The following is a 72,089-nucleotide window of genomic DNA, read 5'->3' on the forward strand; positions in this document are numbered from 1 at the left end:
AGTTACGCGCTCAAATCATCGCAAGAGCAGAGATTATGGAAATAAGGAATAGTTTTGATGCTCAGTTAAAAGAACACTCTGCTGCCAATGTTAAGCTTCAGGTTCTATAATTTTTTGACTAATATCTTGATTACTGCATATGACATTAGTGGATGTACTGATCAAGTTGTTGGTTTTAATGCTTCTTAAGGACCAAATACATGAAAGGGACCAGAAGAATTATGAGTTGGAGCGGAGGTTAGAAGAGAATGAAAGGGAACTCCATGCGATTAGACTGGACAGTGAAGCGGTTGTTTGATACTTCTAACTCGTTTATATTTTATTTCTTGTTTCTTTTGGCATGTAGTCGATGTTCTGTTTTTTGTAATCCTATTCATTGCTTTTACCAGGTATGGGCAAAAGAGGATCTCCTTAGAGAACAGAGTAAAGAACTACAAACTTACAGGTTGCTTGTTTTTTGTGCAAATGAGGAACAACTACTTTTTCGTGTTACGGTTGTTTACAGTTTTAGTACTCAAGTTATCTGTTGTGGTTCTGTCTTGTTCGGTAATTGAAGTTTAGAAATGTTTTTTACATCTATCCTCTGAATTTAGCACGATATTGTAATATCAATCTCATAGTCTCCGAATTTGGATTTACTACACTTGAGCCGAGCGTCTTTCGGAAGCAGCCTCTCTACCTCGCCGAGGTAGTGGTAAGGTCTGCATACACTTTACCCTCCCCAGACCTCACTTGTGGGATTTCATTGGGTATGTTGCTGGTGTTGTTGTAGTCCGAATAAGACTCATCAATTTTTATGAAAGAGAGGGACAACTCTTGGGAATGATTTTTACTTCTATTCTACGAACTTGGCATGATGTTGTAAACTCAATGTCATAATCTGAATAACAACAACAACAACAAACCCAGTGTATTCCCACAAGGTGAGGTCTGGGGAGGGTAAAATGTACGCAGTCCATACCGCTACCTCCGAAGAAGTAGAGAGGCTGTTTCCAATAAACCCCCGGCTCGTCATAATCTGAATAAGACTTAATATTTCTTAGGAGAGAGAGGGACAACTCTGAAGCAGAAAGAGCTCAGCATATTAAACAAATTCATGACCTCCAAGAGCATATTCAAGAAAAGGAGCGTCAGTTCATGGAACTACAGGAACAGGTACATTTTTCTCTTTTAGACTCATGAATGATGAAGATTATCTTCTTTTCCTTCTGATTCTTTTTTTTCTTAAAAAAATCTGTAATGAAGACTTGTGTTTATCTTTTGATGTTATTAATAGAGTTTCATCTTTGTGCCTTACTGTGGGCATTTCTCTATTCTTTTTGTTAATATTATCCATGGTCCTTAGATCACATTTGCTTTCCCTTAGTCCTGAATAGTGAAAGATTGAGCCTTCACTGTTCAACCCATGTGTGAAGTTAAATTCTGGTGGTTTAAATGGGATTGAATGTAATCAAACTATGTTCGCGCAATTGTAGTAGTATTAAGTTGACGTTCAGAGAATAAATCATAGAATTGCATCATCTTGGTGCATTTTACCAATACACGTCTCACTTAGAAAAAAACCAATAAATCATAGAGTATGATGTCAACTAAACTAGACTCGCTAAGGTCTTCAGGAGATTTGTGTGGTGAGACATACAGTTTGCTAATTTTTTTGCATTCTTCTGTTTGGTTCAAGAACTAGCTAAAGGTGAATTGTTTATAGCAAAAAAAAAAAAGAAGAGAATTTCAATTTTGGAATACTGGTTTTCAAGTTCTTCAAACTTTGATTGTTCTTTTTTCATGTTCTATATTTTTCCTAACATATTTTAATTTTCAAAACAAAGGGTTGCCCGGTGCACTAAAGCGCGGTGTCAGGGGAAGGGCTGGACCGCGGAAGCATTGTATGCAACCTTATCTTGCATGTTTGCTAGAAGCTGTTTCAATGGCTTGAACCCGTGACCTTTTGGTCATACACGACAACTTTACGAGTTACTTCCTTAAATTTTCAAAAATAAAGAATTGATATTTTTTTTCTTCAGCACTTTGAAATTTCTATTCCACAGTTCTCCAAACAAACTTGACCAAATATTCTTTTGGCGGAACTAGTGAAGATTCTATTCGAGAGGGACATAAAAAAATGAGGAATTTCAAGGTGGCTAATATTACCAGAAAGTGATCATGACTCTAGTGAACGTCTACCAATTCACGAGACACATTACTGGACCTTGATGAATTCTATGTAAGAACTGCTCTAAAAGGTTGTTTAATATTAAATAGGTGAAAATATACAATCCTAACCGAGAGAATTATTTTAACTTCTGGAGAGCAAGCATACTGAAATTCTTGTTATTTTAAAACCATCATCAACAAACATACAGTCCAATCAACCCTTCAAACTTCATCTATTGGTTTTATTTACGTAAGTGCTTGTAGTTTAAGTTCTCGCCATGAGGTTTTATTTTCATTCTCTTAAATTGATCAAGTACCGACCAATTTCATCTTTTTATTCTCTAGTAACATAAGTTCAAAATTGGCGGCTTCTTAAATTCATGCTAGGTTTGGGGATCCTTTCTTCACCTCTATATTACTTGAATGTTTAGTCCACTTGCTAGGGTAGACTATGTGTAGAACTTATGTTAATGCTTTGCAAACATTTATGTGTGTTTCACTTGTGAAATATTTTACTTTACTCAAAAAGTACTGGACCTGTGGTATTCTGTTTTTAATTTTAAAAACTTTATTTTCGGTTGGAGCCTTTTCATTTGTTGTAGGGTAGGAAGACTATGGTTATAATGTCATTTTTGGCATCTTTAAGTTGTATGTTTTCTGACTAGTTGCCACTACTGTTAACTTTCAGAATAGGATAGCTCAGGAAGCAGTCTTGTTCAAAGATGAACAAATAAGGGAGGCCCAGGCTTGGATGAGTCGTGTTCAGGAAGTCGATGCCGCACATCAAACTGAATTACGGGAGCGTACAGAACAATATAATCAGCTTTGGCTTGCCTGTCAAAGACAGGTGCTTCAGCGATGGATGATTCATTGAATTTAGTTGATTCACTTGCTCTAACTAGGACTGTCTTTGACTATATGGTCCTAATATGACTTATTATGCTCCTAATTGGAGTGCTTTCAAGTGCTGAATTTGTCGCTGTTACTTCTGCTGACAAGATTTCTTTTATTCTTTTCCATTAGTTTGGTGAGATGGACCGCTTGCATATGCACATGCAACAGCTCCAACTTGAATTGGCTGAGGCAAGAGGTGGAACTTACTCTGATGGTTCACAAGTCTCCAATCTGAATTCTAAAGACGCTAGTCATCTTGGGCAGAACAATGGAAGCCAACTTAATGCTAGTGGAAGCAGTACACCTGGTGAAAGTTCCATAGGCCTTCAAAATGGAAATGTTGAAAATGCTCCATCTTTTGCTTCAACTAGGAATGTGTCAACGCAGGTACAAATCACCTTTCTGTTCACATTGTCCTTTTGACAGGAGCTGCATTTTTAGGACTATGTTGGTTATATCAATGTTATAGGCATTGTAAATCAGAGGTACAGTTAGGTTTTGTTGATTTGCTGTATAAGTATTATGCTCTAGGGCCTTGTGTGTCTGTTTCCTTTGTCATTCATGACTTGAGAAAGACCAAAAATGGGTGCTTAATCTCATCTTTGGTCATATTATATTGCATTTGAATTAACACCAAAAGTGGTCAAATATTATGCTGTAGTTATTTATGAGTTCACTATGATGCAACAACTTATTAGTTATAGCTGCCTTTGGTCTATAGCGTTTGATTCCACGATTTCCGTCATTATTAGTTGTAGCTGATTTTTGCATCTTCTGTGTTACATTCCACCCGAGATTGCCAAAGAACTAGAAAATTTTACTTAATGAACCAGAGTTTCAAAGTACATATTCCCATAGAACTTATAGCTTATCAATAGCTAAGTTTGGTTGTTTTTTTGATGATTGAACCATGATTTATGCTTTAGAAAGAAAAGCATGAATTATGCCTAGCACGTAGGTGCCTGAGCTTCTAAATTGGTCAACGGGTACTCATGGGAGGTGTAACCTTGTGTATTCGGGCTTGCTTAATTAGCTTCAGAAAAGAGATCAAATCTTTATCAACATATCATGTGATCTTAAAATAGGTTTTTTCCTCGAATCTTGCCAAGAGTGTGTTTAAACAAAAACTATATGACACTATAGTTGGATTGTTTCCTGGAGCTGCGGATGTGGTGACACTAAATGATTAGGAATTAACATAACCCCCCTACCCCCTCACCCCACCCCCACCTCCCCACCCACCCACACCCCTCCACACCCTCATAAAGAAAAAGAGAAGGAAAATGCATTGTTTTAGTTCTCTTTGGATTGTCCTTGCTTCTGTGCTCTCAACATTTAATATTCTCTTTTCTGGGGTTCCACCAGTCAGATCATGTACATGGTATGCCAGTTGCTCCTTCATCCTTGCTTGGGATGACAACCTACCTTCCACCCGGACAAATTGCGGCTTTGCATCCATATGTAATGCATCAACAGGGAATTCCTCCTTTACCATCACATGTTCCTCAGTCTCATGTTGGGCATTTTCACTCAGTACATACTTCTCTTCAGCATTGGCCAAATCAACAGGTAAAGTAGAGAATTTTGGTCTAGTTCTCCTCGTTACTTTTGCTTACACTGTAAAGGTAAATTGCTAATCCTGTGGTTTCAAGGCTGCACCAGAGGGTTCACAGATCTCTAGTCACAATCAGTACTCTTTGCAACCTCAGTCAACCTTGCCAAGATCCGAGTCTCAGTATGATCATGAAACAACTGTCAATGGACAAACTCTTCGTTCAGATTACAGTGATGTCAATGTGAACCAAGGAATTGAAACGCAGGATGCAGGGGTTCCAGCTTCAAGTGAAGAGGGACAGGTTGAGCAACCGAATCTATTGCTTGCAGTTACCTGCAATTCTTCTCCTGTTTTATATGCCTAAATTCTTGATCCACCATAATTTTGTAGGAACTTCATTCTATGGACAAGAATTACCTCTCAGGTGTACAGACACAGCAGGCTTTGCATCAGATTTCTTCACAATTCAATGGTGCTTTAAGATTTGATTCTCATGGACATAACAATGAGTCAGAGGTACTCTGAATGGGCAGCCATTCCATTTTTTTTGTTGCTACGTATGTTCGCTTTTTTTTTTTTTGGGTGGGTGGGTGGGTGTGGTTAAGCGATGTGAATAAGTAAACTTATTTTGAACAAATTGTCAATGCTGCAGGTGAACAATGTCAACTCTTCAGCTAATTACATGCTAGAGTCTCGAGAGCTACATATGGGAGAATTTAGTTCGAATGCCGATAAATCGTCAGTCGAAGTTCCAAATAATGTGCATAATTCAACTGAGTCAGTGACGGATACTGTGTCGGATACTGTTTTGACAGAAACTTATGTTGCTGAAGGACAGAATGCATATGCAGTTGGTAAATCAGTAGAGGTTAATCTCCTGGATGAAAAGGCATTGCTGGCTTGCATAGTTCGCACAATTCCACCTGGTTCTGGTGGTAGAATCAGGATTAGTTCTACGGTTAGTAATACTTGAATAGTGTGTAAGCTGTTTTTGGATTCTGTCACTTCCTCCTAGTCTATGGTCCTTTTTTTAGTTGGTCTATTTATGATTCCAGTTCCTAATGCATGGCCTGATGTGCAGCTTCCTAATAGACTTGGTAAAATGCTTGCTCCCTTGCACTGGCATGACTACAAAAAGAAGTATGGAAAACTTGATGACTTTGTGGCGAACCATCCAGAAGTATGTATATCTTTTTTTTGAAACTAGAAGTATGTATATCTTTATGTTTTGTTTTTTGGATCTATTATGAGCTGATGCATTATCAGTAACTAATTTTATCTTTCTACCTTTTTAGTTATTTGTAATCGATGGAGACTTCATTCAACTTCGAGAGGGTGCTCAAGAAATTATAGCAGCCACAGCTGCAGCTGCTAAAGTGGCTGCTGCAGCTGCAGCGCCTTCATCATACTCCTCTCTTTTGCCTCCTATTGCAGTCACCCCTATGCCACAAAATCACCGTTTGAAGAGGGTACCATCAGTTGAACCAACATCTGAGAAAGCGGTTTTCAAAGACTATGCTGTCGTCAGACCTGCAAATTCTAGTGATAACCTTCAAAGTCAGATTTCTAATGGTGCCTCTTTCAACATTACTGGGGGCATCTCAAATGTAAAAATTTTGACAAAGCCAAGAGACCAGATGGATCTAAATGCATCTGGATCTAGGGCTGCCTCATCTGTACAATTGACCTTCGGAAATGGAGCTAATGTTGACAAAAATGACATGGGTAATTCACAAAACAAGGTTTCATCTCATGGGAGATCTGGCGCAAATTTAGTTGGTAGACAGGGCAGGTATCAATTATCATTAAGTTTTGAACTTTGAATAGCTGTTGTTTTTGTTTCCAGTGCCATCATTAGGAGAATCTCATACCAAGTGTTTTTTTACTTAATTTTATGTTTTCAGGAATGCTGGGATTTCATCAGGCTCTAGAAGATAGTAAGTGTTCATAAAAATTTTGGACAGCTTTACTTGTATTCTTTTTAGATCTATGAGCTGTTGCCTGCTCAATTATTGCAAAGTTTATATTGTTGCTGACAAACCTGCCATCCTTTTTCGAGTACTTCGCTTTCCTTTTAGATTGAAAGGGTAAGCTTAGATTGAACATTATATATATATATATATATATATATATAGAGAGAGAGAGAGAGAGAGAGAGAGAGAGAGATTATATTCAAACAACCAAACGAAAATGATTATAGAGGTCGAATGGCAGTTCTTCTCTATCAGCAGAACATATTTGCTTGCGATTTTTTGTTCTACTCCCTGGAAATTTATCTGCACATTTGATTTGGAATCAATGCTGAACACTTGAAGGTTTAAGAAAACAATATAAACCTACAAATTTTAAGTTCTGATGTGTGTGTTTGTTTTGAGTGAAGTTTCGTACTCTATACCGTCTGAATTATGTTTGCAAGTACAGTTTGCCAGGTAAAGTGCTGTGGTTTGAAACAGAAATCACTCTCTCTCTTTCTCTCTCTCTCTCTCTCTCTCTCTCTCTCGTAGCTCTCATGTAGCTGTTATTCCAAAAAAGAATTTTTCTTCATTATGGTTGCTGAAAACTAGCTGCTTGCATTGGTTACTTGAGTTTGTTTGGTGATTAACAAGTCATGTTTGGGCATGTCAGGGCAGATATTGGATGCTGACGAGTATGGCTGGACATATATTGGATGCTGATGGGTGTGGAAGTAAAGATTTTTGATGCTGATAGGTAGGTGTGGCAGGACAGATATTGGATGCGGATGGGTTATGGCTGCTCATTAACATTTGAAATTATTCAGAGGGATAAATTTCATTTAATTTCAAATTGCAATGTACTGTAATGTTCCCGTTCACATATTTAGTGGAAACAGTTGTTCATCTAAGTATACATGCTCCGTTTTGTTGGAAATCTTGCTGCTTCATGCTTAAATTACTCACTATGGCTTTGATGTGCCAATTGTATCTTGTGTTTTAACTTTTAGCAAAGTGATGATATGCGTTGCCCAGGTTAATTGCAGGATTGGCTAGGGGTGTTAAGAAAGGGCAGGCTGGACTATTTTTGGCTAAATTGATACGGATTGAATCGACATTAGTTGTGCCATTCAATATCATATTTCAATTCCGTTTTTAATAAATTGTTTGATTATCAAATCACAAATAGAAACTTTTTCTTATTTTTATCATCAATCTGTCAAAAAAATTCAAAGAATTTATATTACCTGTTTTATTAATTTTTTTTATGGATTATATTTGTAGTCCAAATTGGTCCAAGCTTTTAAATGGGTTGGATTATGCCCATTGCCCAGGTTGAAAGCATTGTTTGTGTTTTCTGACCGGAATTGGTGAAACGGGGTGCTTCCCTTCCCAGCCAACTTCGATAAAGAAACACTCCGCTACATAGCTGTAGTTCTTTTTGTAGTTCACAGTATCAATCCCCCCCCTCTTGAATTTCAAATCCAACTCAAGCATACTCGGAGTATATCATCCAAAAATCTCAATGAAAACTTTAAACCCAAGGTCAAAGCTGAAGGGACCAATATTGTGTCAATGGACTATCATTGGAACACCTATCAACCATAATCCATCTGAACTTAAAAAGATCGAATAGGTAATCATGGAGTAGGCTCAACCAGCCTATAGATGAAATCCTAGCTGAGACAAGTCAGGGACAAGGCTGCACTCAAGCTCTAAAACTACAAGCTGAAATCTCCACACTAAGTCTAAACCGCTCAATCTCAAATACCCAAACCAAACCTAAAGACTGGTAGGCATTCATGCTCCAAATCTATCATAACTTCCAAATCGTCATTCTAAGGCGTCAAATCAAAGACTGAGCCAATAAGTATCGTTTCGAAGAAACTTTAATCGAACAAGTTTGTGACGATACAAATGAAAGGTATTTTTTTTTTTATTTTTTTTTTTAACATTTTAGAGCAAATGGCAACGAGAGCAGCTCGACTATTTTTATAGTGCCATAATTGTGTTGCGATTTCCTTTTTCTGGTCCAGGCAATAGAAGTGTTGGCTGATGCATTTATTAGGTAGTCCTAGTTATGACCGTGTCTCGGGGGCATTTTGGCTTCACTATTTTTTGAAAAAGTAAAATTTACTCCAAAAAGAAAAGGATAGGGATGGCAAAAAGATAAATCGGCCGGGAAGCAAATTCCATTTATCACGAACCTTTCTTTTCTTATATTTAATAACTTTATACATTAAAAAAAAATTTGAATGCTTCTAATTTATTCACGCGTAAAGTCTGATCATCTTTTTGCCCAAGTCGTGACAAACATTTTTAACTTTTTCTTTCACCATCGCGAAATAATACAAAAAGTAACTTAAAATTTCATGCTCAATCAAATGACATCGAGTATAACTTTATTTTTTTTTTAACAAATAACTTTCAAAGTTTTGAGGACCGACTGATGCACATTTCACGACTCGCTAATAATGAAGTCGCTCATCTACCCATCGCCATTTAGATACCTAAGTTCAAATTTTAGACCTTGACTAATAATGGACTTGTTCATCTACCCGTCTCCTTTTGGATACCAAGTTTTACAATCCCCAGCAAAATTTTAATCCTCCTATCAGGCATTGAAGGGCTAGACATTAGTTCAACTGAACGAAGCAATGACGATTTCGAATTAAATATCACCACATACTTCATTGTCCAAATTCTCTTTGATAACAAGAATGCATGTCGCCTTGAATCATCATCATATAGTATCTATTTCCCTATTTGTTGCCAAGAGAGTTTTTGTACAACTATTTAAAAACTTGCTCGAGTAGCCAGATTTTCATGCAAATCAACTTTCATTCTCAGTCATTACACACTCATCAGACAGCCCCATATACAACTATGGTAAAAGTGGGTGAGTGGGGGTGGTATTTCAACCAAAGCCACGTTAGTGAAAGGTAAAATTGATGCCAACAGATCAAGATTTTAAAAACTATAACAATGTTTTGCCATAATTCCCTTTGATGACATAATTTTAGGTCTTCCTCAGTTTAAAACATCCTTATCAAACATACCTACACAGATAAAATAGGGTGCATAGTAATTTTGAGGCGAAAAAAAGTTAAAAGTTAAAAGCCTACTCCCTCTCACCATTAGCATGTCTTCCAGCTGATTTTCCAAGGCCATCACTAGGATTACCTTCTAAGCCGCCTTGCTTATTTCCTCGTACATCCAGAGTTCCTGAGCTGTTTAGTCCAGGTTGCATAAGTTGACGCATTGCATTGTTGGCAGTAGGTCCTCCATAGCCATATTGGCCTTGGAATTGTTGTTGTTGCTGCTGAAACTGGAGCATTTGCTGCTGCTGCTGCTGCTCCTGGGACGGAAGGGCATTGAGTTGGAAAGGCAGTTTAGAAGCAGCGACACTTTGTTGCTGTTGCAGAGCAGCCTGAGTTTGCTGCATCTGATTTCCGAGTTGGGGAGTAGAAGGAGCCTGCGGTTACTTATATATTAGGGAAAGACCAGGAAATTCACAAGAAACACTGAATCAAACATCTAATCCACCTGTGAGGTTGCTGCTGCTTGTTGTGGTTGGGCATCAGCAATAGCAGCTAAATACATCAAATTCTTCTGAAGCATCGCTTGATACCTATGATATATGAGTTACTTTTAATAGTGTAAAACAACACACTGCCATGAGATTGACGATGCAAAACAAACAGAGTCCAAATAGTGTAGAACAACTCTGCCATGAGATTGACGATGCAAAACAAATAGAGTTCAAATAGTGTAAAACAATACTCTGCCATGAGATTGACAATGCAAAACAAACAGAGTCCACAAGATAGAAAGTGAATATGCAATTATATTTCTGTTAGCGACAGAACATGTGTTTTTTTCCTGATCCAACTTCAAGAAGGGCCAAGTTCCCCTCTTCTAAACAAGCACAATCAACTTCTTAATACGCGTTTCATAAAGACTAATTATTGAACAAGATCATAAAATGCATTTTCTAACACACAACTAAACACACAGTAGAGAACATACCCAGTGTAATCCCACAAGAGTGGTCTGGGGTAGGGTAGCGTGTATGCAGACCTTACCCCTACCTCGTGAAGGTAGAGAGGCTGTCCCCGAAAGACCCTCGGCTAAAGTGCAGCAATCAAAAACACACAGTAGAGAACATGGTTGCAAATCCCAAGGGCACGTCAGAATCATTAAAATTTTTGGCATTTATGAATATTTTCACAAGAACACCACGCCCTGAGAGGCGAAGATGGACAACCAAATAAGTTTAGTTTAATCAAACTTGGGGCAACATCCAGCCGAAAGATAACTGTAGTCTGTGCAGAATATATTTCCCCTATGCTTTTGATACTCCAGCTATCTGCTAACATTAGTTACATATGCTGCTTCTTCTATGGTAAACGTCTGGTTCAAGCCTGGATGCCTGAAACATTTTCCTCCAGCAACTTTCACATTTGTACTCCCAAAGTAACTAACCTAGGGCAACAGTACTTTTCCTCTATCAATTTTCTCATTTTGAAAGTAAAAAAATTCTTAGGAAAAAATTCCAAAGATGCAACGAGTGCAGAAACTAGTAAACATAGCAAACAGACTACATATGCCTGAACCATCCACCCTGTCCATTCAACAGCATCATCATAACTACCTAGCAGCATACCAAGCTATGCAAAAGTTATAAGTCCCCAAACAATTTGCTCCCTGCATTTAGTTTTCTACTAGCTTCTTTTCCGTGTGGAAACTGCATTCAAACCTTTAAAGTTCACACTCTTGTTTTGTTGCTTCTGTTTTTCTTAGCCTTATTTCTTGGTTCACCGTCTCTTGCCTTCTCCATTATAGTTGCTCCATTAGTCCCTTGGTCTTTTCTTCAACTGACCGCCAGAAGATGCCTAAAACATTTCAGACGCCTGCTTAGGTTTCAGACAGACATGGAACATGTCTGAAATCAGTGGTTATTCTTGCATTTCCAATCTCATTCATCAGTTCTGGCCCATTCTATTTCTCTGCCAATTTCGAGTACTTTGTGGTCAAACAAATTACTCTCTCCGTCCCAATTTATGTGGCACCTTTTATTTTTTAGTCCGTCCCGGAAAGAATTTCACCTCTCCTTATTTGACAACTATTTAATGGCACCATCCCCGTTTTATCCTTATTGGGTCCCACTTAACAAGAAAAGTCAATTAAAAAGTAAGCATTAAAGTGACTTTAATAGGGTAATGTAGTAAACATAACAAGGTTTTCTCTGGCTACATAAATTGGGACGGAGGGAGTATGTTGCAAGCTCATACATGGATTTGCTCATTTGCTATTAGAGACTTCTAAGGTCGCACTCTTTTACTGTATCAATAATACAGTTTCTAAACTCAGAGCTATGCTGTTCTACTTAATCCTATTGTAGATCTCATTAGCAAAACATTTAGGTCTTGGAATTCAAAAGGGAGTAGTCCTCTTTTATAAGGAAATGGGGATAGAATGTGAATAATATACCCAAGAGTTAGTACTCAAGTGGGAGATTATGAGGGTTCCAAACCCTATGGAAGTATTATTGAGGTTGTTCTCTATAAATAGCCCATTAGGCATCTATGTTATGGTTCCAGCTTCTGAATACACACACTCGTTTATGCATACTCAGTCTCTTTAAACAAAAGCTCTTAGTTTCTCAGTTCATTAGTCTTTCCAAACGCAGTGTATCAAGGCCACCAAGGCTCAATTCTCAGGATCTAATGCACGACTTGGTTATTTTCTTGATTCACATTCATCACATCTCATTATTGCTGTGATTTATTTCATTATTGTTACGCTCTCTAATTCTTAAAAAAGGGCAGCCCGGTGCACTAAAACTCCCGCTATGTGCAAGGTCCAGGGAAGTTCCCGACCACAAGGGTCTATTGTACGCAGCCTTACCTTGAATTTCTGCCAGAGACTGTTTCTAAGGCTTGAACTCATGACCTCTTGGTCACATGGCAGCAACTTTACCCGTCACTCCAAGACTCCCCTTCACGTGCTCTATTCTCAAAAAAAATAAAAAAATATTTCCATGTTCAAAACCAATCTAACTCATGTGGCCCTAAAACCACATTGACAAATTCAATTGTACCATTTTGCGAGGGAACAATTTGGCACCCAACATGGGGCTATGGCAATTGTGGTGTTGTTTTGATACTTTAACCATCTATTTGCTATAACTTGTTAGAATTTGCTTTGCAAAGAAATTCCCCCATCATCACAATAAGCACTATGGACAACATTGATCAACCACTGAATTGCAACAATGGCGGTCAGATCCAAAACAACGAGCAGAAATCCTTCAGGCCACGAGGCCAACTGCCAATCGAGGAACAAATCCCGGGAGGCCAGCTGCCAATCAAAGAACAAACCCCAACTGGTAGCGGTCATGGCAGCATGCCACCTCTAGATTCTGATTTGCATAGTTCAAGGAAACACGGATGTGCTCACTTACAATGCTGATACTTTTAAGGACACACTCTTTTTATTGTGTGAATAATACAGCTTCTAAACCCAGAGCACTGCTGTTCTACATAATTTTATTGTAGAGCCATCATTTAGCAAAACATCTAGGTCCCAGAATTCAAAAGAGGATAGTTCTCTTCATAAGGAAATGGAGATATAATTTGATATTAAAATGCTTAAAAGAAAACACAGGAATCAGAAAATTACAAAAACAATCTGAGAGTCAATTTACTTGAACACACTGATCACTTTAGTGCTTCCAACAACACTTCAAATTTTTCATGACGAGGGTGTGAGCTCTATAATGAATTTATAAATCAAATTCCTTTGCCTCTAGGCCCTTTAATGCAGTTAGGGTTTTATAACTGGAAAACCAAATTATCTTAGGGCAATCTATAGACCCCCAAACTTATGATCAAGAAAAAGAAATCAAATGAGGTACCATACTTGGAACTGTTAAAAGAGATCATCTAGGAACAGTGTGCAGTACATCCTTGATCATCGAACAAGGTATTACTTGTTATGTTCTCGGTCTGACCAGCCATTTCCCTACCATTTAGTAATTTTTCAACGAGTGTACATTTCTTTATACAGAGGCAATGATGTATTACAACAGGAAAACAATATGACCGGAAAAATGCCACCTTCATATGTTAGACATACAAAACTGATCATGATGTTTAAGTAGTGCTCACAAATCTCAATATTATAAGTAGGAAGTATTTCAGTTTTAACTTACTGGGCACATTCTGAGAGCTTTCCAAGATTCTGGTTTTCCAGTATGGCAAGAATCAAATTTTTGTTCTCATCTAAGAACTGTATCAAGAAACAATCCAGAGTATTAGAAACATATTAAAGTCCAAACATAATATACATGTATGCGCGTGTATTTCAACTGAGGTACATTGGTAGTTCAAAACATCATGTAGACCCTTAGTTTTGTGCAATCTAACAAACTACTTCAAAGAGTTGTATTAACAAAATGTCACAACACAAACAAATAATAATTGATGTGAAAAACCATTCACAAAAACCTCCTTATTACTGCTTCAATGGGCGACATCGAGGTGCCAAACCTTCCCATCGATGTGAGCTCTTGGGAAAGATCAACCTGTTATCCTCAGAGTAAATTTTATCCATTGACGGCAATATAATCCTTACGCAAGGGCCATCCAATCCAACTTTCAGGCATTGAGATATGTTTCAAGTGAGGATGATTATCGTAAGAGATCTCCAACATATCTTATGATTCTCGTTCTTGAAAATCCACACTTTGGAAAATCCAGGTTATAACAAAAAACTTAGTTCCCTAATTGTGATTCGTTTAATTGATCGAAAGTATCAACAGAATCATTTTCTTATTTCTACTAATGATTCTAACAAAAATCCTTCTTTTCTCTACGATTAATATCTTCTTTCATAGGGATTTGCATTTATAGTGGAAATTCCATTTTCTCTACGATTAATATCTTCTTTCAAAGGCAAAAAGGGCATTTAAATCTGAACCGTTGGATCGGCGAAAAAGACCAGTACATATTTTGGCTGAGAAAGCACACAAAATTGGATACAAGAATTGGCTAAGCATTCCTTTTTGGCTAGACATTCTGATACAACAAGTATAGCCACAACCCACAAATGAACAAACATTAAAATGTTATACATTTACTACAAACATATAGCATTAATAGCTCTACGGGCAATCAGAAAACAAATAAAAAAGAACATGGGCAAAAAAAAACCCTTTTCAAGACTTTCTTTTTACAGCTAACATGTTTGACTTCAGAGGCAATACAATTCTTCAGATATTCTCATTAAAAGAAAAAAGAATGAAACAGAAAGAGAAAAAGAGAAATACCTTTTGAATCTGCTCAGTAGTGATGGCACTTAGAGGCAAGGCAGGAGCAGAGTTCAAGACTGGGGGCTGTGCCTGTGGTTGCTGCTGCTGCTGCTGCATTTTTGCTCAAGAAAATGGAGACCCAAGTTGTTAAAATGTGTTTAGAGGAAAACCCTAGAAGAAGAAGCTGCTTAAACCCTTTGTGGATTTTTGAGAGAAGAAATAGTGAAGAAGGGGAAGGGGGCTGTGAGTAAAAAGAATTTGTCTGATTAAAAGGGACACACAAGAAAGAGAAAGACAAAAGAGGTTTTTCTCTTTTTCTGGGGGGTGAGGGGTGGGTCGGTGGGGGTTTTTTTGAGTGGGTTTGTAGGCAAAATCAAAATATCCGGTAGGATGTTTATTGGTCGATTTGATTTATTGATTTTTAATTTATAATTTGTTAAATTAATAAGATATTCGTAATCGTTTTTGGATTTTTACTGATTCGATTTTTTATTTAATTGGTAAGAAAATACTCTTTTAATTTTTTTATTTTCTCTTATCTTCATTTAATCCGCACTACCTTCATGCATAAAGACTACAAAAATTATAAGTACTAAAGTAACAACAATAAAATTCAAAAAAAAAAAACAATAAGATATGTATTTAAATTCAAAGTCAGCATTATATAGTTATGAATAAAAATATAATTTTAATATAATTTTATTAGGTTATCGATTTAGCCATTAATTAAAGCCTTAAAATCAGAAATCACAATCAATAATCTAATAAAAAATTTATAAAATTATTTAGAAACAATTAACCTAATAACCTCATACTAATAAATCAATAATATTTTTTTGATTAGTTTTATCAGTTGAATCAATTTTTTCACATCTCTACTCAATAATTGATACTTTGATTTTAGAATAACAAAGAAAGACATACTTTGATTTTTGAATAATAAAGAAGGACATACTCCTAATCCTCATGATATATTTAGTACAATCTTATAAATACCTTTTAAAAAAGATAAAATATACACAAACGCTGTACTTATGTGTGGTAGAATAAAAAGCAATATTTTTGGCTCAAAATTAATTGAGTGTGTAATGCTTAAAAAAAAATAAAAAATTGGCCAGACACCCACAAAGGGAGGACTTAGCTAATATGATAAACTTCCTTAAGTGGAGTCTTTGGGTCAATCCAATGTTGGGCCATGCAAATTTTACTCCTATTTTTATGAAAAAATTACAGAAACTAGTATTTTTAAAATTATAATTACAATAAATAGTAATACTTTTTTAAAATTACAACTTATAGCAAAGGTACCAATATTTTACCCACTTCATAGTAATAGAAGAATATGTATTTTTCAGTTGTGCATATTTTTATTTATGAGTAATACATATATATTTGTATATGTATTTATATAGCAACATTTTACTTAAATACAAATACAATTTGCTATTTTTCTTAATTATGAAACTGTTGCTATGAAAGTTATAATTAAAACTACAGAGTTGCTATTTCTGAAATTTTCCGTTAGACATAATTTTTGATAAATCCTTCCTTCCGGAAATAAGTAATAGTAATAATTTTTTAAAATAATATTGTAAAAAAGGTAAAAATACTAACAAAAAAATTGAAAAGTTAGACAAAAAGTAAAAATACTAACAAAAAAAAATTGAAAAGCTAGCCAAAATAAAAACAAGTAACATAAAATTGAAGAAATAGATAATGCTATCATAATTATACTAATACTAATTCTTTTTTAGCTTCAATGTAGAACATAGTGTACCAATAAAATTATTTGTAGAATAAAAGAGGTGAATTATTTGGGAGACCAATGCGGCAATTACGGGACAAAAAATACCAAAATGCAAAATCAGTACGACCAAGAGAGTCACGAGACACCGTCCCAAGCAAGTTGTTCCGCGTGAGTCGTGACCCCAAATAATACACACAATTTTCTTTCGGGGTTTATATTCCTTCCTCGATCTAATTTGACCAAACATAAAGTTTATGAAATAAATAAAGATTTTATAAAATTTATTAAACTATTCTTTTTAAAAAGAGTAAAAAAAGAAAAAAGAATATTATCTTTAGGTCATGTTTGATCATAAAAATAATAAGTAATTTTTTAGAGTTCGACTTGATGTTGTGTTTTGCCATGAATATAAATTAGACTTTAAAAAAAAAAAATTGTAAAAGAAAGAAGAGTGAAAACAATTTTCAATAAAGTGATATAACTTTTATGACCACATACTACTATTTTATTTTTCACTTGAAACAATTTTTTTTTATAAAGTATAAAAAAAATTCTTATGATCAATTCCTAATTTAGGTGGGATCAAGAATATAGGAGAAAATGTGTTTTCAAATCTCCCTCTGTATATAAAAGTAAAACTAAAAGCAAGACAATAAGCCACGTGACAAGATATTAAAAAGTCATGTGACAATTTTTAGGATATAACTTAATAATGTTGTAATAATAATGTATTAAAAAATTTAAAATATTTGAATTTAAAAATATATTATTCTTTATTTGAAAAAAAAAATCATTAGCTTAAAAATAGAAATTCATGGTTAAAGAGTTTTGAATGAACCTTTACTCTTTCATGTTTATCTCTTTACAAATTCAAATAAATATTGTAAAACTATCTAAATATAATTTATGTAAATATGATATAAAAGCTAAAATATAATAATAATATTAATAATAAACAACAGCAGTAAAATTAGTTGTAGTAGTGCATAACAACAACAACATGAACAACAACAACAACAATAATAATAATAATAGTGACAATACATACAATAGAAACAGTAATAGGAGTAATAGGACTATAGGAGTAGTAGTAGTAGTATTAATAATAATATTAACCAAAAAATGTAATAGTAGTAGTAATAATAATAACAAAAATGATAATAATAATAAGTAAATAGTAGTAGTGACAATACATATATTAGAAACAGTAATAGGAGTGATAGGAGTAATATTAATAATAATATTAACCAAAGAAATGTAGTAGTAGTAATAATAATAATAATAATAAATAAATAAATGCATTAAAACTTTAAAATATTTGAATTAAAAAATATATTATTCTTTATTTTAAAAAAGATTTCATTAGCTTAAAAATAGAAACTCATGGTTAAAGAATTTTGAATGAACTTTTACTCTTTTATGTTTATCTCTTTAATAATTTAAATAAATATTATAAAACTTTCTAAATATAATTTATGTAAATATTAAATAAAAAATAAAAATATAATAATAATATTAATAATAAATAATAGCAGTAAAACTAGTAGTAATAGTGCGTAGTAATCTTCTATATGTATTATAATAAATCTATAATATATTAAAAGTGTGAAGCGCTTTAGAAATGTTGTTTGAACTTTTTGCCCTTCATTAAAAGTCTTTGCTTTAGACAAAATCGTCTTTTCACTATTTTTTCCCAATATTTACATTTTACAGTTGAAAATTAATTAAATATATTTATGGTAAAGTCTTTCCTTATTAGAAGTTATCAGAATTAATGACAATTAATATTTTTTTATTAGTTTAATAATTCTAAATCAACTACATTTGATTTTAAGAAAATTTTAAAAATAAATATAAGGAAAATAATTATATGACTACTCCTAATATAAGCCTATTTTTGTGAGCCAAGATTTCGTACCATTTTCTTTATTAGGAAAAGTCCATCAAGCCTATTTTATATAGAAAAGGATTTCTAGCCAAAATTTTTAATTATATTTAATATAGTTTAAAATCAACTAAAATTTGATTTTTACAAAGTTAGCCCAAATATTAATATAAGACGTGTTATTACTGTTTGTGATGTATATTATTTTTGCTTTGTATAGAATTAGGACTTTGATTTATTTATTTTACAAAATTATTTTTTATGTTTTCTTTTCTAAACTTAAAAAAAAAAAAAAGTTGGTTTGGAATTTTTATTTTCAAATAAGTTAATATTATACGTGTTGGGACTTTTTCAAAAAAAATTAAGTCAAGTATACATTGTTTAAATTTTTAAAATTAATTAAAGTTCTTATTTCATTTATTTAAGAAATCATAATATTTAATACTTCTAAATCAATTAAAAATCCACTTTATATAAAAAGAACTTTTATAACTCTATTTAAGTAATATTTTCAATCAAATTTTACAAGAAACATAAAAATTGGCTTATTCTATTTTTAGTTTTTTTTTTTTATTCGAGTCATATTGTTGCTTTCATTTTCATCATCCTCTTTGTCTTTCTTTATTTGATTTTCAATTCACTTACTTCTTTCTTTTATCATTACTTTTGCAGCTTTCAAAATGTACGTAGGGGAAAAACAAGTTTATGTATAAGATTTTCTTATTCAATGAAATCTTGATAGTATCTATGATTAAGACGATAAATTTGTTTGTGATTTGACGTAAGTTTTTAAAAATTTTAGTATATTTATGAAGTTTACGATAAATAAATTACCATCTATTCTTGATAGACAACTGTTAATTGAGAAGTTAATAGTTAATCATGTATTCTTGATAGATAAATGTTAATTGATAAATATTTTGTGATTTTTGTTTTTAGTAACTCATATACAATTAATAATTTAAAATCAACTTATTTGCAATTTTAAAGACCTAAAATATATAGTAAGAAAGAAAATATTATTAATAGCGTAGGTAGAGGCGGAGACATAATTTTAACTAAGGGGATTCAGTATTTGAAGAAAATCTAGCCCAAAGGGGTTCAACACCTACTATAAATACATAGAAATAATTTTAATCATGTATAAATGATATTTTTTTCATTGAATGAGGTTCATCCGAACTCCCCACCAAAGGCTGGCTCTGCCCCTGAGTATAGGTAGATTTTACGTGGAAAACAAACTCCTAATTTTATTGTTTCACGAACTCTATGTGTACGTTGCATATAATGTTTTACACTTCACTTTAATTATTTTATCAAATTTACTTGAAAATTACATAATGAAATGGCGGTACCATATATTTTCTTTTCGATAATTAACTTTCATGGCGAGACAATGACAGTAGCTTATAAGCTGCCACTAGCCCACCGTGGTTGTTTGATACGTATGTATATTTATATTTATATTTATATTTATCTATATCTATAATCTATAATCTATAATCTATTTATCTATATTTATAATCTATAATCTGTACTCTATAATCTATAATCTATTTATCTATATCTATAATATATTAAAAGTGTAAAGGATCATAGAAATATTATTTGACTTTTTGCCCTTTATTAAAAGTCTCTATTTTAGACAAAATTATATTTTCACTATTTTTCTAATATTTAAAAATTAATTAACTAATTATATTAAATCTTTCATTATTAAAGTCATCATTAGAATTAGTGACAATTAATACCTTTTTCATTACCTTAAGAATTCGAAATCAACTAAAGTTGATTTTAAGAAGATTTGAAAAATTTAGAAATAAATATGAACGTATTAGAATAAGAAAAATATAAGAAGTACCAAATATGTAAGAAATCAATTTTTGTTTAAATATTTAACTTTAAAATTAAAGAGAGATTTTAAATATAAAAAAAATAGTTGTACTACAAATATGGTTCAAATCGATGTGTCTCTTTTAGCCTCTAGCAGCAAGGAAAAGAGATACTACATGACAAACGCAAAAGTGACGATCCATTAACCACTTGAAGCTTCTGGTGGTAAAATATATAGGTGCTTACAATAAAATATATGTTTTGAACTTTTTGCACTTTATTAAAAACCTTCGTGATAGGCAAAATCATCTAATTTTAAATAAAAAAAATTACACGTGCTGCTAAACTAGTAATACAAAAATAGTAGCAATAGTAGTACGGATTCTGTTTAGTAGTAGTAATAATAATAATAATAATAATAATAATAAAAATAAAATAAAAAATTGATAAGCATTAAAACAGTAGTAGTGGCAATATACTAACAAACCAAAAAGCACGTAGTAGTAGCCTTTAATAATAATAATAATAATAATAATAATAATAATAATAATAATAATAATTAAACAACAACAACTAACCTAGACGTTCCTTATCCCCAATTAGCTAAGAAAAAAATACTTTGAAATTTGAATTAAAAATAAGTTGTTTAAAAGGTGTGAGGGTTCCTTTTTAATAGCATATCCTTCATCTTGGTAGGAACTAAAAGTTTTTACTCTTTTTTTTTTTTTTTTTTTATATATCTATATTTATCCAATCAATATCCTAATATTCTTATAACAACTTGATATGATATTGAATTTTAATTTAAATGAATTTGAGTTGGAATAAATTTCTAACTCCTTAAACTTTGTTTTATATATACACGCACTTTCTCCTGCAATGACATATAATATTAAATCTTCTTCTCCCTCTTTGTTACTGATCATTAAATTTTTTTGTAAATTTATTTATTGCATTCTTCATATTCTTTATTTTTATTTTTTTTTAGAAATTTTACATTTTTATTATTTTTATGCAGATGGGTGATGGTGCTATTACGGTCTACTTTATTTTCACTATATCCAAACTTGAATACAAGTGAGTAATATTTTTCTGTTTGTTTGATTTCTGATAAAAATAAACTTTATTACGTAGATAAAAAATAAAACTACCTTTAATTGAGAAATTAAGTTAACTTTTTGTATACATTAACTTTAATTATTATTTTATATAATTATTTTTAAAAAATACTCATAATATTTTGTGTGTTTTTATTTTATGTGATAATTTTTAATATAATGTCGTGAGATTTTTAACATATTTCAAGATTAACAACAAAATGTACTAAAACACTAATCAAATTTAATGTTATTCACATATTTAATTTCAATAAGGATAACTTATGACATTTTATTTGCCGTAAGTTCGAAATTAATTAAAATGATAATCTATATTGCAAAGATAATGCATTATTTGCTAGCTCTTGGTTAATTCATGCAAATTACAAACATATCAAGAGTTGACCTTTTTTTCTTAAAAGTCATAATTGTTGATTTGATAGTATATATATGATTTAATTATTCTTATTTATTTTGGAGAAACATATGATTATCTTAGCAATTATTGCTTTCATGCACTTTTAACTTAATCTATATATTACATATACATATTGTTATTGCAAAAACTTTTTATATAAATATAACTTTTCTCTATTATAATAGGTTATTTACCACATCTTTTAAAACATTGAATAGAGGTAAATTCATAACTTAAATAATATGAGTTCAGGTTTGAAATTCTGCATCAATCATTCAATTTATCAGGTTTAGATTTGTTATTTTAAAATATTTAATGAATTATTTAACATATGTACACAAATTAAGTCAATATTTCATAATTATATTATTGTCAAATATTTAATTTTTTTCACTATTTTTTTCATCTAAAAGTCTAAATCAGATCTAAGCAATTTTAAATACTTGATAAAATTTAAGTTGTGATAGCTTATCTATTTCTATTTGAATGTGAGATGATAATCTTCTGATGCTAAGAAAGGTAATGCTATAGATAACATTACGTATATATTTAAATTTCTAATAGATAGAGTTTTTTTTAAAAAAAGAAGAAAAAAAAGAAGTCATGACGACTAAAACACAGGCAACAACTTAAATTTTTTACAATGATAGTTTCTTATGCCAATAATTTTGATCACTTAAATTTTTTATTGAAAAAATAAAATATTAAATCATAGTCTAAAAAATAATTTTTTTAATATTGTAGCTTAGAAATAATCATAGTCTAAGTAATTTCGTATTGCATTTTATTTCATTATTTCATATTCCATCCTTAGTATTTTGCTCGTAGTAGCCCCTGTACCTTGTCTGTTGTCTGTTGTTGCTGTTGCTGTGGTTGTTTCTTAGTTTTGTTTCGGGAATATTACTTTGAATGTGTGTGAGCTTTGTATTTCCTTGCTGCTGCTTTGATACTGTCACCGGGTATATCTTTATATTTTCCTATACTTTCGGGTAGTTGTGGCTGTGGGTGGTAATGGGTGGATAGGGTCATGTCCGAGGGGGTTGGGGCGTGGGGCCGTGGTGGGGGCGGGGGATGGGGAGAGGGCGGGAGTGGGCGGGAGGCCAAGGTTGGGCCGGGGGGGGGGGGGGCGTGTGGATAGCGACGGTAAGCTGAGGGTTGGGTCTTGGAATATAGGGACCCTTCAGGGTAAGTCCGTAGAGCTTGTGAAGATTCTTAGGAAGAGGATGATCAACCTTGCGTGTGTCCAAGAGACCAAGTGGGTAGGGTCTAAGGCTAGGGATGTGGATGGTTACAAGCTGTGGTACTCTGGGAGCGAGAGACGTAGGAATGGAGTTGGCATCTTAGTAGATGAAGAGCTTAGAGGTCAGGTAGTGGAGGTGAAGAGGATTAACGATAGGTTGATGACTATTAAGTTGGTCATTCGAGGGTTTACCCTGAACGTGTGTAGTGCTTATGCGCCGCAAGTGGGAGCGGAGGGGGAGGAGAAGATGCGGTTCTGGGAGGCTTTGGAGGAGGTGGTGAGAGGCGTGCCCAGTTTGGAGAAGATTGTTGTAGCAGGGGATTTCAACGGGCACATCGGGGCGCTACCGGGAGGCTTTGGGATGTGCATGGTGGTTTTGGTTTTGGAGAGAGAAATGAAGAGGGGGCGCCTTTGGGCTGGTGGTGGTGAACTCGGGCTTCCCGAAGAAGGACGAGCACCTGATCACTTTTCGGAGCGCGATAGCCAGGACCCAGATTGACTTTTTGTTGCTTAGGAAAGGGGAAAGGGCGTTGTGTAAGGACTGTAAAGTCATCCCGAGTGAGAATCTCTCGACCCAACATAGGCTTTTGATTATGGATTTGGGTATAAAGAAGAATAGAAAGAGGAGGAGTAAGGAGTGTAGACCGAGAATTAAGTGGGGCGGCTTGACGCCAGTGAATGCATGGGAGATAGGGGAGAGGTTGGTGGGAAAGGGGGTGTGGGAGTGTAGGGGGGACGTGGATAGTATGTGGGACAGGGCGGCAAGGTGCATCAGGGAGAATGCAAGGGAGGTGTTGGGTGTTTCTAGGGGCCGGGCCGGACACCATCGGGGGGATTGGTGGTGGAATGAAGAGGTGGAGAAGAAAGTGGAGACCAAGAAAGAGGCGTATGCTAAGTTGGTGGAAAGTAAGGACGAAGAAGAGAAGCGGGTAAACAGGAAAGAGTACAAGCTAGCGAGGAAGGAGGCGAAGTCAGCGGTCACGGCAGCTAAGACGGCCGCTTTTGAGAGCTTGTATGCAGGGTTACAGGGGAAAGGAGGGGAGAAAAAGTTGTTTAGACTCGCTAAGGCTAGGGAGAGGAAGGGTCGCGACCTCGATCAGGTGAGGTGCATTAAGGGGGAGGACGGTAGAGTGTTGGTGGAGGACGGCCACATAAAGAAGAGATGGCAGTCGTACTTTCATAGGCTCTTGAATGACGAGGGGGACAGAGCTATTGTGTTAGGGGAACTGGAGCACTCAGAGGAGTGTCGGGATTTTAGCTACTGTAGACGTTTTAAGGTAGAAGAGGTTAGACAGGCAGTCCGCAGGATGCGTAGGGGTAGGGCGACGGGGCCGGATGAGATACCGGTGGAGTTTTAGAAGTTCGTTGGAGAGGCTGGTGTAAGGTGGTTGACTGGATTGTTTAATGAAATTTTCAGGACGGCAAAGATGCCCGAGGCGTGGAGGTGGAGTACCATGATCCCTCTCTATAAGAATAAGGGGGACATTCAGAGTTGCAATAACTATAGGGGGATTAAGTTATTGAGTCACTCTATGAAGATCTGGGAGAGAGTGGTCGAGGTGAGGCTGAGACGGATAGTGTCTATCTCGAAAAACCAGTTCGGATTTATGCCCGGCCGCTCGACGACGGAGGCAATCCACCTGGTACGGAGGTTGGTGGAGCAGTATAGGGAGAGGAAGAAGGATCTGCACATGGTGTTTATCGACCTGGAAAAGGCTTACGACAAAGTCCCCAGGGAGGTGCTTTGGAGATGCTTGGAGGTGAGGGGAGTACCGCAGGCATATATCAGAGTAATTAAGGATATGTATGAGGGAGCGAAAACCCAAGTGAGCACGGAGGAAGGAGACTCAGAGCATTTCACTGTCCGGTCAGGATTGCATCAGGGATCTACTCTTAGTCCCTTTTTGTTTGCGTTAGTAATGGATGTGTTGACGCGGCGTATTCAAGGGGAGGTGCCGTGGTGTATGCTCTTTGCAGATGATGTAGTTCTGATAGATGAGACTCGAGGGGGTGTAAATGACAAATTAGAGATGTGGAGGCAAACTCTTGAGTCTAAAGGGTTCAGGGTGAGCAGAAGCAAGACAGAGTATGTGGAATGTAAGTTTAATGACGTGAGGCGGGAGAACGAGGTAGTAGTGAAGCTGGAAGCACAGGAGGTATGTAAGAGGGATAAGTTCAAGTATCTCGGGTCCGTGATCCAGAGTAACGGTGAGATTGACGAGGATGTCTCGCACCGTATTGGGGCGGGATGGATGAAGTGGAAACTCGCGTCGGGGGTGCTGTGTGATAAGAAGGTGCCGCCCAAGCTTAAAGGCAAATTCTATAGGGTGGTAGTCCGTTCGGCCTTGCTGTATGGAGCGGAGTGTTGGCCAGTTAAGAACTCCCACATCCAAAAAATGAAGGTGGCAGAAATGCGGATGTTGCGCTGGATGTGTGGACTGACTCGAGGGGATAGAGTTCGGAATGAGACTATCCGGGAGAAGGTTGGTGTGACTTCAGTGGAGTGTAAGATGCGGGAAGCACGATTGAGATGGTTCGGACACGTGAAGAGGAGGGGCATGGATGCCCCGGTCCGTAGGTGTGAGAGGCTAGCGCTGGATGGTTTTAGGCGGGGTAGGGGTAGGCCGAAGAAGTACTGGGGTGAGGTGATTAGGCGGGACATGGAACAGTTACAGCTCACCGAGGACATGACCCTAGATAGGAAGGTCTGGAAGACGCGAATTACGGCAGAAGAGTAGGGCCAGATTGGGTCGCTAGTGTAGGGAATTACTTGGTGGGGTTTTTTTATTTTTTATTCCTGTTATGATTCCGTATTCAGTATTCCATGCTTATTACGAATCTGTGTGCTTTCCTCTGCTTTCCTCTGTTTTATATTCCTTATGGGTGCCGTATTTATGTTATGTCATCTGCTTCTGTGCTTTACTATGTGTTTGGGTGATATCTTGTGCCTTGAGCCGGGGGTCTTTCGGAAACAGCCTTTCTACTTCATCAGAGGTAGAGGTATGGACTGCGTACATCTTACCCCCCCAGACCCCACTAAGTGGGAATACACTGGGTTTGTTGTTGCTGTTGTACACGGTTGCACATTAAAAATTGTTTTCATCGAATAAATTATGATTTTATTTTTTATTTTAAAATTCATATTCAAAAATTAATATTCCAGAATTCTGCATGCATTATGAAATTTCTTTTAATTTTTTAGAACAAATTAATATTTTTTTTTGAATCTTGAGTAAGAAAATAAGAATATGAGAAAAAATTATATATCTCTAGATGTGAAACTGTTTAAATTTAATTTTAGATTATAATCATTTTTAATATATTATATTATTTTAGAGTATTCTTCTAATCTATTTTTTTTTATTTATTTTGGCATAACAAGACTTATCTATTCTAATTTTTATATTTTGAGATAAGAGAGAAGAAAACTCAATTGCTTATACGCATAAAATAAAAAATAATTTCATTCAAAGTTAAATTAGAGAAAAGTAAAATAATTGAATACAATTAAAAAAAAATTGTACACCAACATTTTGTGTGGGGGAGGGGGGGGGGTGAATTTTTTTTTTTGAGAATATTAATTAGATAATACACATATTACTATTTATAAGTTTTAAACGAAAGAGATGAGGAGATGGTAGAATAAAAATATAAGTTGTTTTTGACAATCTGAAATCTTTAAATTATCGTAAACAATATAATAAGAAAAATCTGAAACATTAAAACTTATTTTGCAATTACAAAAAATACGAAACATATATATTATTTTTACAGTTACACAATTTTTCTAATATGAATTTGGTTACAGGTGGGATGGGAGATGATGATGGCATGGTGAGGGGGAGGGGAGGGTGATAAAATTTCTTTTTTTTTTTTTATTATAAAAAATTGAGAGGGGAAGGGGTGGGGGGGGGGGTGGGGGATGGAGGTGGAGGTGGGTAGGGGGTAAGGGTAATTTTTTTTTTTTTTTTTTTTGCATTTCATTTAAAAAATGATATGATAGTTGAATTTTTTATCTGAGGTAATATGATTTAACATGTTCGGATGAACAAACAGATATTAAACGATTAATACTTTAATATTATCCACGTATCGCATGGGTACGTATACTAATAGTTAGTGAATAAAGATGTGTATGGGGGGGTGTAAATTGTAATAACAACAAATGATAAATGATTGAATCACCGTATGTTTTTTCTTTAGTTTTACACTCAAATTAATCGGCAGGATTATAGCATGTTTTATCAAATTTTTAAAATTGATTTATTTTTAAAAATATTTTTTTTAAAAATGCTTTTTCAAAAAATATTTTTGGCAAAAATTATTTTGTATTTGACCAATAAATTAAAAAGGACTTTTGAGTAACAATTAATGTTTGATCACACTTAAATCAATTTTTAAGTATATTTTTTTCAAAGGTGTTTTTAGGAAAAATGTTCTTTTTATAGTTTATGAAAAATTATATTTCTTTACTCTGCAGAAGCACTTAATTTCTTTCATAAACTTGGCCAAATGCCTAAATTAACAGGTTATTCATTTTATAGCTCACTTAATTTTTTAAAAAATTTTATAATTTTTTTTTTTAATAAAAGATTGTTATTTGTACACATAAAGATTTGGAAAGTTCATTTATTTTCTATTCAATCTGTAACAGCCAGAAAATTTGATTCTCCAAGTTTCCATTGGCGACTTTGGAAGTAGTAAGTCTTCGTGAATACTTGCTACTGAGTTGTTAAGAATTAGAAGAAACACTAACTGTAACTGGAGAATAATAAAGAGGAGGAAGAAGTTGTATATATATAAAGAGGTGACTGAGACAAGGGTCACCAATAGTTAAAATACTTCAAATGCAATAAAGCTTTCAAGATGAAACAACACAACTTGCAATGCTTGGTCAATATAAAAACTCAAAGCCCAAATATCCCAACAATCTTCGCTTTGAGTTAACCTAAATTGTGCTAAGGACATAACAACTATTGATTTTCTACTGATTTCACAAATAGCAAATTATGCTAGATGCCTGATACAATACTCAAAATTAAAGAAGAATGGAAACCCCAAAAAACAAATAATCAAATTGCCCTTGAACAAATTTCACAATTGATCAGCTGAAACTGATTAGAGAGAGAACGAAGAAGATTCTATTAATTCTAATTACTTTAGAATGAATTACAACTTGTTCATCCACTCCCTATATAACCAACTCAAAGGGGCCAAGTTAGTTATAACTAACTTGGAAACCAACTGACAAGTGGACTGGCGCATGTGCCAGTCACATGACTAACTACTTAACAATTGGAAAATTTAAAAGCAACAGTATTAACGGGTACAAGAGTAAAAGAAATTAAAGGAAATTGAATGGACTTAAATGGGATCATAACAAATACTCTCCCATGAAAACATCCTTGTCCTCAAGGATGGAAAGAAGGAAATTTGAGTTGAAAGTCTTGCAAATCTTTCCAAGTGCTATCATCAGAGCTGGTGTTGAACCATTTGACAAGAAACTATGTGATATCCTTACCCTTCTTTGGCGCTATTCTCCTATCCAAAAGGGTTTTGGAGCCAGCAAGACATAACCATTCTCTGAGTGATATTCAGGCAGAGTAGGAAACACCTGTTGAGATCCAATATTCCTCTTGAGCTGGGAAATGTGGAAGGTTGGATGGATCTTAGAGTGAGCAGGCAATGTAAGTGTATAAGCCCTAGGTCCAATCTTCTTAATAATGTGGAATGGGCCATAAAACTTAGCAGCTAGCTTTTGAAAGGTGTGATTCTTGAGGCACAATTTTCTTTAGGGTCGTAGCTTCACATACACCCAATCATGAACATCATAGCACCTGTCAGTTCTTTCCTTATCCGCATGGGACTTCATTCTACTTTGAGCTCTGGTTAAATGAGACTTGACAGACCTGAGAGTAGCTTTCCTCGCTTGTAAACTCCTGTTTACCAGATCAATATGTAAATCAAAAGCTATGTAGGGTAGCAGAGGAGGTGAGGTTTATCCATAAACCACTTCATATGGAGTCATCTTAATAGCAAAATGATAAGAGGTGTTATACCACCACTCAGCTAAAGCTTACCATTGAGGCCATTCCTTAGGCTTTTTTGAATTCATGCACCTCAAATAGCATTCCAGGCATCTATTAACCACCTCAGACTGACTATCAATTTGGGGGTGATAGGCAGTAGAGGTTAGCAGGGAAATCTTTTGAAGCTGAAATAGTTCTTTACAAAACCTGCTAGTAAACACCACATCCTTATCAGACACCACAAATTTTGGCATGCCATGAAGCCTAAGCACATTATCCATGAAAACTTGAGCAACCTTTAAAGCTGTGTAGGGGTGTTTTAAGGCCATGAAATGAGCAGCCTTACGCAACTTGTCTACAACCACAAAGAAGGCTCCTTGCCATTTGCTTTGGGTAAACCTTCAATAAAGTCCATGGAGATGTTTTGTCACACCTTGGTCGGTATAGGCAGGGGTTGCAAAAGGCCAGGGTATGCAATATTTTTATGCTTGTATTTTTGGCAAGTATCACATTTTCTCACTATTTTATAGACCAACGGCTTCATTTTCTTCCAGTAAAAATCCCATTGCAGTATCTTTAGAGTGGCTGAAATGCCTGAGTGGCATCCTGTAAAACTGTCATGGTAGCAGGTTACTAATTTCTTTCTCTAAGTTTCATCATTTCCCACCAATATTCTACCTTTTCTACTCAATATCCCAGAATGAGAACTGTAATGAGGATTCACAGGTGCAGCAACTTGAAGTTGTATGATCAAGTTCTTGAGGTGAGGGTCCTGATCCCAGGATGCTTTAACCTCATCCATAATATCCATCTAAACACCAAAAATATTATATAATTGGAAAGATTCTTCCCTCCTAGATAAAGCATTAGCTACAATATTAGCCCTTCCCTTCTTATAGGCAATAATGTAGTCATATCCAAGCAACTTGACTAGATATTTTAGCTGACTAGGGGTGGTTATTCTCTGCTCCAACAGATATTTCAGGATGTGGTGATCCATTTGGATGATGAATTTACTCCTAAGTAAGTAAGGCCTCCACTTCTGAATAGCACTCACTAGAGCCAACACCTTCTTTTCATACACAAAGAGCTTTGTTTTTTATCAGACAAACCTTTGCTAAAGAAGGCAATTGGTCTTTCCTCATGAGCTAACACTGCACCAATACCCTCACTTGAGGTATCGGTCTCCACTAAGAAGATCTTTGAGAAATCTGGTAGTGCAGGTATGGGAGCAAATATGATCAGTTTCTTGAGCTGCTCAAAAGAATGTGCAGCAACATCACTCCATCCAAAACTTTCTTTCTTCAGGAGATCAGTTAAAGATTTGGTAGTAGATCCATATCCCTGAATAAATCTTCTGTAGTAATCTGTAAGACCTAAAAATCCTCTAAGAGACTTCACAGTAGTAGGTATTGGCCAATCCAACACTGCAACAACCTTGTCTTGATCCATGGAAACCCCTTCAGCAGATATCACGTGGCTTAAATAATCAATCTTGGTTTCACCAAAAACACAGTTGCTCTTTTTTACAAAAAGCACAGAAGCCCTGAGAACCTCAAAATTCTGTTCAAAATACTTCAAATGATCATCCCAACTAGTACTATACACTAGGATATCATCAAAGAAAACAAGAATAAACTTCCTCAAATAGGGCATAAAGATCTTGTTCATAAGACTCTGAAAGGTTAATGGTGAATTGGTGAGCCTAAATGACATCACCAAGAACTCAAAGTGGCCATGATGAGTTCTGAATGTCGTTTTTGGAATATCATTCTCCCACATACTGATCTGAGATCCAACTTAGAAAAGAACTTTGCACTATATAACTCATCTAGAAGTTCTTCAATAACCGGGATTGGAAATTTATCTTTAATAGTGTAGCTGTTGAGCTCTCTATAGTCTATGCATATTCTCCAGCTTCTATATTTCTTTTTTACCATTACAATTGGTGAAGAGTATGGACTAGTGATGTCCCTTATAACTCCAGTAGCCAAGAACTCTTGTATCATTTTCTGAACCTCTTCTTTCTAAATGGTAGGGTATCTATAAGGCCTAATATTGATAGGAAAAGTGCCCTCCTTGAGTACTATCATATGGTCATGTTGCCTAGGTAGAGGCAAACCCTTAGGAACTTCAAACAAGTCACTATAGTTGTCCAACCAGTGTTGCATGTCGGGTTGCTCCTCTATGGCTAATCCTATCCATCCAAGTGCCAAAAACCGAGACCTTCCCCAAAATTAGATGAGAATAATACTACAGATATCTTGGAGAGTTCAATAGGCTTGGCCAATAGCTTCTCCATTTGACCTTGCTCTATCAACTTCAAAGCAGGTGATTGGATACTTATAAGTTAGACCTTCTGACCCTTATATTTAAATTCTATCTTTAAATTTATAAAATTCCACAAGAGGTCACCCAAAGTAATCATTCACTGCATACTTAACATCATGTTGCAGCCACCAAGTGGTAACGAGAGCATATCAGATGTAAACTGAACACCTTGCATCCTTCATTCAAACCTCTTATGCATAACAGTGCTATTCATTTTGTTTCCATCAGCTGCAGAAACAAAGAATGGTTGGATCTTAGTCATGTGGCACCCCATCCTTTTTGCAGTTTCAACATCCATAAAATTATGGGCGCTACCAGTATCAATAAGTATCTTAATTGCCTTGCCTTTTACAAAACTAGTCACTCTCATGGTCTTAAACATTGTTCTAAAATCCTGCACCCCCGTAAGATCATGCACAGAAACAAGAGCTAATATGGAACCCTTTGAATTGCATTCATAATCAAATCCTTCCATACACAAGAATTCTGAAGGGTCAAGTAAAACATCACCGTCTTCAGTGACCATCTCCTCTACCATAGGCTCCTCCACCTCAATAGAGAATAATTGTCTTTTCTAGGAACATACATGACCGGGAGCATATTTCTCATTACAGTTGAAGCACAGAGTTTAGCTCTCTTGTCTTCCATCTTAACTGGTGACAAAAACTTGGGATTCTTATAGGTTGTTTTGCTACTGGAGGATTGAAAATTCTAGTTTTTGGAAAATTCCAGTGGGTTCTGGGAAATGATAGAGCATTAGAGGGTTGGTAATTGGTGGATTGGGTATTGGGACTGAACCTTCTGATTTTTATTTGGAGTAGAAAGAATTAGGGTAGCTCTGAAAGCTTATTTCTGGACTAAAAATATTTGTTGCTGAATCTTGGCTAAATTCATAGCCTTTTGCAATGACCTAGGGCAAAACATCTTGACTGGTAAACCAATTTATTTCTTGAGACCTCTTAAAAAACAACTAACAACATACTCCCCGTTCAACTCCACCTTAGTCAATAACTCATCAAACATATCAATATAATCCTGAATAGTAGTAGTTTATCTCAAGTCCTTCAAATCCCCCATTGGATCATCAAAAAGGTCGAAACCAAATCTAGTATACAAGCTACTAACATACTCCCCCCAATTAGTCTAATTCGTAGTTAACCTAGTTTTCATATAAACTTGATGCCATTGTAAATCTTTACCTTCAAGATAACATGAGGCTAGCTTCACCTTCGAAGTTGCAGGGGTCATCCACCTCAAAGAACTGTTCATAATGGTACAACCAATTGCGCAAGACACACCATTAAATTTTGGAAATTTTAGTTAGTGTCTTTGAATGGGTAACTGGTAACCATCATCTCTTCGTGCCCTAGCAGTTTCCGGCACCTCTCTCCATCAACGGCAGCTTGATTTCCCATTGAGGCCAGTAAAATTCTCTTGAATTCCTCTATTAAAGTTGCCAATTTCTCATCAAGTGACCTTCACAGCTCATTCATGTTTCCAGTCATCCTATCAAACGAACTTCGCAATCCATCGAGATCCCTACGTAACTTCTGAATTCATGTGTTGTGTTCCCTCATTTTTTCCACAGCTCCAAGGAACGCATGGATCTGATACCAATGATACAGTACTCAAAATTGAAGAAGAATGGAAACACTAAATAGCAAATAATCAAATTGCCCTTGAACAGATTTCACAATTGATCAGCTGAAATTAATTAGAGAGAAAAATAAGAAGATTCCATTGATTCTCATTACTTTAAAATAAATTACAACTTGTTCATCTACTCTCTATATAACCGACTCAAAGGGGCCAAGTTAGTTATAACTAACTTGGGTACCAACTAACAAGTGGACTGGTGTATGTGCCAGTCACGTGACTAACTACTTAACAGCTGGAAAATTTAAAAGCAACAGTATTAACGGGTACAAGAGTAAAAGGAAATAAAGGAAATAGAATTATCTAATTGGGACTTAAATGGGATCATAACAATGATCAAATAATAAGAAAGCCTGCATAAACAACCACAAACTTTCTTAGTGATCTTGCATGGTAAATATGTCCAAGTGATTGTTGCAGGGTTAATTTTTTCTTTGCACGTACTCATGATTCTTGTAGGTTTCCAATGTTTTGTCTTGTTTGCACTATCATCCTTGATTACAAACATCACCCTAACTTGAGGACTGGCAATCAGTTTGGGTTTTCTCTTAGACTCAGTTGACAGAGAAGAGTGTTTTCAGCTTAAAAGCTAACACCTTGGACCAAAGATCTGTTAGTCTGAGTTCATCAACATAGTTATTGGCTATACCAGCTTTCTGCTTACCACTCTGGCTCATTGTTGAGATGAGCGATGTTATGCTTAGGAAATTTTTTGGTGTCCGCCATCCCTTCTTTGAATGTCTTCTTGATAGTTTTATCCTTTCTTATTATATTCTTGAGATCCTATATTTCATGCTGCAGATCAAAGCTTTCTTGGTTCCTCAAGTTTTCAGTTTGAATTTTGGCACTATGACTATATGTAACAGACGTTATGACCTTAGTTGATGCACCCCATTTGAATGCGGGGTGGAGCTAGAGTATTACGGGCTAGGTAAAACCCAATAAATTTGACCCAAATCATGTATAACTAGCAGAATTCATAAGCTCAAAATTCTAAATCCGCCTCTAATTTGAATGTCCAACTATCACTGCAGGGACATCTTCACACCTACAAATATGCGCTACCATATTAAACCTCACTTTGAACACAATTTTGAATTATTTGCATATTATTGTGTACTTTTCGATGAACGAAACTACATATCAAAATTGAAAACATTAATAAACATACACATCACTCTTTCTAGAAAGCAAATCATAGATGCAGGACCAACAAAACTATCACCCACCTCACTTTGCAAAAATGCGGATGGCAAAGAAAATGAACTTCCCCAAGCAAAAAATGCTGATGAAATATTCAATTGGAAACCACAGTGCATAAGCCAAGCATATAGGTGTTGGGATAGTTGTGGACTGTGGGCAGAGTAGGGAAGGGATGGACTAAAAAATAAGGAGGAAAGATTATAGTATACAAAGAATATCATTTAAGCATAAGATATGCACAGACTTCTGAAAAAGTGAAGTTATTCTGAAAAAGGGTTGCCAGAAGAAAACAAGGGTTGCAAGAAGAAAAATAAATAACACCAAACATCATGATGCTACAGAGCAAAAACAACAATAAATAATGAAAAACATTGAAGAAAAAGAACAATGCAAATCGCTAGCCCCTGGTAACGAATCCTAGACATCAATAACCTACAGGAGAGAACAACCATTTACATAAAAACCAGAACAGGCTATTACACTTTGCATTTTGATTTGTATCTTTTCACCTTACTTTTTCAAAACCAATTACAATGTGAAAAGTCAAAGTGCCAAAAAATATTTAAGCAAATTGGGAAAAGAAACATTTGTATATGTAAAAATATTTTTTCATCACTTGGTGCAACCCAGAATTGGATCAGCGTAAAATTAAAGTGACCACTTGAAGGGAAACCAAAAAGTGTTCACTTGGTAAAGAGGCTCACATTGACTAAAATTAAAGCAGCGAATCGGTAGAAAGCCACACCACGCACTTTGCAGAATTGAAATCCTCATATAGTTTAAAAACTGTAAATTATGCAGTCGATCAATGAAGCAGGGGAGCCACGAAATCTACAATTCACATTCCTCCACCCAGGACGAGCCCAAGACTCTCCTCCCCTCTTAGGCTCGGGACCACGCCTGAACACAGGACTCCCCTCCCCCTTCCTCCCAAACTCAGGACCACGCTAGAGCTCAGGACTCCCCCGATCCCAGGCTCAGCACTATGCCCGAGCCCAGGACTTACCCCGTCTCAAGCTCGAGACCACGCCCGAGCCAAGACTCTTTCCCCTTTCATTCGATCCCTGGCTCGAGATCGGACCCCCCTCATTTCCCAAGGTTCAACTTCGCCCAAGACTTTACCTCCCCTTCCTCACAACCTAGGCTCGAGACCACGTTTGAGCCCAAAACCCTAAATTTTTCTCTCTCGATGCCAAGGTTTGAGATCACGCCTTCCCTCATCCTACTTTCTGCTAAAGGCTTGGGACCATGTGATACAAGAATAACCATGGATATGGATATACGTGAGATATATTGAGCCCAAGACTTAGAGAGTGCAAGTGAAATGCAAAGTAGGCCCTAAATAGGCTCTAAAACAGTCCACAAACTACACTCCAAGGGCACCTAAAGTGAAGCATTTGACTAAGGGATCCTTTGGACATTTCACACTACTATAAATAAAATATCTTAGGTCATTTACTAGTTAGTTTTGATGAATATTGAAAGTTGTAGACACTTAGACATTTCTCTCTTGTGAGTAAGGCCCCTATGGCCGAACATTGTAACTAGGGATTTCAATTTGAGTGTGGAATCACTCGTGTTGGATCCAATCTTGAAAATATTGGATGCTTGAGAGATCGAGGTCCCTTTTGTTCCACGTAAGAGATAGGCGAATTGTAGTGTGTAGTGTGAAGGGTCCAAGAGTGGAATATGCTCTTGGATTCTTAATATTATGCCTTCATGTAGTCTATCTTTCTATCCCTTTATTTAGTGTAATCTTTTATTGTTGTTTCTTATGTTGTTGAAGCCGTTGATTATTGTTATTGTTTTCTTGTTGTTCATCTCGTGTAGCTACTATTTTCGTGTTGTTGCATCTTTGTCAACTCGTTAATCTTGTGTTCTTCACGTTTTGGGGCTTGTTTCCACTGGTCCTCGGGTTGTGTTGTTAAAACTAGTTTGTTGTTGGCTGATTTTGATACTTTTCAAGCTTGTAGTGTATCATTTGGTATCAAAGCATGGCTTGATCTTGTTCCCACAAGATCAATCTTGGGATTGTTAGTTGAAAAATACAAAAAAAATTATTGAAAAAATAAAAAATTCTAAAAAAAGTGCAATCTGTCCGTGTTTGTGTTTTTGGCCAAAATTGTGTTATTGTTGTGTCTTAGCCGAAATGTTTACTTGTTTTGTTGTTTCTAGTGTTAGTTTTATTCATCTCTAACACTCTTGAGTTTAAATCTAAAATTTGAGCTTGAAATATTGATCTTATTGTTGTGAACATAAGCTTGGTCGATTGTTGTTGGTGTTTTTGTGGTTCACGATGTGGACTTGTAATGTGATCATTGTTGTTGATCTTAGCTTGGTCGTGCGATGTTTTAAAATTGGTGGCCTAAGAACAATTTTGTTGAAGGTATTATAGTCTTGATCGAAGTTTGAAGGCATTGTTGTTGGGGAATTGAGTAGACCGTGTGAAAATTATTAGTGTTCTTGGTGTTGTTGTTGTTGTTGTTCTTGATGTTCATCACCACCTTCATATATTGTTGAGGATAAAGTAATCCTAAATCCAATGTTGAAGGAAAATGGTGTATTATTTGTTAGTCTTGATAGACACTACAACTAACCAAGACCTATCAATCAAGTCTTAACCACTTTCCAACACTTTTTCATGATTTAAGGATCCATGTTTTAAGGAAAAGTACAAGAAAAAGTCAAGTCTTGAAAATTGAAAAAGGCTCCAAGACTTATTTTTTCCTCCTAAAATAAAATTCCACCAATCCAAATTAAATTTTTGACCAAGACATGAACATTTGAGAATAAAAATTCATTAGAAAGATCACAACCAATACGTGGCTGCCATGTCAAGCTACTGTTCACGCATCAAATTTTGGCTCAAATTTCATATTTCGTCGTTTCCGTTTGATGTTCCTTAGTTTCAATTTTGTTGGTTCCAATACTAATTGGCAAACTAGTACTCATCTACTAGATTGTTAGTTAGTTTTTGTGTTAGTTCATTCGTGTTAAACGTTTGTTATGTGCTTTTCTCTTTTGTGAATTCATTGTATCTTGTTGGTTCAAGTCCATAAACAAATTTTCTTTGAGTCAACTAAAACAAAAAACCATTCCGGACAAGAGTAGACTCGACCCTTAATCACTCACAAAGTACAAGTCGGCTTTCAACACTTGTGAAACCAAGTGTGAGGTAAAAAACGAGAGTGAGAGTGTGGTGAGGCATTTTTTTTGAGCTAACAAGTTTGTTTGTTTTTTTGTTTTCTTTTCTTTTAGGTACCATGGCTGCCAATAATCTCGATGCCACATTTGATCACATCAATGACAATATTAAAGACATGAAATGGCACGTTGAAAGGCTACGCCAATTGGTATCCACACTCATCCCAACAAATTCAAGACCTAAGGACCAAACACCTTGAGATGAGAGCTTCCCAAATAAAGAAGTGGGCTGCCCCAACCCACACCAAGGTAAAAGCACTACTTCCTACACTACCATAAATGTCGATTCTGTGGTGTGGCTAGTAATAGCAAAAAGGGTGTAGTTGCAGATTTACCTTAAGTAGAAGTGTTTGAGTTGTCCTTTTGTAATACTCTTGGAGGTGTTAGGTCGCGGGAGGAACAAACTCTTGTTGTAAGTATGCAAACACTAGTTAATCCTTTAGATAACGAAATTGATTCTTTTCATAAGAATAATTTGTGTCCATCTAGTCCTAGACCTTATAACTCGAGTAAGTCTCCATTACCAATTAACGAGGGTATTCACACACCAGTTGACCCTTGTGCGAACCAAGTTAAGTCTACATTGGTATGTGAGTTGCCAACAACTAGTGAGGATGTGAATGAAGATCAACTTACTCATGAATGCATTCCACTACTTGAGCATATGTGTGGTGTGCTTGAAAAATCTCAAGTTAGTGATGGTGTTTATAGAGTTGATCTTGATGGTGCACGTGAGTCTTTGAACGTCTTGTGTGGTAAAAGCCTTGCTAGTTGTTTTGTTCATAGAGATCATGTGTATGGAAATATTGAAAATGATGGCATAAGTCTCTTTGAGGTAGGACTTTTAGGCCGTGTCTCTCTATTCTTGAATGTTCGTCTTCTCTTAAAGGCAAATGTCATGCGTGATTGTGGGAGTGACATTCTAGGAGAAGAAAGGGTTAGTCTCGGTTTAAACCCTTGTCTACTTCTCCTATTTGACCCCGGGACCCTCTCAGAATATGAGAATTTCTACACTTCTCACTTGATGCTTCGTCAAGACTACAAGTAATGTTTGATTATGCTTGGTCAAGACGACAAGCAATATTTGATTGTGGGTGCTAATGAAGGAAGACAAGGTTCTTCCTTATCTCTTTTTATTGATGATGATCTCTTCCTTTGTGCCATTTATACTGAGGTTTTCATGTTCAACACAAAGGACCCGTGGGTATACTCCAAGTTTGTCCCACCTCAGCATGGCATGTGATGTGTGCATTTTGCTAATCTTAACCCTCATGTCATGAGGATATTTTGCTTGTTTGTTCTTCTTTGATTTTGCAAGGAGCGGATTTGAGGTTGAATCCCTTTTTTAAGAAAGGGAGGATGATACAAGAATAACCACGGAGATGGACATCTGTGAGATGTATTGAACCTGAGACTTGGAGTGCGCAAGTGAAGTGCAAATGAGGGCCTAAATAGGCTCTAAAACAGTCCACAAACTACACTCCAAGGGCGCCTAAAGTGAAGCATTTGACTAAGGGGTCTTTTGAACATTTCATACTATTTTTGTAACCTACCATAATAAAATATTTTAGGTCATTTAATAGTTAGTTTTGATGAATATTGAAAGTTGTAGACACTTAGACATTTCTCTCTTGTGAGAAAGGCCCCTATGGCCGAACATTGTAGCTAGGGATTTCAATTTGAGTGTGGAATCACTCGTGTTGGATTCAAGCTTGGAAACGTTGGATGCTTGGGAGATCGAGGTCCATCTTGTGCCACGTAAGAGATAGGTGAATTGTAGTGTGTAGTGTTAAGGGTCTAAGAGTGGAATATGCTCTTGGGTTCTTAAGATTATGCCTTTACGTAGTCTATCTTTCTATCCCTTTGTTTAGTGTAATCTTTTATTGTTGTTTCTTGTGTTGTTGAAACCATTGGTTATTGTTATTTTTATCTTGTTGTTCATCTCGTGTAGCCACTGTTTTCTTGTTGTTACATCTTTTTCAACTAGTTAATCTTGTGTTCTTCACATTTTGGGGCTTGTTTCTGCTGGTCCTCGGGTTGTATTGTTAAAACTAGTTTGTTGTTGGCTGATTTCGGTACTTTCCATGTTTGTAGTGTATCACCATGGCCAACCCCATGAGCCCCTCTCCCCTGCCTAGGCTCGTACCATGCCTTAGACCATGACCTCCTTCCCCCACCCCAGCTAGAAGAATGACATGTACCTGATGGCATATCTCACAAGTAATATTCCCCTTTTCGTTGTACCAGGTGTTGAACACATATTCAGTGTTTGTACTGTGGTAAATGTTTTCCACCAAAATATTTAGCAAAGAGATAAATTAAGTGAAAAAAAAAACAAGAGAGACATAAATAACTTTAAGTGATCAGACAATTAAAGAAAATCACATAACTTACTACATAGTAAAATCACATAACTCACATAGTAAAATCAAAGAAGAAACGGTCTACCATCTATGCAATTAAAGAGTGAATAAGTAGCTAAAATCAAATTGTTAGCCGAAATAACTTTGAAGGGGATGAGGATGTATAAAATAAAAGGAACTGCAATAAGACAATAATAGCAAGGATATTAGAGCGTTGTCTCGATAAGCTTTGCCACAAAATCTCGGAGTTACCAAAGTGATAGTACAATATAGTATGACTATGTCAAATAGCATCATATATTGTTACAATAAGAGTAATGATCACGTGTTAGTTCATTATAATGGATAACCACAACTCAAGTGAAACCAAGCTTGCTGAAAAAAAAAAGGGCTCCCAACAACAACCTTAAGAAGAGGTACATCATCATCGAGGCACCGAGAGGGGCCAAAAGAAAAAGAACAAAAAATAAGCATTACCATCATGCAAAGATACTTCCCCACCCTTATCCAAACATATGAATTTTCTTCAATCAATGCCGTCAACGGAAGAAGATTTCTAAAATTCTGCTACAAATCGACACTACAAATTAGAAACATAGATAGTCAAATGCATGTCTTAAGACTAAGTTACTATTCTAAAAAAATGCATGTCTTAAGATTTTGACAAACCAAAGATGGGATCAGAGCTCATTGAAGTACTACAAAAGCTCCACAAAAAAGCATAAAAACTTACAAGACGAGAATATGCAACAGTGAAAAATGAAGATACAAAAAATATGCCCCCATACCAAAAAAGAGTATACAAGTTAGTTAGCACTTTATGTATTTGATTGCAAAGAAGCCAAAACAAACAGAAAGAACTTAAGAGTGTCACTCAATAGATATTGAAATTGGTTGAATAGGAGCATGTCAAGTAAAATAATTACCATTTCAGTTACTAAGTAAAATAAATATAACTGAAGCAAACTTTGTGTTCAAATTAGGTCCAAAATATTGTCGCAGTTGCTAGAATTAAGACATACAGATCTATCCTTAAAACAAACAACTACTTAGATCCTATCTTTTCCAGCGTTCGTTCTTGCTTTCCCTGTTAAGGCGTATTTTCCATCATTCTTTTATCATCCCATTATCTGTTCACTTTGCATTCTTTTTATTCTTTGGCAATTTACCACTCTATAAAAAATAAGAGTTCTGCTCAGTCCACACACTATGCACCTATTTCACAATATTAAAATAAGGAATTACTTAAGAATAATACCTGTTGAAGAACTACAAGCAACTGATGAAGGTGTGGCAGGAGAGGACAATTCGGGAAAACAACAACTCTAGGGCCTCTACCTGCCAGGTTCAAGGGCTGAAAATGACCAGGTTCGACACTATCACCAGATATAGAAGTTCCCACCTTAACAACATTATCCTTAGGACCTTCAACCTGCTCCATCTCATCCTTGGGCTTGACCAGTCCTTCTCCCCCACCTTTCTTTCAAGTCATCTCTTTACACTTTTAAATAGTTTTGATAGCTTAAAAAAATAAAATATATGTATGATATTCCTATAATTAGGAGTTTATGAAAGTCCTGAAACTATTTGTATTTTTAAAACTAAGAATCATCGATATTGTTGTTGTTGTTGTTGTTGTTGTTATTATTATTATCATTATCATCATCATCATCATCTACCACTATTTTGGTTATATTTTAAATTATCGTCGTATTTTCTAAACTTTTGCAAAAAAAATATTTATTTTTATCGAATGAGTATTTGACGATTTTTTTCTTTATAAACATTATCGTTTTATCGTGCAACTTTGTTTAAGTTATTTATATTTTATCATCAAATGAGTTTTGTAATTTATTCAGATATTTATAATATGTTCTTGTTAAAAGTGTTATTTAAATTAATTTAGAAAGCTTAAAGAACATAAGAAAGAAGGTAGTTTAAATCAGTTCATTTTATAATATGCTTGAAATTTGGCCCAATTTCAAGTTATAACTCATAAAGCTCATATTTTCTCTTTCCCGTTTCACCTCATTGCCACGTAGACACTATGTTTCCGCCAAACAAGGAACCAAATAGTCACAAAACATGCCCAACATATGCTTGAAACACATCTTCCACAATCAACACATGTCTCGCCATTTGTCTTGCTCTTATTAGTTGGTTAAACCCAATTAATTTCCAATCACCCTAAACTACCTCTTATACCCTCACTTATTCTACCTAAAATACCAACAATACCCCCAAAACCCTAAAAACTAGGCCTAAGTTTCTCTCTTCTCAAAATAAAAAACGTCTCTCTCTCTAAACCACACGCGTCTTCTTTCTTTCCTCTTGGAGAAAAACTGCAGCCTCCTTTCACCATGGCAAAGTTTGCTTCTCTCTTTTTACGAAATAGCCATATCAATCACGTGAAGGACAAAGTTCATCCAAATTCACGGTTGCCAATTCCAAAAACATCATGGTTGACTGATATTCAAAATAAAAAAAACTCAAGATCCCACCTAAAATTTGAAGCTCTAATATTTCTCTATAAATATTTGTATTTTCGATCCATTTGGGAGGGGGGGTGGGGGTTTCAGCCGCCCCTTCACCATTTAAGTCATCTCCATTACATCTTGAAATTGTTGTTCTATCCTCTTCTTATGCTTAAAAACACTTTCAACTTTGCATTTTTTGCTCTTTAATGGGCAGAGCTTCTCTTGGTTTTTTTGTTCGAGTAAATTATATCCACGCCTTAATTCATTGCACCTAACAAGGTTAGTGGTTTCGTCTTTACATTTTGATTTTGATGTTTGAAATTTATTCATATTTCATCTTTGGTTCTTGATGTTGCTTCCTTCCAATAAATCAATTTGTTAAGCATGTTTACAAATTTCATATCTATAAATCACAAGCGGTTTGTTGTGTTGTATATGCGGAAAAATATTCTGCCGACGCTTTCTAATAGTGATATTTGACTTGCATTTCTATTTTTTGCAGTTATCATGCTTATGTGAGTTTTATTACCTTTAATGCTTAAATTGTATTCAAAATGGCCGAAAAAACTTTTACAATATAAATTTTGAATTCAAAGTACGTATAGTTGCAAAATTTTACAATTTTCGCGTAAAATTTCTCTTCAATACAAATCTTTATCAACATGTACAAATCAACAATACGATGAAGTTTTGTTTATCATTAAAAGAATTCATTCATTGCATATAAATAGAATTCAGTTAAGAGAATACTATGGACGATAAATGAATTGGTTATCAACAACTTTTTTATTTGTGCATTTTTTATTTTCTCTTATACTCCATTTTAATATCTTTTCTATGATTTCAATCGTTATATCAATTGCAAATTTGGGGTCAGACAATAACAAATCGGGCAATACAGTAAACAGAAGAGTTGTGTATCCAAATCAATTGACTTTGTTATGGACTTCCATATTAATTCTCTGCTCATCTTGATGATTAACACCCTTTCAAGTACAAAGTCACTATCAAATCTTAAAAAATATAATCTTTATCATATTTCCCTTCTTTCTCCCTGTTTTAAAATGTGTTTTGCTCATTTACTTTGACGATAAGAATTTAAATATATTAAGATTCAAGTATAAAAAAATTCAGACAGAGGTCTATCAACATTCATGCTTTATATAACTATAAATACTTGATTGCTAATGTATTATTCTAATATTGTCTCCTTTCTTTATTTAGGAATCTTATCATGTTCAATTTGTTTTAGATCTCTCTGAAATTGACTTTATCGACTACATGACTCATAATTTTTTAGAAAGAAGATTTTTGAATAGGTTATCAACACAGTTGTGGTTTCCAACAGGCATCTCGAACATTTGTTGAATTTTAACATTTAATTATTATTACATGTCTGGTTTCAAAATATCAACTTACAACTGAATGTATTTTTTTTTTTGTATTCAATTGTAGTCATGTAGTCTCCTTTTTTCGAAAATTGTCACCTCTATATATTGTTAACTAACTAATGTGGTGATAACTTTTTCAAAGTACTTCATCTCATTTAATGTTCAAAACAATATATTCTCTAAAGGTTTATTATGGAGAATCATTTTTTTTTAATGTGGTTGAAAAGTCTATCTTCATTTGGTTATGACTTAAAAGTTGGTGCTTATATTGCTGCATATAAAAATAGACTATGTGAAATGAGTAAAAAAAAAGGAAGAGGAGGCAACTTGCATATATTGACGAACAACCAAACTACACATTCTAATGAATTTTAGGACAAGATGGAGTTGGAAAACATTTACAATCCATTTCATTCTATAATAGGTATGTGTCAAAATGGAGTTGTAAAGCATCCACGATAATCCATTCATTCTATAGCAGATATTTATCAATGAAGAAATTTCTTAATCATTCTAAGCTAATTTTTTATTAGAGCTAATAAAATACATGTTAAATTTATTGTACTATATTTGATTTGTATCTCATTTTTTTTAAAAAAATAATGATTCTATTATTCAAGAAAGTTCTTCAGCTATAAGTATCTTTTACAATAAAATTTTAAAAATTCTCTTCTCTTCACAATTCAATAGTTAACTATGAAAAGAGAGGCAAAGCAGGGGGCAGACCTATGTAGGATTTTGGAGTGCTCCGACACCCACTAAACTCGACGGAGAATAAGTATAATTACATAAAAAATATATGAAAATAGATATAAAACATATAAAAACACCCACTATAACAAAAAATTGGTTGAGTGCATTTGCATTTAGGTTGATCTTAAGGTCCTTCATGGGAAGGAGGCCCCGAGTTTTTTTTTTACTTTTTTTAAATTTTTTTAAGTACCCACTATCCTTAAATTCTGGGTCCGCTACTGAGGCAAAGAATTAGTAGGATTAATAATTTAAATATTAAGTAATACCTTACGTCAAATATGAAATAAAATAGTCTTTTATTTTATATTGAGAATATTCATTCCTTATACCTTACATCAAATGATTAAGAATAAGTTATCTCAAAATTAACTATCTCGAAATGAATAAATAATTTATTCTATTATTATGATATAAATAACAAAATAAATAAACTCAAAACTACCTAATACCTCTAAACAAACATAAAATTGTTATAAAACAATAAAGAACAAGAAGAAAAGTAGAAAGAAAAGAGAAAGTAATTCTTATTTCTCTTGAGGGATCTCTTTATGGGGTGAATTACAATGAAGGAAAACCCCTTTATTTATAGGGGAGAACTAACCTTGAGGTTTGTAACTTTTCCATAAATAGACATACACAATATATGGAAAAGTAGGTATTTACTATATATGGTAAAGTAGACATTCACTATATATGATATATTTATAACACTCCCCCTTGAATGTCTAAGTGATAGATAATGTGCCTCGTTAAAACCTTACAAGAAAAATCCAGTGGGGAAAAACCTTCATCTTCTTTGATGGACCCATCTTTGTTCATCATGGTACTTTCATTAATCGAATACCGCACATCAAAATTATTAGATGGAATAGTTGGTTCCCGATTTTGAACCAATTGAGAGAGAAAAAATAATCATAATTTATTGGTCTAATGCATACAAATGCTATTGTATGCAACATATCATATTTCATACCAATACATGAAACTTTGTTCTCATTAGTAATGATTCAGTTATTTATGAAAGACATTCAACGCTAAACCATCATCATCAAGATGAATTATATCGATAACACAATCCGAAAATTATGCTCAATTTATATTGAACAAGTAACTTTATGAATGTCAAACGTAGGTTGACCATGAATGTACATGTGATCATCTTATTGATGCATCTTTTCAACATATTACATGATAGGTGAACGGGCCCTTATTCACCTTTTATTCTTTTCGAATTTTGAGGGATTCAATCCCAAAATTAGCTGGTCCAACCAACTTATCATGGGAACAAGCAACATTAAAGTTCATGAAGAATTTTGTAATTCTTCAATATATGTTCAATACTTAGTATGCACATCTTCGAGATGTCGCAATCGTTCATGTCAACTTATGAACTTTTAATCTAGTAAACTCCAAGTTTACCATGATATGTGTTTTTGCTTTAGTAAATTTCAGATTTACTATTATATGAATAAATTTCAGATTTACTACTTCAAAAGTAGATTTCAAAATAACTCATCTCAGCTATTCTGCCTCTTTCGGAGGTGAGTTGTCATACCATTACAATCAAGTATACGTTTATAATAATAAATTTCACTAAATATTATCACATTCACCCCAGGGAATGGATTTGTGCTTATAATAATCAAAATTCTCATTCCCCAAGAATGGAATATAATCGTGTCTTAAGCCTATCAAATTATGATAGCTTACATATCTTATAACCTCTTTCATCATATTGCTACTTCAGGAGCTCATTATATTACTGCTTCAGGAGCAAATTGAGGCATACATATGATGTAGCGAATTTTTCTCTAGCACATCTTACAATCATAATAAGCGTGTGAAAATATTATCACTTTTGATGATTATTATCATATTGTCTCTACACGCTTATATTCGTACATTCAATCACTTTCTTCTTTCAACAATGAAGCAAGTTGTCAACTTTCAGATTTATGCTACCATATTCACTTCATGGAATAGAGCATATTAATGGAATATGTTTCATGACCTTTTATTAAATACCTATTATTTTGCCTTAACCATCATAATATCATCAATATGGTGTATTGAGATTCAAACTCAACATCTTATCCATATAAAGACGTCTTAGGCATAAATCGATGGAATTTGAACCCAAATATTATCATCCCTTTTGATAATATTATTTTTGAGGAATGAATTTAAAACATAAATAATTTTAAACCAATTATTTTTTCTCAAATTCAATAATAATTATATATTATTAATAGAAAAATACAAATAACATAAGGAATTATTAACCTTGACCTTAAGATTTATAATCTCACTTTATTTGGCAGAGTCTCTGTTGATAATATATTATAAAACAATAAAAACAAGAAGAAGAGTAGAGAGAAAAGAGAGAGTAATTCTTATTTCTCTTGAGGGATCGCTTGATGGGGTGAATTACAAGGAAGGAAAACTCCTTTATTTATAGGAGAAAACTAACTTGGGGTTTGTAACTTTTTCATAAATAGACATACATAATATATAATAAAGTAGGTATTTAATATATATGATAAAATAGACATTTACTATATATATAGTATATTTATAACAAAAGTAAAATAATTTTATATTTTATTTTGAAACTATTACAGCTTATGCCTCGTACCGAAAGATCTATTTGCAAACTAAAAGCAATATATTCGTCGCCCTTTCTGCGTGGCGTCCGACCCCCATCGTCACTACCCACAAGCAAACAGAAAAAAAAAAGAAGAAGAAAAAAAGCCTAAAAGATCCCATAAAATGAAAATTTATATGAACTAGTAACTGTTACCGCTATGAATTGTCTTCGTTAATTTGAGTTGCTTTTGAGACTCCACCAATCAACAGGTACAGTGCTGTTCCCAATTTCACCTTATTTCTGTTTTCTGAAAGACCTCTCTACTATTATTTCTTGTGATTAAATCAGTAGTAATAATTTAGGATCTTAGGGATTTCAAAATTAGAAGTTGGCAGATGTAAATTGATTCTGAGTTTTATTCAATTTCAATTAGAAGATGTTTATCTTTCTCTCTCTTTTTTTTTAATTATCTAAATGTACATTGATTCGAGATGGTTTGATGTTAAACATCTACATGAAAAGTATCCATACATTTGTAGATCAAATAGGCAATTAAATTTGTATAAAGTTGAAGAAGTAAACACATGCATGCGTCCTGTGTGACATAATACACGATAGGACGGCTTGTAGAATATTAATTGACCATGTAGGGCGCCACATAGGAAGCATGCGTATACTTGTTCAACTTTGTACAAGTTTTAAGTGCCTACATCTACACATCCAAAGTTGGTTGGAGGGTATAGATGAAAGTTGAAGCCAAGTTAAAGGGCACATTTATGTATTATGCCACAAAAAATATTGAAGTTGCAAAGTATTTAGAAAACAACAATGTAAAGGGTCGTTTGTTTTGAAAACAAGTTATACCGGGATTAGTTATGCGGAGATAAGTAGTGATGGAATAATTTATACTGGGATTATTTTTTATTGAGTGTTTGATTTGTTGTATTCAAAGTAATATGCATGGTATAATTTCTAGGAATAAATTGATTGATTACCAAAATACCCTCCATCTTATTTAACTTTTTATATATATATTATATTTCTTTTTAAGCTTTAAATATTCATTCTTAAAATTTTTTATTATTTTTTTAGAGTAATTAAAATATTTAAATAAACATAATTTATATATTTTACAACCATTTTGAACGGTAAACTGTTCAAAATTTATTTATTTATGAATATATTATATGTTAATTAAACATAATTTATGTGTGTGTGAGAATATATTACGTTATATATTATGTTATATATAATTAAACATAATTAACGTATATATATTTCATAATATATTCATAATATTATACGTTATATATTACGTAATTACGTTATATATTATGTAATATATTATATTCATAATTAATGAATATATTATACGTTAATTAAACATAATTTATTATTTATGAATATGTATAATATATATATATATATATATATATATTTACAACCAAACGTATAATATTATAAATATATTATGAATATATATCTGTTAATTATGTTTAATTATATATATATATATATATATATTATGTTAATATATTTAATTATAATATATTATGTTAAATTATGTTAATTATGTTTAATTATATATAATTTAATTATATATAACAATCCCAAGAGGGTATTTTTGTCCTTTTATAATTTTATACCAAAGAAAAATAATCTCGGGAATGTTATCCCACCATTTGGGTGGATAAAACTTATCCCGGGACTCATTATTAGTCCCGGGATAAGTTATCCCAAATATTTACAACTAAACAAGTGAGTTACATTTTTATCCCGGGATTATTGACTCTAGTCCCGCAAACCAAACGGCCCCTAAATAGCTTATTATATGACTGTGACCGAGGTTTCGGGTTCTGCAATAGATTGCGTGCTTTAGATTCATAACTTTAGGATCAAATAATGTTTTTCCATCTCCATATTTTATTGCTCAAACAATGTTCGGGGAGTTGACGAGAGTTTTAGTTGGTTCTGTATGTTACATTGGCTTTATATATCTGTGTGCATAAACTAGGCATATGCAAAAGCTGGTATACTTCATATTGGCTTTTAAGATTGTCCCTTTGATATGTACAAGTTATAATGGTGTTGATTGACAAAAAAAGTTTGAGGTTAACTGGTACCTGCTGGGGAATGGAGGTGACAGGTATCCTGTGGAATCAGTCGACGTGCGATCAAGCTGGTCGGACACCACGGTTATTCAAAAAAAAAAAAAAAAGCAGTACAGAACTTATTATAGATTGTCTAGTAACCTTACTTTTAGGTCCCTGATTTCATTATCATATGTAAAATCAAATGACAGAAATATGTTACATGAAAATATTCAAGTGGAGAAAATGTAAATCAAATTGTCGAACTTGAGCTTATTGCAAAAAGTTAGTATTGTTTAGTGTTAGTGAAACAGATCTGCAAGCTTCATTATGTATCTAATTCTTTATGCTGTGACTGAGGACATTCTGTCTTTCTAATGGTAATTTCTTACTCCCGTTGAAAATGTTGTCCTGTTGCTCCGTGTCTCAGTTCATGGACCAATGTATATTAATGAATTATTCTTCAAGTTAGCTGGTCTTAAGTATAACCCAAGAATACTATGTCTATGCACATTGAGCTGTTAATTAATCTAGTTAGCCATAGGTAACATAGCCAGGATTGGAGTAGTTCTCTAAATTTCTTGCTGTCTCTTCAAAGTAGACAAACTCCTGAACCCTGCTTTATTGGACCAACGAAGCAGACAGTTTAACCTTGTTTTAATATTTCACCTTGAGACTATTTCGAAAAGTTTTTCAGTAATTTGAATTCTTTGTTGGAGAGCTTTTTAGCTTCATGTTTCTATTGTCCCTATCTTTGGACACTAGGGTTTTCTAACATTTATCTATACTCTAACTTCAGCAATGTGATTACATGTAGAATATGATCAGCTCTTTTTGAGAAATTTAACTTTTTTTGTTAAAGAGAAACTATACGGAACTTTTTCCTCTTCAATTTTGGTTTTCACTTATCCTAGCTATTCTTTAACGTGGTTTAGTGTCTTATATTTTCTCTTTTGTGCTGCTTATAACATTGGTATTAGAACATGCACCGAATTCCCGGAGTTTGTCTCAAATCTTTTAGCACAAAAGTGCACTTGCTTAGAGCAGAAGCTTGAGAATTTAGTGGATCTGACTCAGAACGGAAACTCTATTACACGAGTCTAGAAGTCCAAAACTTGTCTGTATATGTGATGTTGCTGCACTTGCTAAGACCAGAAGGTTGGGAATTCAGTGGATCTGACTCCGAACAGAAGTTCTATTGCTAGAAGTGTGAGATTTGTCAGTATATGTGGTGTTTTCATGTGAATATGTCCGATGCAATTTCTGGTCAATACTGTAACATGAAAGTTTTCAAAATCTTGTGAGGATTGGCTTGTAATACACATCCAAGTAAACTAGATAAAAAATATGATAAGGAATCTGGAACATTTAAGTTGGGCTCCTCCTACTCTGATGATTGTTTAGGTGTACGTTGTATTGTGCTCTGGTGTTGCATTTCTCGTAACTGAGGTAAGTCTTTCATCTGTTTGGCACTTGCAGAGTTGCCCTGCCAGTTTATTCTTGCACCTCTTGCATATTTCTTTCTACTACTAGCACAACAGCAATAACATACCCAGTGTTATCCCACAAGCAAGTCTGGGAGGGTGGGGTGTAAGCAGACCTTAACTTGGGAGGTAAAGATGTTGTTTTCGATAGACCCTCAGCTCAAGTAAAAGCATTAAAATGAAGTTCGAAAAACGAAAACAATGGGAGCGAAGAAGCCAAGACAAAATGCAAAAGAACGCATGATAAAGCATACTTAAAAAGGAAGAGTCACTACAACAAAGTAACATGATAATCGAAGTCCAAGAAGCATTAAATGGTAACAGAAATGGAATAACAAAAAACTTCTAGAGTAATACTACGATTATTGTAGGAATTTCCTTTATACTGAATTCTCATTAATTCTCCAAGAACTATTATTGTACTCTCGTGATCTGGTATTCTTATGTATTTGCCGTTCCTCTGTCACGTCTTATTAGAAGTTCTGTTGCTAATCCATAGTAGGGTATATCTACCTTATTTGAATATCTCTATTTGGGTGAAATACAATGATTGTCCACAAGCCATTTCCATTCATCATAACTACTTTTTTTTTTTATTTTCGGAAAGTAATTCAGTGAAGTTTGGAACACAAAGAAAGACCGGTAAGGCGGAGGTCTTCTGTTCTTGCATTCTTTTACAGGAACCATCATTAGTACGACCAAATTCAACAAAAGCTTATCTTTTCATTTTATTTTCTGAAAGTAATTCCGTCACTGTAAGTTTGGAACACAAAGAGAGACTGGTAAGGTGGAGGTCTTCTAGTCTTGCATTCTTTTGCAGGAACCATCATTAGTACGACCAAATTCAACAAAAGCTTATCTTTTCATTTTATTTTCTGAAAGTAATTCAGTCACTGTAAGTTTGGAACACAAAGAGAGACTGGTAAGGTGGAGGTCTTCTAGTCTTGCATTCTTTTGCAGGAACCATCATTAGTACAACCAAATTCAACAAAAGCTTATCTTTTTTCTTTTTGCTTATCTTAGTTGTTTGAATAAATCCTAATTACTAGTTTGCTAGCTAACTACCCCTAATTGCAAGTTCGATATAAATGCAGAGCTCAGCAAACCTAAAGAAAACAATTCCCTTTGACTGCGTTTCAGTATTTCTCTCTCAGTATTTCTGTAATTTCCTTGTTAAAAAGCAACAATATTTTGGATAAGCTGGAGAAAGTAACAAGCAAAAACTGATTACGGACAGTGATGCATGATGAGAAGAGCTATGGCGAGAAGGTGAAAATCACTTTTACTGAAAATTGATTTGAAAGATCATGCTTTGCTTAGTCTATGTTGTTACACTGGATGTCACAAAGTTAAACTGAAAGGATCACGATTATGTTAAACTGAAACATCATGATTTTCCTAGTCCCATTTTTTTAGGTAAGCAAAAAATATAAAAGATGCTGGAATTTGGAAAAGTTGATCATGGGTTTCACTGCTAAAAGTTTCATTTATTCTCTTTACATCTTTTATTTAATTCGATAAGAGACCTTACTACATCCCTCATTGCAGGTCTGATGCTTGGCTCGAGTTGAGCACACTGAAGTGCCAAATCCACTATTTTCAGGGCCTTCCGTTGTTCTTCTACATCCCAGAGAGTAATTTCTTCATCAAGAAAACAAAGGAAATTGTTGCTTCTCTGCAAGTGCTTCCTCACCCAGAAAACAATGTCTAATCCTTCTTCAAAGCTTGTGTCTACTGGCATTTTTCTGCAGAAGAGCTCCAATAGAAGCACTCCGTAGCTATAGACATCACTTTTCTCTGTCAATTGAACTGAGTATGCATGCTCTGAATAGATGGAGGGACAAGAAGAGGAACGGGGCCAAGGAAGAAAGTAGTAAAAGTTAGTAGTTCATCAAAGTAAACTGCCAAATGAAATATACTGAAAATTATTACTGTAACGCATGGCTAACCTGGAGCAATGTATCCTAGGGTCCCAACAATTTTGGAGTTTGTTGAATTTTCTTCATCTGATACTATTTTGGCTATCCCAAAGTCACCAATCTTTGGCACCATCTCTGAATCCAGCATTACATTATCTGATTTGAGATCTCTGTGAATGATTTGAGGCACAGAATCGTGGTGAAGGTATGACAGACCTTGAGCAATACCAAGAGCAATAAGATGGCGGGACTCCCAGTCCAAGACTACAAGTGGTTTTCTCTGGTGAAGGAGCTCATGAAGAGTTCCTCCAGGTATAAATTCTGTTAGAATGAAGCCATATCCATGTCTCATGCAGTATCCTCCCAATCTTACCAAATTGCGGTGTCTGACAGAATTTAGGCTTCTCATTTCATCGCTGAATGCTCTCTGAGTTAAGTCAACCTTCTTGACAGCCCAAAGCTTTTTGGATTTCGCAGATTCCATCTTATAAACAGTTCCATGCTTGCCTCTTCCAATAACATATTTCTCGCTCCAGTTTTCTGTTGCATGTACAATGTCCTCAAAAGTTATACCATCCGGTAGATCTTCACTTCCTGACTGACACTTGACGAGCCGATGCTTATTCAGAAGGGTTGGGTGCCAAATGCGAGTAACTAGTAAGTACATTGCAGCAACTATGATTGCCATGGAAAGAACACATCCACTAATTACCCCAGCCATGGTCTTCCATTTTTCTTGTGATTTTTTCACTTGCTTGCAGTTGCTACCTTCAGTGTCTGATAAGCAAAGTCCTGGATTTCCCAGGGCAGATCCTGGATGTGAACTTAACAGCTTTTCCCATGTATCAGGTATCTGCCCTGACAAGTTATTAAATGATATGTTGAGAAATGAAAGGGACCTCATCTTTTCCATATCTGATGGTATTGCACCAAACAAGTTGTTGCTTGATAAATCAAGGATTTCTAAATTGTCTAGATTGCTCAGACACCCAGGAATTTGACCACTAAACTTATTCATGCTCAGATTCAGTGCAAAATTAGGTTGCCTAAGTTTACTCAGACTGCATGGAATTTGCCCTTCAAGCAAGTTGTTCCCGAGCTGCAGATTTACAAGCTTTTGTGAGGAGGAGAAAATGTCTGGAAGAGCACCAGAAAGTTTGTTGTCCTGGAGTAGAAGTTTTGTCAATGCTGAAGATGATGCAATTTCTTTTGGAATTCTTCCTGAAAGATTGTTGTTACTGAGATCCAACTCTTCCAGCTCTGCAGAGTAACTCAACTGAAGAGGAATTTGTCCTGTCAGTCTGTTTGAAGAAATTATCATTCTTACAAGATTTTGCAGCTTCCCAAATTCCGCAGGTATGGAGCCAGAAAACATATTGTCTGAAAAGTCAATTGCTGAAAGGTTGGTCCAATAACCAAATGATGCTGGAATCCTTCCTGCGAGCATATTTCCTCGAACATTCAAGTAAGAAATGTTCTCATTCTTTTCAATGTCATCAGGAATATTCCCCTGCAAATGGTTGTTGAAAAGGCTCACCCTATATACAGATTTGCATTTTGCTATATTGGTTGGGAAACTTCCACTGAAACGGTTGTTTTCAAGAGTCAGGACTGCAAGCCTGTTCCCTTGACACAGTTCAGAAGGAATCTGTCCAATGAAGTTATTATAACCCAAATCAACCTTAATTAAGCCAGGAAAATTATTTTTTCCGAGATCAGGTGGCACCTCCCCTGTAAGGTTATTATGAGCCAAAGAAAGATACGCAAGTTTCGTCATATTTGTAATTCCAGGTGGTATCTCGCCGGTCAATTGGTTATCATAAAGAGCTAGTTCCTGCAGTTCGCTTATTTTTCCAATGCATTCTGGAATTTGACCCTGAATTTTATTTTCGAATGCATTTAATTTTGCTAGGTTTTGGAGGTTGCAAAGTTCTGAAGGGATTTCCCCGCTGATGAAGTTACTGACAAGACTTATCTCAACAAGAGAAGTGCAGTTTCCAAATTCTGCTGGTAATGTACCACTAAGCATATTATTATACAGAAGAATGTTTTTCAAATTCTTCAGACGTCCAACTGACTTGGGAATCTGACCACTTAATTTGTTAACTGACAAATCTATGTAATTTATCTCGTGACAACCTCCAATCTTTTCGGATATACTACCATTAAACATATTCAAGGAAAGAGCTAACTCTTGTAAGCTCCCTATCCATAAGGTCTCAGGAATTTCTCCTTCAAACTTGTTATCATCTAAATAGAGAAATTCAAGATTAGAAAGGCCCCTAAAAACCTCTGGGGAAATAACTCCTCCAAGATTAGCAGATGTTGCATAGAATGCAGTAAGGTTGTGACAATTACCTATAGAAATTGGCAAAGAACCCGAGAAGCGATTCTGATGAATAAGAAGCTGGGAAAGTGAGCACGAGGATGTGAAGTCGGGGAGAGGTCCTGTTAGATTGTTTGTGTGGATGTAAAGTTGTGTTAAGTTTGGCAAATCAAATAGCTCTTTTGGAACATTTCCACTAAGGAAAGTGTTCCACAGCCCAAGATATTGAAGGCTTGTCGACAGTCCTACCTCAGAAGGAATGGTTCCATTGAGGTGATTGTCACCCAAATCAAGGTATAAAAGCTTACTTGATTTGAAAATCTGTGGTGGGATGGATCCTGAAAGCCTGTTGTCATTGAGGAGAATCGTGTCAATTTGGCTGCAGTTTGCGAGCATAGTGGGGATGCCACCAGTGAAATGGTTGCCACTGAGATCAAGGGAGACCAAGCGAGTAAGACGACAAAGATTGTGAAAGGCCTTGTCCAGAATTCCAGATAGAAGGAAGTCTCTGAAATTCAATGATTCGACATGAGAAGTTGCGTCTGAATAGCAGGCAACACCTTTCCATTGGCAGTGTGAGACAGACTGATTCCAAGGAAGCAATTTTTGAGAGGGCTCTGGAAGAACACTTCGAAACCCAAGAAGATGAACAGAATCTTGAGGCAATGAGGCTGAAAAGACTGCAAAAATATTGGGAAAGAAGAGAAGGCAATTAACCAGAATCAAGAACATTTCTGACCTCTTAAACAATTGCTTGAAGAAGCTGCATTCAGTTAGCACCTACATGCGGTAGAGTAAGGAGCTAGTTGAAGAACTAATTTTTTGGGGGGCTGGGACCTGAGATTATTGTTTATGTTTTAAGTTGATAACCTGTTATGTCAGAACATATGTGTGGTTGCAGCTGATGATGCTTAGTGGGGTAGTAGGTAATGAAATATTTAAGGAAACGACGAAATAGGAGAATATTTTAAGTAGTGCCTAGGTTGGTTTTTGAAAACTAGTTTTGATTAGATTTCAAAGGTCAATAATTATGAATATTAGGTGTTAAATGAAGCTTTCTATAGAAAACGAAATATTTATTTCAACACTAGGGGTGTTTGTTGATTCCCTTTCATAAGGGTGGACGATAATGCTTTTAAAAATGGCCTTGACCATGAGTGGTAGCCCCATGCTTTTCACTCAATTTTATATAATATATAGCACGTTCTTGAGATCCATGCACGCAATCTCTTTTTATATGGCTGTCGGGCTATGAATCATTAGCATTGTTGAGTACATGTTTCAATTCTCCAACCCACTCAAGAGAGGCACCACTTCGGACTAGGACAGGCAAGTAGCCGCTAGTATTTCTGAAATGTCTATACACCACTTAGAGTGAAAAGCAAGGTCAACTAAAAACCTTTTATCCGCTTAATTATTGAGTTCGGTTCTATGGCGAGATAGCTCTTGTGGTAGCATCTTCCCTCTTTAATTCGTAAGTCATGCGCTTGAGTCATTAAGGGAGCAGAAATTGTGTGAGTTTTTAGGGAGGGGTAAAAAAAAGAGTTCAATTTCGTATAATGATAGTATATAGTATATACAGAGTTTTACTACCATCGGGTTACGTTAAGTTGACGTACAACGTATAAGTACGAACAAAGGTAACTTTTGATAGTATGGTAGTAAAGCTGGATATTGTAAATTCAGTTGTAATGTGTATTTATACTGTCGGCTTATATAATATTAATCTTACCACCCCTATTATATTCCAATCCTGCATACTTTCTAAGGGGTTTGTAGTTTTTAACCGTGGCTTGGGTATTTTAATATCATAGGTTGGTTATGGCTATGGGCAAGTAATTTGGATTATGAAGTTTTTAACTAGATAATAATTTGTCTAATGAAATAGTTGTAATTTTTTATGAAGTTGACTCGAATACAGCAAGAGATAGTGCTTAGATAACTCAATTTGACACTTCTATCGCAATTGACAAGTTAAATGACCATGACCCCCCCCCCCCAAAAAAAGCTAAGATGTCTTTTTGATCTGGTTGTCCTCCAAAAGGCATCGCTTTCAGATTGTTCTTCCCCATTTGCCATTAAGATGTGGATTTCTTTTTGGTGGTAGGGCCCTCCTCAATTGCTAATTTGCAAATACTGTCACGTGTTGTTTCAAGCTTTCGCCTTTTCTGATCCTGATTGAAATCTACGTATTAAGATCGAAAGTGAGAGATGTTTATCATTCAACCAATTCTTCCTATCAATACAATTAAAAAAAATATGCTATACGCTCTAGGGGTAAAAAGTGTTTAACTGAAAAATGTCTGTGTAAGATGTTTAGAAGAATGACCTATTTTTTCTTTTAATCCGTTTAAAAAAGAATGTCTTCTTTCCCTTTTTGACAATACTTTAATTTCAAGTTTCCACATAACATGTTTAGGATCATAAAATTATTGGGCATTTTGATACATTTAATACAATTTTAATTTAAGACCACAAAATTCAAAAATCTTTTTTATTTTCTTAAACTTTGTACCAAATCAAAGTAGGTCATTCTTTATTTAACGAGGGAGTACTAAGTTAAGAGTCTCAATTTGTCTACGGGAAAAAGATATCATTTCCACCCCAAACTATACAAGAAAAGTCTAAGCCATATCTAAACTATTTAAGTGACCTATTACACACCTAAACTATATAAAAGTGATATTATTACCTCCTCGCGACACCCATGCCCAAGTTTAATGAGTGGAGTGCACTCCACTCGCCCTCTTGTGTTGCCACGTGTCTAATTAATTTTCCTATTTTATTAAAAACTTAACCCGACCCTATTACTCTTTTAACCCATCTAACCCGACCCGACCCAACTCTCATATTTTACCCTAGCTCTATTAAAACATCCATCCAAACCAAAATTCATCTAATGAGAGCAAAAACCCAATTGAAGATTCACAAAAATTATATAATACTTTATACCCCCTTCACACATTCTCTCGAAATACTAGAACAATTTCCCCACTTTTAGATTCCCTCAATCTCCATGAAAATTCTCCAAATCTCTATATCCAAATTCCCCATAATCCTAGTTCAATGATTCTCTAACTTTTTAAATTTTTTCTTTGTTAAAATTGGTAAAAAAAATGAATCGATGGAGGGCCTTGTAACAGATGATCTCGGAGCCCCACCGAAGTCATAGGAAGTGGCTGACTTAGATGCTAGTACGAGACGATTTATATTTTCATCGTCTTTGAAGAAGAACAAGAATAATATTGATTCTTCATCTGTTGATAATAATAATGATGATCAAACGGAAACTGGTAAGGGTGATGGTGGTGGTGGTGGTTCAGGGAGTGTTTCGTCGGAGGATGTTGTTGATACTGTAGATCAATTTCTTCATGAGGCTTTGCAAAACCCCCATGAACGCCTTTCCGGTTAGTAATATTTAAGGGTTTCTTATTATTGTGCTGATTTACTACAGGTTTAGGATTTGTTAGTTGATTATTATGCTTATTTACGATAGGTTTAGGATTTGTTAGTTGATTGTTATGCTGATTTATGCCATGTTCAGGATTTGTTAGCTGATTATTATGCTTATTTACGATAGGTTTAGGATTTGTTAGTTGATTATTGTGCTGATTTATGCCAGGTTTAGGATTTGTTAGTTGGTTGTTATGCTATTTTACGACAAGTTCAGGATTTGTTAGCTGATTATTATGCTAATTGACGACAAGTTTAGGATTTATTAGCTGATTATTGTGCTAATTTATGACAGGTTTAGGATTTGTTAGCTGATTGTTCTGGTATTTAGGATTTATTAGTTGATTGTTATGCTAATTTACGATAGATTTAGGATTTTTTAATTGATTGTTACGCTAATGTGCAACAGGATTAGGATTTTTTTAGCTGATTATTATGCTAATTTACGTGAGGTTTAGGATTTGTTAGTTGATTATTATGCTAATTTACATCAGGTTTAGGATTTGTTACCTTTGTACTTGTTTGACATGTGGATAATTCTATTTTGTGGTTGTATAGTCGCGGATGTATTGGTGTTAGTTGTGTCAATCAGTTAACTACAATAGAATTGTAAATTAGTTGGTGTTGGATGCAGGAATCACGAGTAAATGTAATGTTACTATAATTGTAATTTGATGAATTGTAGTAGCTAGTGTGTTATTAGTAGTTTTTACTGAAACCCCAGACCCGTACATAGTGGGAGCTTTAGTACGCTGTGCTGCCCTTCTTCTCCTCGACAACACCTTTTTAGTTAGTATTAATGATTATTATGCAAATTTGCATTAGTTTTAGGATTTGTTACTGATTTTTGTTCTAGGATTTGATTTTCTTCTTTTGTGCAAGTGAATTTGCTCGTATAGTTGTGGCCACATTACTGTTAATCATGTCAATCAGTTAGCTACAGCTGAATGGTGAATGCAATACTGCTGTAATTTGATGAATTGTAGTAGCTAGTAAGTGTGTTATTAGCTAAGGTCTGCTCCTAACAGACACTCAAACTTGTTGCCAAAATTCACTTAGACACCTAAACTAAGGTCTGCTCCTAACAGACCCCTAAACCCCCCACATTTTGTTCCAATTGGGCCTTTTTTCCCTTATCAGCAAAAAGCTCAAAGTGTGTGTTGCACACACGCGATGACATGACAAAACGAGCTAATTGAAAGCTGACACGTGGCATTGTGGGTCCAATAATTATTAAAAAATAATTATAATTTTTTTTTTAAAAAAGTATATAAAAATGGCATTGAGAAAATTATTAAAAAATAATTCTAAAATTATTTTAAAACTAAAAATAAAAAACTGATTATTTAAAAAAATTATAATTTATTTTTAAAATGAAATAAATTATTATAAAATTATTTTTTTTAAAAAATTAATTATTAAAAAAAATTATAAATTTGTTTAAAAAATGAAAATAAAAAAGAGGCATTGAGGATATAAATTATGAAAAAATAATTATAAAATTATTTAAAAATAAAAATAAAAAATTGATTATTTAAAAAAATTATAAAAAATTTTAAAAAATGAAATAAATTATTTAAAAAATTAAAAATTAATTATTAAAATAAATTATAAAACTTTTTTTAAAAAAAATTGAGGATCCAAATTATGAAAAAATAATTATAAAATTATTTAAAAAATAAAAATAAAAAACTAATTATTTAAAAGAAATTTTAAAATTTTTAAAAATAAAAATAAAAAATTGCATTGAGGATCCACATTATTAAAAAATAATTACAAAATTATTTAAAAACAAAAATAAAAAACTAATTATTAAAAAGAAATTATAAAATTTTTTAAAAGATGAAAATAAAACTCCCCCACCTATCCCCAACCCCCCCCCCCCCCACCGTCCCACTCCTCCCCTCCCCCCCCCCCCCAGCATTCATCGTCTTCCCCCCCCCCCCTGACGTTCCTCTTCTTCTCCATGAAATAATTTTATAATTTCACAAATTTTACACTAACACACAGCACAACAAAAACATATTCACATTACAAGAAAAAACCTTAGTTTTCTTCTTAGCTTGATAATTAGTTTTCACCATATTCATATCAACAAAATAGCAGCAATGGGGTGGGGTAGGGTGGGGTACTATGAAACGATGAAGATGTGGAGTGGGGTAGGGATATGAAACGGTGAATAATATGTTGAAAATCCAACAATTCAAATGTAGCAAACTTTCATTTTTTTCAGTGAACTTTCATTTTTTCCGACACTCTAATGGCGGAATAGAATAAGAATAACAACAAAAATTTTTTAAATCAAATTCAAAAGTAAGAACAAGAAAGGAGAAAGAGTAGAAAAAATGGTATTAAAATTAAGTTTAGCAGAAAAAAAAAAGAATGAAGAAGAAGAATGGCGAAGAAGATGAAATGGAGATAAAAAAAAAAATGAGGCCAGGGGTATCGGATGGGGTGGGGGCTTTTGTGGGGAGGCTTCTTTTTTTTTTTTTTTTTTTTTTTTAAATTTTTTTTTATTAAAAAAAAAAATTGGGGGCCCTCTAATGCTTTTTGTTTTATTAAAAAGTTTTTTTGGGGCCTTTAGTGTTTTAAAAAAAAATTGTTATTAAAAAAATTTTGGGGCCCTCAATGCCATTTGACATCTTTTCGTAAATTAGTAAAAAAAAATGCTTCTCACGCACCTCTCACGATGGCACTGCACGCGCAGTGCTACATAGGCAAAAAAGGTTCAATTGGAATAAAATGTGGGGAGTTTAGGGGTCTGATAGGAACATGCCTTAATTTAGGTGTCTAAGTGAATTTTGGCAACAAGTTTGAGTGCCTATCGATGCCTTTGGCCTAAATTTTATTTACTACAATTTATATAAATGTTAACACTTTTTTCATTTGAGCAGCCGGGAATGCCTAGTGAGAAATTCAAACTGCCAAATCTTCAGCAATTGTGACTGAAAATCTCAGATATACACCCAAAACTGGTGTAAAATGAAAACTATGACCTCCAAGCAACTACAAGAAATGAGAGGCAAAAAATAAATGAAAACAAGGTCCAAGGCTGCACACTTAAGTCAAGAAAGTTCCAATGTTCAATCTCTATAAGAAGTTGGTGTAGACTGATAGTTTCCCTTGTATAAATGTTGAAAGTTGTGACTATATTTAGACTATGTTTTTGATAATTCACTAATGTTGGTAGCTGGGTTGGCAACTGTGACTGCATTTAAGACTGTTTTTTGGTAGTTCACTGATGTTGGCAGCTGTGGCTGATTTAAGAATAATTTATTGGTGGCAGCTTTGACTACATTTTGTAACTGTAATTTTTTTGTAAATGTATTTGGTAACAAGATGTAATTGCACTCATTTTTCGTTAATGATTATGCAGTTGTAAGTTTATTGTTGCTAAAATTTGTGCTTGTGCCTGTGCAGCAGCTATGACTGCATTTATTAATGTTTAATTTGTGTTGTGAGAGAAGTAGTTTACTGGTTCCAGGTTGTGTAATTAACATTACAATTTGTGTTTATGCTTGTGCAACAGCTATGACTGCATTTATTAATGTTAAATTTGTGTTGTGAGAGATGTAATGTTTGTGTATACAATATTACAATTTGTATACAACCTTAAATTTGTGTTGTTAGAGATGTTTTCCTAAATCGGTAATGTTGTATGCAAATTGCAACACAAAGAACCACAGAAAATAAAGCCAAAACTGTCAAGTTCAACCTTACAATTTCATTACACAATAATTTAATAACATAACCTGGCAATTTTGTCTAAGGTAACACCTAATAATTGATACAAATTTCAGGCCCTTAAAACATAACAAAAACAAAGTAACCTAGTTTAGGGCAACCTTCTTAGAGCTCCTTTCAAGAACATGAATTGAAATAGAAAACTAACACCCAAAATACACACAAATGATAGTATTCCAAAGTTATTTTTCCCTTTTCTTGGACTTAGCCAACTTGATCTTTCGTTTCTTCTCATTTGCCTTCATCATCTTCAAATCATCCTGAAAATTGTTCATTTGCAACTCTATTTTGTTCATGTTTATTTTTCTCTCCACACATTTGGTTGTCCTAGTAGTCTTGTCATCAACTATTTTGTGTTCATAAAATGCATAATTTATCGAAGATTCAACTTTTTCCTCAAGCTCCCCTATTCTTCCCAACAATTTAGGAATAACAAATTTGGACCGTTCATCAATAGAATCATCCTTCCAAAGCCAAAAATCGCATGATCTAGTTTTCTAAAATTAAAGCAATTAGATTCATATACACTATTCAAGATCAATGTTTGAAGAAAAAACTCATTTACCCCATAGCAAGGACAAGTCCAATATAGTCTACCCGAATTTCATGAAGTCAATGAAGTCATCAAAGACAAAAGATGTCCATGTTTGCATTGAACCTCGTCCAACTCATTATCTTCTTCTTGCTTACAAAGTCTATTCAAACTTATCTTAGCCATTAAAGTACCTTGATTAAGCAAACAAGTTTCAAGAGAGGTTGAACAAACACTTGAGGGAAGAAAAAAATTATCAAAATGACAACAAAATTAAGACAAAATAATCATCAATATAACAAGAAATCGAAGATTAAAAAGATTTAGTTACCAATTATTCATACAAATGATCTTCAATTTCGATTTTGAAAGACAAATTTGGGAATTAGGGTTCTTAGTTTTGAGCCCCAAATTGGCTTAAATAAGAATACATCCTTTAGGAATTAAAAGTGATGTAATTTTAATATTTTTAAACGTTTACTTTTGTTATTTAAAAGGTCGGACGCGTCTAAAACGAGTGTAAGAAACACGCCATAGAATTAGTGTCGCAGGGAGATAATAATATCACTTTTATATAGTTTAAGTGTGTAATAAATCACTTAGATAGTCTAGGTATGACTTAGACTTTTCTTGTATAGTTTGGGGTGGAAACACTACCTTTTCCCTAACTCTTATATAGTTATGCTGCAGCCATAAGGTAACAGAATTGATTCAACAAGTAATCTCCAAATAAGGATTCTCATATTTAAAACGGTTGCATGATTTTTTGATTGCATTCATCATACATGGCTTGCCTAGTGTAATTTACCTCTTCTATATGGTTTACGAGCTATTGCATTATAGTGAGGTTTGCATTATACACATCCAAAAAAAACGATTGCAAATTCAGTCAATAACTTTTTTTTATAGAATCTATATAATTTGACTTGTTCTAATAAAAGTACACTTCATTCCGATATAATTATTTCACAGTTTTAGTTAAGACACTTATTTTTAATTGGCTTCAAGTGATTTGATTGTATAAATACTTAGTTTTTTTTTTTTTTACTTTTTATTAATAATTTGAATGAACATTTTGAAACAAATTATTCTCTCCGTTCCAAAATAATTGAATTGTTGGAGTATTTTTTAGTGTTCAAAATAATTGGATTGTTCATATATAATGCTGGAATTTTTTTTGAAATTTTACTCTCATTAATTAAATTTTCAAGGACGAGTTTCAATGATCATTACTAATGTTTTGGAGTTTGAAAAGGGTAAAAATAAAAAAACATGACTAATTTATATGTTTTTTTTTTCAAAGATTTTCAACAATTCAATTATTGTAGAACTTTATCTTTTTATTGTAAACGAAAGTAAGTAACAATAATAAATTCGGTATAGTTCCACACGTAAGGTTTAGGTGTATATAAATTTTATTTCTATTTTTATGAGATATTGAGACTTTTTCAAATAAACCCTAATCGTGAGATGGAAAGACTTTTTCAAATACACCCTCGTATTCACATTAAATGTACTAAAGTAAGTTGCTGCTAATAATTTGCAAATTCATATTTCATTGCAATAAGGAAAATGGGAAGAAAATTTCGAAGTGGAGAACTGAGCACTCACCAAGGAGATGAACATTCAAGTAATTAGCCAATTAGATTAGTAAAATTCTTCAATCCAATAAAATTTGTTAAATGCATTACAATCATTTTCAGGTTAATCGAGTAAGGTGTGTTGGATAACTCTTGTGAACTAAGATTTATTCTCCTGCACCATTTACTTGCATTGTAGCAACAGATTTGTATATTTCTTTTTTTTTTTCTCCGTTGATTTATATATTTCTTACAATTCAGAACACTTTTAGAACTTAATATTGGTCCTTGTGATTATCATTAAATGTTTTAATTGAATCCGTTTATATCTAAATTTCATGATTAATAATTGCTATTTGCTATGGATTGTATTCGAGTTGATTTTGATTCGGATGACTCCATCAATTAACAGGTATGATAACCGTTCATAATTTACTTTATTTTTGTTTACTCTGTTTTTGTACCCTTTGAGGGCAATATTAGTTTGAGAAAAGACATCAAATGCACTCTCAAGTTGTCCTGAAAAGCCAACTTCACACTCAAACTAATCTGGCGACCTAATTTTATCTAAGAATTTCGAAATTAGATGTCGATGGAGTGTGGAGGCTTTTATCTCTATGTCGATATTATGTTTGTTGAATGTCTAGGCGAAACTGATTCATATATCTTCCCGGGGTTTGTCTCAAATCTTTTAGCTCAAAAGTGCACTTGCTAAGAGCAGAAGCTTGAGAATTTAGTGGATCTGACTTAGAACGGAACTCTATTACTAGAGTCTCGAAATCCAAGACTTGTCTGCATATGTGAGGTTGCTACACTTGCTAAGACCAGAAGCTTGGATCAGACTCGGATGGGAAGCTCTATTACTATAATTCTGAGATTTGTCAGTATATGTGGTGTTTCCATGTCCGATGCAAATTCTGGTGAATACTTAACATGAAAGTTCTCAAAATCTTGTGAGGATTGGCTTGTAATACACATCCAAGTCAACTAGATGAAAAATATGATGAGGAATCTGGAACGTTTAAGTTGGGCTTCTCCTACTCTGATGATTGTTTAGGTACACATTGTACTGTGCTCTGTTGTTGCAGTTCTCGTAACTGAGGTGTGTCTTTCATCTGTTACTCACTTGCAGAATAGCCCTGCCAGTTTATGCTTGCACTTCTTGCATATTTCCTTTCTACTACTAGTGCAACAACAATAACATACCTAGTGTTATCCTACAAGCAAGTCTGGGAGGGTAGTGTGTACGCAGGCAGACCTTAACTTGGGAGGTAAAGAGATTGTTTCTGATAGAACCTCGGCTCAAGTAAAAGCACTACAAAGAAGTTCGAAAAACGAAAATGACGGGAGTGGAGAAGCCAAGACAAAATGTGAAAGAACGCATGATAAAGCATAAAAAGAACAGTCACTACAACAAAGTAATATGATAATCGAATTCCAAGAAACATTAAATAACAAAAACTTCTAGAGTAATACTATGATCATTGTAGGTATTTCCTTTCTACTGGATTCTCATTAATTCTCCAAGGACTATTACTGTACTCTCGTGATCTGGTATTCCTATGTGTCTTTTTAGAAGTCCTGTTGCTAACCCATACTGGGGTATATCTACCTTATTTGAATATCTGTATTTGGATGCAATACAATGATTATCCACAAGCCATTTCCATTCTTCTTTATTTTATTTTCTGAAGTAGTTCAGTCACTGGAAGTTTGGAACACAAAGAAAGATCGATAAGGTGGAGGTCTTTTGATCTTGCATTCTTTTGCAGGAACCATCATTAGTACGACCAAATTCAACAAAAGCTTATCTTTTTATTTTATTTTCTGGAAGTAACTCAGTCACTGGAAGTATGGAACACAAAGAAAGACCAGTAAGGTGGAGGTCTTCTATTCTTGCATTCTTTTACAGGAACATCATTAATAAAACCAAATTCAACAAAAGCTTATCTTTTTCTTTTTGCTTATCTTAGTTTTTTTTTTAATAAATCCTAATTACTAGTTTGCTAGCTAACTATCCCTAATTGCAAGTTCAATATAAATGCACAGCTCAACCAGGCTAAATAAAACAATTCCCTTTGACTGCGTTTCAGTGTTTCACTCTCAGTATTTCTGTAATTTCATTGTTAAAAAGCAACAATATTTTGGATAAGCTAGAGAACGTAACAAGCAAAAACTGATTACGGACAGTGATGCATGACGAAAAGAGCTATGACGAGAAGGTGAAAATCGCTTTTACTGAAAATTGATTTGAAAGATCATGCTTTTCTTAGTCTATGTTGTTACGCTACAACAACAACAACAAACCCGGTATATTCCCGCCTAGTGGGGTCTGGGGAGGGTAGAATGTACGCAGTCCATACCACTACCTCTAAAGAAGTAGAGAGGCTGTTTTCGATAGACCCCCGGCTCAAGACAAACGACAATATACAAAAACATCAAAAGCATGAAACATGATAAAACTAACATAGGTACAACATCCACAAAAATATTGCACATTGCCAAACAAAGGACACCAAAGTCCTCCTAACTACTGACTACGATACATCCACCCACCTTATCCCTCTATCCTAGTATTTTTCCTCCAAACTTTCCTATTCAGGGTCATGTCCTCAGTGAGCTGTAACTCCTCAGTGAGCTGTAACTGCTCCATGTCACGTCTAATCACTTCTCTCCTGTATTTCCTCGGTCTATCCCAATCCCGTTTGAAACCATCCAAGGCCAACCTCTCACACCTATGAACTGGAGCATCCGTGCCCCTCCTCATCACATGACCAAACCATCTCAACCTCACTTCCCGCATTTTATCCTCCACCGACACCACTCCCACCTTCTCCCGAATAATCTCATTCCTAACCCCGTCAGCCCTTGTAAATCCACACATCCAACGCAACATCCTCATTTCCGCCACCTTCAACTTTTGTATATGAGAATTCTTAACCGGCCAACACTCCGCTCCATACAACATAGCCAGCTGGACTGCAACTCTATAGAATTTGCCTTTAAGCTTGGGAGGCACCTTCTTATCGCATAAAATTCCCGAAGCGAGCCTCCATTTCATCCAACCTGCCCCAATACGGTGAGAGACATCCTCATCTATCTCTCCGTTCCCCTGAATCGTAGACCCAAGATACTTAAAACTATCCTGAGTCCAACTTCACTACTACCTCATCCTCTTGCCTCGAGTCACTAAACTTGCACTCCAAATACTCCGTATTGATCCTGCTCAATCTGAAACCTTTAGACTCTAAAGTTTGTCTCCAAACCTCCAGCTTATCATTAACACCTTGCCGCGACTCATTAATCAAAACTACATTATCCGCAAAAAGCATACACCAAGGCACCTCGCCTTGTATACTCCGCGTCAACACATCCATCACCACGGCAAATAAAAACGGACTAAGAGTTGATTTTCTCGATTATGTTAAGCTGAAACATCATGATTTTCTTAGTCCAATTTTTTATGTAAGCAAAAAAAAAAAAAAAAAGATGTTTGAATTTGGTAAAGTTGATCATGGGTTTCACTGCTAAAAGTTTCATTTATTCTCTTTACATCTTTTATTTAATTCGACAAGAGACCTTACTACATCCCTCATTGCAGGCCTGGTGCTTGGCTCGAGTTGAGCACATTGAAGGGCCAAATCCACTATTTTCAGGGCCTTCCATTGTTCTTCTACATCCCAGAGACTAATTTCTTCATCAAGAAAACAAAAGAAATTGTTGCTTCTCTGCAAGTGCTTCCTCACCCAGAAAATAATATCTAATCCTTCTTCAAAGCTGGTGTCTACTGGCATTTTTCTGCAGAAGAGCTCCAATAGAAGCACTCCATAGCTATAGACATCACTTTTCTCTGTCAACTGAACTGAGTATGCATGCTCTGAATAGATGGAGGGACAAGAAGAGGAAGGGGGCCAAAGAAGAATGTAGTAAAAGTTAGTAGTTCATCAAAGTAATTTGCCAACTGAAATATACTGAAAATTAGTATAGTAACGTGTGTCTAACCTGGAGCAATGTATCCTAGGGTCCCAACAATTTTGGAGTTCGTTGAGTTTTCTTCATCTGATACTATTTTAGCTATCCCAAAATCACCAATCTTTGGCACCATCTCAGAATCCAGCATTACATTATCTGATTTGAGATCTCTGTGAATGATTTGAGGGACAGTATCATAATGAAGGTAAGACAGGCCTTGAGCAACACCAAGAGCAATACGATGGCGGGACTCCCAGTTCAGGACTACAGGTGGTTTTCTCTGGTGAAGGACATCATGAAGAGTCCCTCCGGGGATAAATTCTGTTAGAATGAAGCCATATCCATGTCTCATGCAGTATCCTCCCAATCTTACCAAATTGCGGTGTCTGACAGAATTTAGGCTTCTCATTTCATCGCTGAATGCTCTGTGAGCTAAGTCAACCTTCTTGACAGCCCAAAGCTTTTTGGATTTCGCAGATTCCATCTTATAAACAGTTCCATGCTTGCCTCTTCCAATAACATATTTTTCGCTCCAGTCTTCTGTTGCATGTACAATGTCCTCAAAAGTTATACCATCCGGTAGATCTTCAATTCCTGACTGACACTTGACAAGCCGATGCTTATTCAGAAGGATTGGGTGCCAAATGCGAGTAACTAGTAAGTACATTGCAGCAACTATGATTGCCATGGAAAGAACACATCCACTAATTACCCCAGCCATGGTCTTCCATTTTTCTTGTGATTTTTTCACTTGCTTGCAGTTGCTACCTTCAGTGTCTGATAAGCAAAGTCCTGGATTTCCCAGGGCAAATCCTGGATGTGAGCTTAACAGCTTTTCCCATCTATCAGGTATCTGCCCTGACAAGTTATTAAATGATATGTTGAGAAACGTAAGGGACCTCATCTTTTGCATTTCTGATGGTATTGCACCAAACAAGTCGTTGCTTGATAAATCAAGGATTTCTAAATTGTCTAGATTGCTCAGACACCTAGGAATTTTACCACTAAATTTATTCATGCTCAGATTCAGTGCAAAAGTAGGTTCCCTAAGTTTACTCAGAGTGCATGGAATTGGCCCTTCAAGCAAGTTGTCCCCGAGCTGCAGTTTTACAAGCTTTTGTGAGGAGGAGAAAGCGTCTGGTAGAGCACCAGAAAGTTTGTTGTCCTGGAGTAGAAGTTTTGTCAATACTGAAGATGATGCAACTTCCTTTGGAATTCTTCCTGAAAGATTATTTTTGCTGAGATCCATCTCTGCCAGTTTTGCGGAGTAACTCAGCTGAAGAGGAATTTGTCCTGTCAGTCTGTTAGAAGAAATGCTCAGTCTCACAAGATTTTGCAGCTTCCCAAGTTCTGCAGGTATGGAACCAGAAAACATATTCTCTGAAAGATCAATCTCTGAAAGTTTGGTCCAGTAACCAAATGCTGCTGGAATCCTTCCTGCAAGCATATTCCCTCGAACATTCAAGTAAGAAATGTTCTCATTCTTTTCAATGTCATCAGGAATATTCCCCTGCAAATGGTTGTTGAAAAGGTTCACCCTATATACAGATTTGCATTTTGCTATATTTGTTGGGAAACTTCCACTGAAACGGTTGTTTTCAAGAGTCAGGACTGCAAGCCTGTTCCCATGACACAGTTCAGAAGGAATCTGTCCACTGAAGTTATTATAACCTAAATCAACCTTAATTAAGCCAGGAAAATTGTTTTTTCCAAGATCAGGTGGCACCTCCCCCGTAAGGTTATTATGAGCCAAAGAAAGATATGCAAGTTTCGTCATATTTGTGATTCCAGGTGGTATCTCGCCGGTCAGTTGGTTCTCAAAAAGAGCTAGTTCCTGCAGTTCGCTTATTCTTCCGATGCATTGTGGAATTTGTCCCTGAATTCTATTTTCGAATGCATTAAATTTTGCTAGGTTTTGGAGGTTGCAAAGTTCTGAAGGGATTTCCCCGCTGATGAAGTTACTGACAAGACTTATCTCAACAAGAGAAGTGCAGTTTCCAAATTCTACTGGTAATGTACCACTAAGCATATTATTAAACAGAAGAATATTTTTCAAATTCTTCAGACGTCCAACTGACTTGGGAATCTGACCACTTAATTTGTTATCTGACAAATCAATGTAATTTATCTCATGACAACCTCCAATATTTTCGGATATACTACCATTAAACTTATTCACGGAAAGAGTCAACTCTTGTAAGCTCTCAGTCCATAAGGTCTCAGGAATTTCTCCTTCAAAGTTGTTATCAAGTGGGGACGACCCGGTTCATACCTACTCCGTAGGTGTCGGGGAGGGGGGACCACTCCGGGCCTGACCTACGCAAAGTTGTTATCAAGTAAATAGAGAAATTCGAGATTAGAAAGGCCCCTAAAAACCTCTGGGGAAATAACTCCTCCTAGATGAGCAGATGTTGCGTAGAATGCAGTAAGGTTGTGACAATTACCTAGGGAAATTGGCAAAGAACCTGAGAAGCGATTATGATGAATATGAAGCTGGGAAAGTGAGCACGAGGATGGGAAGTCGGGGAGAGGTCCTGTTAGATTATTTGCGTGGATGTAAAGTTGTGTCAAGTTTGGCAAATCAAATAGCTCTTTTGGAACATTTCCACTAAGGGAAGTGTTCCACAGCCCAAGATATTGAAGGCTTGTCGACAGTCCTACACAGAAGGAATGGTTCCATTGAGGCGATTGTCACCCAAATCAAGGTATAAAAGCTTACTTGATTTGAAAATCTGTGGTGGGATGGATCCTGAAAACCTGTTGTCGTTGAGGCGAATCGTGTCAACTTGGCTGCAGTTTGCGAGCATAGTGGGGATACCACCAGTGAAATGGTTGCCACTGAGATCAAGGGAGATCAAGCGAGTAAGATGACAAAGATTATGAAAGGCCTTGTCCAAGATTCCAGATAGAAGGAAGTCTCTGAAATTCAATGATTCGACATGAGAAGTTGTGTCTGAATAGCAGGTAACACCTTTCCATTGGCAGTGTGAGACAGACTGATCCCAAGGAAGCAATTTTTGAGAGGGCTCTGGAAGAACACTTCGAAACCCAAGTAAATGAACAGAATCTTGAGGCAATGAGGCTAAAAAGACTGCAAAAATATTGGCAAAGAAGAGAAGCCAATTAACCAGAAACAAGAACATTTCTGACCTCTTAAGCACTTGCTTGATAAGCTGCATCCAGTAGAGTAAGGAGCTAGTTCCAAGAACTAATCTTTTGGGTGCTGGGACCTGTAATTGTTGTTTATGTTTTAAGTTGATAACCTGTTATGTCAGAACATATGTGTGCTCGCAGCTGATGATGCTTAGTGGGGCAGTAGGTAATGAATGTCTCAAGGAAACGACGAAGAAATAGGTAATGAATATTTAAGGAAACGACGAAATAGGAGAATATTTTAAGTAGTGCCTAGGTTGGTTTTTGAAATGAATAGGTGTTAAAATGAAGCTTCCATTGGAAACGAAATATTTATTTCAACACTAGGGGGGTTGTTGATTCCCTTCCATAAAGGTGGACTATAATGCTTTTAAAAATGACCATGGCCATGAGTGGTAGCCCCATGCTTTTCACTCAATTTTATATAATATGTAACACGTTCTTGAGATCCATGCACGCAATCTTTTTATATATGCCTGTCGGGCTATGAATCGTAAGCACTGTTGGCTATATGTTTCAGATTGTTCTTCCCATTCTCCGTTAAGATGTGGATTTCCTTTTTTTATATGGCTGTCTGGTCCTTTGATGATTCAAATCTACAATATTAAGGTTGAAAGTAAGAGATGTTTACTGTTTAAGCAACCACTATTATCAATACAATTGAAAAATATGCTCGACTCCCTAGGGGTAAACGCTGTTTAGCTGAAAAATATCCATCAGTAAGATGCTTGGTTTTTCAAAATCGTACTTAGTCTC

General features: G+C 34.9%; 4 protein-coding genes and 1 long non-coding RNA gene across 10 annotated transcripts in view; 2 read left to right on the plus strand and 3 right to left on the minus strand.

Moving 5' to 3' along the window:
- The window catches only part of LOC107863054, an 8,479-nt gene extending 990 nt beyond the window's left edge, over window positions 1-7,489 (plus strand). For 3 of the 5 annotated variants that reach the window (XM_016708806.2, XM_016708804.2, XM_047409499.1), the window contains 14 exons: window positions 1-101; window positions 191-289; window positions 390-445; window positions 1,044-1,155; window positions 2,840-2,998; window positions 3,175-3,432; window positions 4,411-4,614; window positions 4,698-4,901; window positions 4,991-5,116; window positions 5,253-5,558; window positions 5,682-5,780; window positions 5,896-6,392; window positions 6,505-6,537; window positions 7,226-7,489. The exon at window positions 1-101 is cut by the window's left edge. In XM_016708806.2, the coding sequence (XP_016564292.2) occupies window positions 1-101; window positions 191-289; window positions 390-445; window positions 1,044-1,155; window positions 2,840-2,998; window positions 3,175-3,432; window positions 4,411-4,614; window positions 4,698-4,901; window positions 4,991-5,116; window positions 5,253-5,558; window positions 5,682-5,780; window positions 5,896-6,392; window positions 6,505-6,537; window position 7,226 (2,255 nt within the window). In that variant the 3' untranslated portion in view covers window positions 7,227-7,489. The remainder of the gene's footprint in view (window positions 102-190; window positions 290-389; window positions 446-1,043; window positions 1,156-2,839; window positions 2,999-3,174; window positions 3,433-4,410; window positions 4,615-4,697; window positions 4,902-4,990; window positions 5,117-5,252; window positions 5,559-5,681; window positions 5,781-5,895; window positions 6,393-6,504; window positions 6,538-7,225) is intronic. The other 2 variants (XM_047409498.1, XM_047409500.1) reach the window with 1 other exon arrangement.
- Window positions 7,490-9,500: 2,011 nt separating this feature from the next.
- Window positions 9,501-15,226, minus strand: LOC107863053 (GRF1-interacting factor 2). Its single transcript, XM_016708802.2, has 4 exons — window positions 14,885-15,226; window positions 13,769-13,845; window positions 10,099-10,183; window positions 9,501-10,027 (listed from the first exon to the last, which is right to left on the minus strand). The coding sequence occupies exons 1-4, from the start codon at window positions 14,981-14,983 to the stop codon at window positions 9,674-9,676; spliced, it is 615 nt and encodes a 204-aa protein (XP_016564288.2). The 5' UTR covers window positions 14,984-15,226; the 3' UTR covers window positions 9,501-9,673.
- Window positions 15,227-47,131: 31,905 nt separating this feature from the next.
- Window positions 47,132-55,984, plus strand: LOC107863052. Of its 2 annotated transcripts, XR_007053699.1 has the most exons (5): window positions 47,138-47,349; window positions 51,749-51,923; window positions 52,203-54,038; window positions 54,122-54,364; window positions 54,486-55,984. It is a non-coding gene; the product is annotated as an uncharacterized LOC107863052 (long non-coding RNA). The 2 variants fall into 2 exon arrangements; XR_001672086.2 differs by having other exon boundaries at window positions 47,132-47,349; window positions 54,122-55,984.
- An 11,743-nt stretch (window positions 55,985-67,727) lies between these two features.
- On the minus strand, window positions 67,728-71,427 carry LOC107863049 (LRR receptor-like serine/threonine-protein kinase GSO2). The gene is made up of 2 exons (XM_047409501.1): window positions 68,211-71,427; window positions 67,728-68,085 (listed from the first exon to the last, which is right to left on the minus strand). The coding sequence occupies exons 1-2, from the start codon at window positions 70,207-70,209 to the stop codon at window positions 67,745-67,747; spliced, it is 2,340 nt and encodes a 779-aa protein (XP_047265457.1). The 5' UTR covers window positions 70,210-71,427; the 3' UTR covers window positions 67,728-67,744.
- LOC124896835 (receptor-like protein kinase) lies at window positions 70,497-71,359 on the minus strand. Its single transcript, XM_047408676.1, has 2 exons — window positions 70,900-71,359; window positions 70,497-70,837 (listed from the first exon to the last, which is right to left on the minus strand). Exons 1-2 carry the CDS (start codon window positions 71,357-71,359, stop codon window positions 70,497-70,499), a joined length of 801 nt encoding a protein of 266 aa, XP_047264632.1.
- Window positions 71,428-72,089: the final 662 nt, after the last annotated feature.

This window comes from Capsicum annuum, chromosome 3, assembly GCF_002878395.1.
Source record: "Capsicum annuum cultivar UCD-10X-F1 chromosome 3, UCD10Xv1.1, whole genome shotgun sequence".
Classification (NCBI taxonomy): domain Eukaryota; kingdom Viridiplantae; phylum Streptophyta; class Magnoliopsida; order Solanales; family Solanaceae; genus Capsicum; species Capsicum annuum.

Bases quoted from the DNA above. Each gene is read 5' to 3' on its own strand.
- LOC107863053 (XM_016708802.2), bottom strand. From the start codon at position 14,983: ATGCAGCAGCAGCAGCAGCAACCACAGGCACAGCCCCCAGTCTTGAAC. The intron at 10,184-13,768 runs GTAAGTTAAAAC...CATATATCATAG, and splicing joins AAGCTCTCAGAATGTGCCCA to GTATCAAGCGATGCTTCAGA. The intron at 10,028-10,098 runs GTGGATTAGATG...AAGTAACCGCAG, and splicing joins AAGCAGCAGCAACCTCACAG to GCTCCTTCTACTCCCCAACT.
- LOC124896835 (XM_047408676.1), bottom strand. From the start codon at position 71,359: ATGCAGCTTATCAAGCAAGTGCTTAAGAGGTCAGAAATGTTCTTGTTT. The intron at 70,838-70,899 runs GTAAGCTTTTAT...CCTTCTGTGTAG, and splicing joins ACCACAGATTTTCAAATCAA to GACTGTCGACAAGCCTTCAA.
- LOC107863049 (XM_047409501.1), bottom strand. From the start codon at position 70,209: ATGCTTAGTGGTACATTACCAGTAGAATTTGGAAACTGCACTTCTCTT. The intron at 68,086-68,210 runs GTTAGACACACG...CCATCTATTCAG, and splicing joins CCTAGGATACATTGCTCCAG to AGCATGCATACTCAGTTCAG.